At 37.2% G+C, this 71,504-nt stretch overlaps 5 protein-coding genes and 1 non-coding gene across 11 annotated transcripts in view; 5 read left to right on the forward strand and 1 right to left on the reverse strand.

Moving 5' to 3' along the window:
• Positions 1–6,634: 6,634 nt before the first annotated feature.
• Positions 6,635–6,733, forward strand: LOC131308851 (U6 spliceosomal RNA). The gene has a single exon (XR_009194584.1). It is a non-coding gene; the product is annotated as a U6 spliceosomal RNA (small nuclear RNA).
• A 3,712-nt stretch (positions 6,734–10,445) lies between these two features.
• LOC131323967 (BEL1-like homeodomain protein 2) lies at positions 10,446–17,011 on the forward strand. Of its 4 annotated transcripts, XM_058356129.1 has the most exons (6): positions 10,446–10,804; positions 10,995–11,067; positions 11,939–13,260; positions 15,469–15,881; positions 15,972–16,032; positions 16,231–17,011. In XM_058356129.1, exons 3-6 carry the CDS (start codon positions 12,073–12,075, stop codon positions 16,642–16,644), a joined length of 2,076 nt encoding a protein of 691 aa, XP_058212112.1. In that variant the 5' UTR covers positions 10,446–10,804; positions 10,995–11,067; positions 11,939–12,072; the 3' UTR covers positions 16,645–17,011. The 4 variants fall into 4 exon arrangements, with proteins under 4 accessions (XP_058212112.1, XP_058212837.1, XP_058213492.1 ...); XM_058356854.1 differs by lacking the exon at positions 10,995–11,067 and having other exon boundaries at positions 10,447–10,804; XM_058357509.1 differs by lacking the exon at positions 10,995–11,067 and having other exon boundaries at positions 10,459–10,807.
• Positions 17,012–24,541: 7,530 nt separating this feature from the next.
• Positions 24,542–25,494, reverse strand: LOC131326276 (uncharacterized). Its single transcript, XM_058359356.1, has 2 exons — positions 25,425–25,494; positions 24,542–25,079 (listed from the first exon to the last, which is right to left on the reverse strand). The coding sequence occupies exon 2, from the start codon at positions 25,052–25,054 to the stop codon at positions 24,791–24,793; it is 264 nt and encodes an 87-aa protein (XP_058215339.1). The 5' UTR covers positions 25,055–25,079; positions 25,425–25,494; the 3' UTR covers positions 24,542–24,790.
• Positions 25,495–36,033: 10,539 nt separating this feature from the next.
• LOC131327064 (alpha carbonic anhydrase 7-like) lies at positions 36,034–39,156 on the forward strand. Its single transcript, XM_058360413.1, has 7 exons — positions 36,034–36,137; positions 36,311–36,528; positions 36,749–36,855; positions 37,556–37,658; positions 37,801–37,971; positions 38,552–38,605; positions 38,817–39,156. The coding sequence occupies exons 1-7, from the start codon at positions 36,050–36,052 to the stop codon at positions 38,898–38,900; spliced, it is 825 nt and encodes a 274-aa protein (XP_058216396.1). The 5' UTR covers positions 36,034–36,049; the 3' UTR covers positions 38,901–39,156.
• Positions 39,157–46,848: 7,692 nt separating this feature from the next.
• Positions 46,849–58,928, forward strand: LOC131327802 (helicase protein MOM1-like). 2 transcript variants are annotated; one of them, XM_058361206.1, is made up of 10 exons: positions 46,849–47,049; positions 50,124–50,677; positions 50,845–51,049; positions 52,999–53,132; positions 53,251–53,501; positions 54,243–54,347; positions 54,707–55,561; positions 55,898–57,487; positions 57,570–57,780; positions 57,948–58,928. In XM_058361206.1, the coding sequence occupies exons 2-10, from the start codon at positions 50,158–50,160 to the stop codon at positions 58,580–58,582; spliced, it is 4,506 nt and encodes a 1,501-aa protein (XP_058217189.1). In that variant the 5' UTR covers positions 46,849–47,049; positions 50,124–50,157; the 3' UTR covers positions 58,583–58,928. The 2 variants fall into 2 exon arrangements, with proteins under 2 accessions (XP_058217189.1, XP_058217569.1); XM_058361586.1 differs by lacking the exon at positions 54,243–54,347 and having other exon boundaries at positions 46,935–47,049.
• Positions 58,929–69,766: 10,838 nt separating this feature from the next.
• The window catches only part of LOC131329145 (E3 ubiquitin-protein ligase WAV3-like), a 5,879-nt gene continuing 4,141 nt past the window's right edge, over positions 69,767–71,504 (forward strand). Inside the window, exons 1-2 of one of the 2 annotated variants that reach the window (XM_058363287.1) lie at positions 69,790–70,971; positions 71,068–71,504. The exon at positions 71,068–71,504 is cut by the window's right edge and continues 4,141 nt beyond it. Coding sequence is in view for 1 of the 2 variants with exons in the window: in XM_058362524.1 (XP_058218507.1) it covers positions 70,141–70,362 (222 nt within the window). In the remaining variant the exon portion in view is untranslated. Of the gene's footprint in view, positions 70,972–71,067 lie in introns of both variants that reach the window. The other variant, XM_058362524.1, reaches the window with a different exon arrangement.

A 71,504-nucleotide genomic window follows, 5' to 3' on the forward strand; every position in this document is an offset into this window, starting at 1 on the left:
GGTGATGCGGTGGGTTGTTCGGTGGATGAGAGGCGGTGGGCATATCATTCTCCAAATGTTAATAGTTATAGAATGATTTGTGGATATTGGAAACCAGAAAATTACTTGTAAAACAAAGAGTTGAGTTTTGTTCACTCTCCACTTAAAAGGATGAACATTACTCTCATTTTTATTAGTTGAAATGATGTGAACCCCATCATAAAGTGATGTCATGCTTACCAAAAAGTGTATTGTATGGTAAGCATGACATCATTTTATAGTGGAGTCCTCACCATTTTAACCAATAAAAAAGAGGATAATGTTCACCCCTTTTAATGTTCATCTAGGGGTGAGCATGGTTCGGATTGGTTCGGTTTCATACTAAATCAAGAATCAAATCAATACTTCCGGATTATGAATTTAGAGAACCAAACCAACCCACAAAAGACATAAAACCAAACCAATCCAAGTCATTTAAATACGGTTCGGTTTCGATTTTAAACCACGGTTTGCTTTGAACTAAATTATTGTCTTCAAAAAATATTTAAAGTACTTAACATTATGAAGATAAATTAAAAAAATACATATATTTAAACCAATTCCATTCAAATTATTAAAACACACTAATATCAACAAACTAATTAAGGGTAAGATACCAAAAATTACCTCAAGTCTTAAACTAAGAAAATAAAATGCTGAAAAGTTACTAAACTGAACCAACTAAGAATACCAACTACTAAATATCTTAAGATAGTTTAACCAAATAAAAGGCCAAAAATAATTTCTAAAACTATTGAATTGAAATGAGGTAGCAAAAGGGCAATAGTAGCAGCATGGTAGAAATCAACTTGTGATGTGACTTTACATCAAGGTTCATATCATTATCTTGACAGTGAAGAAAAATTAAATATTGCTGTGGATTTAATGGGATCAATAAATTAAGTAGTTGACTAAAAGCTCTCATATTTATTGGGTGAATCATAATTAATTTATACATATATGTATGTATGTATTATATAGTTCGGATCGGTTTGGAACCATAATCGTAAACGTGAATCCATAAACCAAACCATATAACGCGGTTTCTAATTTTTTTAAACCATGACCAAACAATATTACTGAAAACCCAAACCAAACCTTTCGATTTAAATTAATTTGAATTGAATTCGCGATTTGACAGATATTTTACTCACTCTTATGTTCACCCTCTTTTTAGTTCCGGAACGGGCCTGAGTACTACTTATATGATGAACGTAAATGATGATGGGGTTTTATCAAAAATTAAAAATTAAAAATTAAAAATGATGATGGGGTGAATATTTGTATATATACTACTCCTGCTATAAGAATATTGGATGATCCAGTGGATATTGTGAGTGAGACTTAAATTGATAAACATGAGTGTGACGGTGACACCAGCTAGCTACCGATTTGAAGGCCATCAGATCAGATCTCGATTGGATTGGAGGGCTGTCCTTCAATATGAATATTTTGGTGCACCTCTTCCCCCTGGCCTGCTGCTTTTTACCCATCACCAGTCCAATGAAAAATGATGAGAGAGAGAGAGAGAGAGAATTAAGAGAGAGAAATGAGCTGTCACTTGGGGGGTGGGACTGAGAGATGTGATATATAGTATAGTATAGGTCTCTACTAGGCTTCTAGGGGCCGGTCTGAACTGGGAACTGGATGACCCACGTGGTCGTGATCATAATTCAATTCAATTCAATTCAAATTCATCACGCGACGCCCAACTACTATAATTATTAGGTTCCGTTCCAAAAAATTTTTTAAAAAATAAACAGTTTATTTTATATTTTTAAATTCAAAAAAAATGTAAATAAATTTTTTAAATTTTTTTTTTTTACATCGTATAAAAGATTTTATTGAGATCTTTTAAACAAGATTCATATTGCATATTTTTAAATTTCAATAAGCCATAATTTTTGAACTTTAAATTATTTTTTTTAAAAATAAAAATTTTTTCTTTGTTCCGGAACGGAGCCTTTCACCGGTCCACTACCTGGCTGCAACAGTTCTGTCAGTACACTTGTATTACCGACACGTATCTCTCTCTCTCTCTCTCTCTCTCTCTCTCGCCTTCCCCAATTCAGACGACGGGGATGAGTATGGAGTACTATAAATACTTCACCCGACCCAATTTGTTTATTTAATTTTAACACGTGTGTCTTTCAAAAAAATTTGTAATAGTAAATTTTTTATTTTTTCGATTTCTTTCGTTGAAGCAAATTAGTGATCCACAAAAGTAGAGTGATTTTGACATTTTCCAAATCGATTAAAATCAGGAATTGTTCGGCTAAATAAGCCAAGTGATTTATTTTTTTGTTCTTATTCAAATTTTTTCGCATTTATTAGTTTTCCGTCAATTTTTTAGGAATTATTGTTTCGTCATGACGAAAGAAATCTAAAAAAGAAAAATTACGATCAAAACCTAATTTTTTTGAAAAAAGACAAAAATAAGCCAATTTTTTCGTCATTATTACAAAAAAATAGATTTCGATCGTAATTTTTTACTTTTTAAATTCCTCTTATCATGAAGAAACAATAATCTCCAAAAAATAGTAAATACGATTTTTTTTTAATAATGACAAAAAAATAAGCCTAGTGGCTTATTTAGCCGAACAACCCCAGAACCTGTTCAGCTGCCAACTGGCTTTTTTTTTCTTTATTCAAATTTTTTTCTTATTTATTTGTTTTTTGTCAATTTTTTTTGGAATTATTTAATCATCATGACAAGAGAAATCTAAAAAATAAAAAATTACGATTAAAACCTAATTTTTTTGAATAAAGACAAAAATAAGCTAATAAGCCAATTTTTTTATTTTTATTCAAAAAAATTGAATTTCGATCATAATTTTTTACTTTTTATATTCTTTTCGTCATGATGATGCAATAATCCCTAAAAAATTGATGAAAAACTAATAAATACGAAAAAAATAAGCCAATTGACTTATTTAGCCGAACGGGGCCAATCCCTATATAGAATAGATTTTGGCAATCCCCTAAGGAGTGTGGTTATCAATTAGGGGATGAAATATATTTTTGCACTCTTCTAGAAAGTATGGTTATCAATTTGGGGAGTGCCAAAATTAATTTCCTTCACAAAACTAACAAATGCAATTTTTTTTTAATAATAAGAACAAAACTCTCATAAAGCGCCAAAAACTTTACGGAACTAGCTTACTTTTCTCACTCAACGAGAAGACGCGCCCCCCCCCCCTCTCTCTCTCTCTCAACGTAAACTCACCGCTCAATATCTCACCATCTATCCTCGCAATAATGATCCTGATTTTTTTTAAAAATAAACTCTTCCGGAGATGAGTTTTTAAACTCTTCGTTGGAAGAGTTTTTTGAAATCCAAACCGTCCAAAATACTTTTGAAAGATGAGATCGAGAACATTTGAGGGAGCGATGAATGCCGAGCATTCCGCGAAACTTTATGTAAATCCACCATGCGCTTTGACTAGAAATTCCTGCTATATAGGAGTACATTATATCACACCATTTCCATCCGCGCACACACCTACACATACATGCCTTAACTCTTTTCCTTTTCTAAAATAAAAAAAAAAAATATATATATATATATATATATATATATATATATATATATATACTTGATATATAAAAGCAAATAAATAGCTAAGCTGGAAATAATACTAAAAATATACGGAATGTGACATTCAAAAATCATTTTAAATAAAGAAAATTACGGGACATTACAAGCTACCACTCAAACCAAGTTATTCAAACTTATATTCAAATCTGTAATAATATTTGAACTTATCCATTGCAGTCCTTCGTACCAAATTAAGCTTTTACTTAAATTTCAACCAGCGCGGCAACTATTACTATTATTTTCAAAGCTATGCTATCCAGCCTATATATCCTAGATTATTATTCATGTGACTCATCATGTAAAAGAAGAGAGTGCTGCTACTGAATTCTCAATAAATGTGTGCATATTCATGAATTCACAGAATGAACATTGGGAGTTGTCTCTTCAAGGTGATTTCCTCGGACATTAATCATATATATAGAAGCTTTCCTCTCTTTTTCTATCGACTACAGAAACTTGCTTGTTCATTTTTGGTACTCACAATTTTGCGCATGGTTCCCAATGAATTTTTTCTATCTATTTTTCTTCACTCATTACTTTTTAAAATCTCATTCAAAATCCAAAACGAACAAGATTAAAATATGGGAGAAACGTTGGTAGAAATAGGCTCCATGAAAGTAGGGAAAACTCTAACACCAACAAGCAACGTTAGGGATACATCGGAGTTTACATGCATCCACTTTCACATAACAAGTAATGAATAGCCCACAATACTATTTAAAAGGTTCCATAATCACTTGTGAGAGACGATTTATAAATGGATGTAAGTGTTTCCGGTACTTTTGAACACTTGGACAGTGCCGGTCTCGACATTTGGATTGTCCTAACCCAATCTCATACTTTGTTACCCACTTACTATTAAGTCATACAAAATAAAAAAATACAAGTACAAAAAAATTAAAAATGAAAATCTCGTTTATAGTGTTTTATGATTAGCACGATCAGATTTAAAAAAAAAAAAAAACAACTTCTCCTATCATTTTTTAAAGCAAATTTCTCAATTGAGTGATCATACTTTACTTATCCAATAACTCAGGGCCCGTTCTGCTAACTTTCATTTTTTTGGGTTTTTTGGATTATATATGTGAGGAGAATGACCTTTCTTGAAAAACATAAGTTAAAAAAGCTTCATATGCCAAAAAATACTCTTAGTGGAATTGTGCATCATTTTCAATTGAGATCATAGCCAATCTCTTTGTAGTCTCTCTTGCGAAATGGTAACTCAAAGATAAAAATAAAACCGTGTTAGCTTGTTGATTTATTTTAACTATGACATTTTTTTTAAATCAAATGTAAGAACATCACTTTTTTTTTTTTTGAAAAGGTCATTCATTCATCAAAAGCCCACCGGGCAAACAGATTTCAGAACAAATACAGGAAAGAACCAAAGTAACCTAAACGTCGATCTCAGGTACCTACTGCCGAAGCAGGCCTCGCGATAACGCTGGTACATAAGAACCAATCTCGGTCTAGATAACAGAGGATCAAAAGGGATCCACAGCTCAAACCTGTAAACAATTAAGCATCGCTGAAATTCGAAAGCAAAACTACAAAAAATCAACTAAAATCTAACAACCAAAAGGTTCACCGGGCAGACCAGGAAGAGGAACGAACATCTCCGGACCGCGGCGACCAAAGACCTATCTTCATTCAGTCGAAATCTGTTGCAGCCCAAACAAACACCACCGTACCACCACCAACCCCAACAAACACCACCGAAACTCCTCAGCCCCAAAACAAACATCCAGACACACAAAGATCACCAACACCGGACCATTCCTCAATAGGCGCCGGGTTATTTGCCCACCATCATCACCCACCAGATCTAGAGCATCTAGACTGGTACAGAATTGAACGGGGGAAACCCGCCGGTAGAAGAGAACGGAAAACCCCCAAACATCATCCACACACCTTATTAAGCTCACCGCTGGACCAGGAACAGCAGACTTGGAGACGAGGAAGAGGGACGGGACAGAGGAGCCACCATCCACCGGCGGAGCCGGCTTGAGGAACCCTCGCCGTCCTAACTAACCACCGCCCGCAACCTGGAGCCCATGGAGAACATGACAACGAGGAGAGAGAGAGGAGGGGGGAGGCGGCGACCTCCCCCCAATCGGCAGCCTGAGTTGGGGTTTCTTGGAGAGAGGATTTTTTTCTAGAGAGAGAGAGAGAGTCTTGTTTGCCCTCTAGAACATCACTTATAAATTATATTGTTGGGAGGAAAACAAAAAGGAGTAGAATAAAAAAAAAATGGAGGAAAAATGAAAAGAGATGACAGAGCCTAGGAATCGATCCAAGCACCATAGATGCTTTGACAATGTCAGTGACCACCAAACCAAGCAAAGGGTTGTGCTACTGTGGAAAACTTTTTTATATTTATAATCTTACTCAAATATTGTTTTTTTTGGTTGCCCCAGCCCAAGGGTTACCCAAGATCGAAGGTTTGCGGGGCTTACTTAAAGACTGGCCCTGCACTTAGACACTGTCTCCAATAAATTTTTTGCAAGCGGATGTACGTCTTACTCAAGCAAAACAGAACTCAGAAGTTGCATACGCATATGACCCGCCCTTTCGGGCCTTTTTCCAAATCAAAAAAGAAAAGAAATTATGGGTTATCTAAAGGAAATAATAATTACTTATTCAAACACGTACTTATTTTTTGAATGAAAAGTGATGTATTGTAAGAGAATGACTTGTCTCGCAAAACAGATAATAAGTACTTAAAAATTAAAAATCTTAACAGAATGGGGCCTAAGTTTTCATAATTTGTGGGCTGGTTTTTGGGTTGGCAGTTCCATTATCTTTGGATTAGGTGTTCAAGAGTGTGAAAATTGGGTGTTCAAATCATGCTAAATTAAAATTACTACGTATTTATTTAGCAAAAAAAAATTATGGTGTTCAAGTGACCACCCTTTGCAAATGGTGGAGCCGCCATTGATTAGGATCGATACTCTGTTGCACGAGCTCTAACTAGTGCAATATTGCAAGCTTATTTTATAAAACAACCAAACGATATGATATTTGGGGAATTCGATAAAATTGGAACGATACAGAGAAGATTAGTATGGCCCCAGCGCAAAAATGACATGCACAAATCGATAATTTTTGGAGAAAATTTGTGAACTGCTGGTCGTTGATTCGTTTTCTAGAATCTAGACATGGTGCAATGCAGGAACAAAAACGATGTCCATGCTGAACGCGGGGGCATATTGCTAAATTTTATTGCCTTTCTTCTTCTTCTTCTTCTTTTTTTGGTACACTGAAAATGAAAGAACAACAAACTAGAAAATGTTCAAAAGTCACGCCCTGCACGTCTGCCTCAAACAGCGGATTAATGCCATCGGGTGGGATAACAAGCGACACCATCTTGTCCTCGATCTTGGTTTACACCCATATCGGCGAGTCTATCCGCCACTTGATTTCCCTCACGGAATGTATGCTTGAGAAGACATTACCTTGACAAACCTTCTCTTTCACGTTAATTGGATTCTTTCAAATAATAGATGAGTGGTTTGAATTTAGCCACAGTTGATATATACTAGATACTTTTGCTTTGTGGCGAAAAAGTGTGGTAGGAATATCAATCACATGCCTCCAATCTATCTCATTTTTGTTGTGCAATTAAAAGGTGTGGAATTATTGTTCTTATGCGGCGACTTAGAGTTATGAATAATATCAGAAAATTGATGGACGAAAATTTTTGGGCACAGATCCAGATATAAATGCAATAAAAGTGATTTGGATGAATGAGAATCTCTAGTTACAATCCAGATATAAATGCAATAAAAGTGATTTGGATGAATGAGAATCTCTAGTTACAATTCCAAACACGCATGTTGTGAATATGTGCGCGCACGTAATATTGCTCTACGAACATTATGGATAAGGATTTATTTCAATACAACTAAAAAATAAAGAGAACAGCTTAGGAGAAAAAATAAAGAGAACTAATGAGAGAATAGGGTCTTAGACCTCGTTCCGCTAAGATTTTTATTTTTTAAATCATTTTCTCATAATACATTACATTTAATTTTAAAAATATGTACTTATTTCCTTTAGCAGATTTTTTTTTTAAAACTATTGTGAGGCTGCGAGTTCAAATCATATGGAGAACAATATATATATATATATATTGTCAAAAATGAGAAGATTGTATTGATAAACGGCCAGCGGCACTTACAAAACGGCAATCATTACAAAGAATTTTGACAAACCCAAACCAATCGTCTAACAAATAGAAAACAATCACAAGGCAATCGACGTCTTTCATCCTAACTCAGACATAGCCTGACGCAATAGCGACACTTTTAAACTACCTAACATCTAATTAGGAGTCTCAAACGAGAAAAAATGCAAAGTTAACAACAAAAAACACCAAATACCCAGACGATCAGATGCACTCCATTCAAGTATGAACATACCAATGAACTCCTAAGAACTACAGATCTGCCAAGTCACCACGGGTTACCTCGCCAAAGACATCGTGTAGGGATAGAACGTTGTAGCACAGATATCGTTGTGAAATAATCTCGATTGAGAGAACCCGATCTGTAGACAAAATTCGTCCAAATATGAAACTAATAACTCTCATTGAACGAGAGACAAAACTCTCATAGAACGAGAGACAAAACTCTCACAGATCAGACGACAAATCATAGATCTGGAGAGACAGAAGGGAAAAAAACAAAAACAAAGAAAAAGAGTCGGTAGTACCATAGTCTCCTCCTCCCGCCGCCACATACGGGTATGAAACCCATGGGGAGGAGGGGAAGGGAGAAGATCGAGGAGTTGTGGTGGCTAGGATTGAGAGAGGAAGAGAGAGATAGGGTTGAGAGTGAAAGCGGCTATTTGGTTATGGAGAACAATTTGATAACAGTTTTTATGGATTAGGTTAAAATTATATTCCTCTACCGTTTGACTATGACCCAAAAAAGGTACACGAAGAAGTGCTACTCTAAAAGTTTTGCAAGAGGAGCAGTGCCACCTCATTTATTTTGGAGGTTCCAAACGAATTCCTTATATTGAGTCTTTTACATATTTATGAAATTTTTTGAAAAATAATAAAAGTACAAAAAATTAAACTAAAAGGATACAGTTATGATAATATAAATATAAAAAGATATGATTGCAAGAGTTTTTGAAGAAAATAAGATACACTTGTGTTTTTATTTGGAAACATTCTAATATTAATATGTAAGTTACATTACACGGGAGCCTGAATTTTGGATCAAAATTCGGGGGTCGGAAGCAGTTGCTTCTCTCGCTTATCCTATGAGCCGGCCCATTGATGAGGATCTGTAAATTAACTTCAGCAATAGTTTGTCGCTAAATTTTGTTGAAAAACTATCCACTATGGATAGTTTGATTTAGGACTAATATTTTTGATCCCACCCGTCCAGCACCTTCTCGCTGATTGATGATTAGAACATATAAAAATAAATAAATAAGGAAAGAAGAAAGAAGAAGAAAGGAAAAATAAACATATTTATAACAGAAGCTCTAAGCTAGCTAAATAATATTACTGGATTATTGAAAAAAACTTGACTAGTTAAAATAAAGAATGGAAGTTTTTAGAAATTGCACAAGTACACAAGAATAGTACTCCGGCTGCGTTCTTTTAAATTTATGTATAAGTTTGAAATTTATTTCGGTATTTTTTATTTTTTGTAACTTTTTGTTTAGCTTTTTGACGTAATTTTATGGGTTAGTTGTTCGTCTCGACGAGATGAATCGAAAAAGTATAAAAATATGCACTGATGTTGAATTTTTTTAAATAAGACGGCATTTAAGCTCCAAAAGACAGCTGTTTGATAGTATTTTTTTCGTCTTTAGTGAACTTTTTTTTTGATTTCAGTCATAATTTTATACTTCTAGACTCCTCTCATCGAGATGGATGATCAATCCAAAAAAATTCACGCGAATCTAACAAAAATTTTAAAAACACAAAAAAAAACCACACAAAACAAAGAAATAAATTAGAAGGACTCAGCCTCCATGGTAGCAGTGTAGCACAACTGTTGCCTTGCCAATTTTCTTATTCCTGTATTTGCTGCAATGAGAGTGTTTGGCTGCCTACTTTTCCCATTTTACGGTTTTGAGATTTTAGGTGTTTGGCCCCACACATGAAAATCAATTTTAAAAAATGCATAATCGAAAAATAAATTAAAAAATCACTTTCAAATAAGCTACCGTTATAATAAAGAAAACAATAAGCTTGTCAATACATGATTGACTATTTTGTTCGATACACTCAATTACCACTCTTATCATGCAAACAAAAATATATTTCTACATATCATATATAACTTGATATTTTCACAAAATATATTTCGCACATAGCATCCAAAAACTATGACAAATTTCTATAAGATACCATTGAAATCCTTAGCCATCGATGAATTGTTAGGATGATAAAAGAGTAAAATTTCTTATCCATTCAGTCCAATTTGAACCCGTCTCAACAACAAACACCTTCCTATTGAAAAGTGAGGCTCCGCCCTTCCCCAAGTATCCATTTTTGGGTTGGAGGAGCAGCTAGTCCAACTTCTTGAGCATTCCAGATATTAAACAATGTGATGTATCATCTTAGTCGTACCAGAATTTGATAATCGAAAATGGAGAATGGAAAAGCTCCTCTAGATTATCAATTTGTGTCTCTAAAGTGCAATTTTCGTAATGGATTGCGAAAGAATCCGTTCTCAAAATGTAGCTCCCAAACGAAACAAGTTGCAAAACGGATAATCCCAATCTAGAAACGGGCGCCCAAACATGCCCTAACTTCAAAACACCTCGTTAAAGGGCAGAGGGTGCAAATAGAATTTTCCTAGTGTGGAGCGACACAAATCCTAAGAAAAATTCACAGTTAGGTGGGAGCTAATCGCCGTCAAATCTAACGACGGAGAGACGTCAAACGCCCCTCCCCCACAAAAAAAGAAAGTCACGCTCGTTTGGCGTCGAACCTAACAACAGGCAACAATTATTATTCGCATATTTTTTTGTCTTCCCAATTATTGTCCTTCCTTCCCCTCAGACAGCCTCCCGCGCCCACTCTCCCAAGCCTCGTCTCCTCCACAGAAACCTCACCGGCGGAAACCCGCCGGAATCTCTCGCCGGAGGAACCTCCCTGCTCTTGGCCGTCTCGAAGAACTTGCTCTTGATCAAGATCCGACTGAATTGTGTGCGAAACAGGTAGTGTTGCAAAAGAACTGTTTTTGATCTTTCTCTGATGATTGGAAGATCCAGTTGGGATTTATTTTCAATGGGTTATTGTTTTCTTTTTGATTATTATGCACTTCTTGTTGTGGGTTTCGGTTGGTGAGTTCAAATTTTTTTTTTAAAATTTTCTTTTTTGATCGGCTTTTTGTTTTTCATTTTTCAGGAGCTCAGAAAACTCGTTTTGTGGAGCTCCAACTTCTGAAAACAATTCCCCAATTTTCAGTAACCATTTTCAGGTTCTCGAAATCTATCTTCATTTGGAACGAATATGGAATAAAAATGTCGTTTTGTTTTTTGTTTGGAAAACTGTTTCTGAATTTTTTTGTTATAAATCTTTGACTTTTATATTAAAAAAAAAGCTACCAAACTTTCATGTAAATAAAAGCTGGGCAGTTCGAGATCTCCTTGCTCGGTTGAAGTTGGCGGGGGGCTTAACGGCGTCACAAATGGAATTAGGGTTTCGTTAGCTGGTGGAGTACTGCTGGGGTTGGTTTCTTTCCTTGTTTTACGTTTGGTTTTTGCCTGCAAAATTTTTGGCGTGGCTCTTTGGTGAAAGCCACTGGTCATAATTCACTGTTGTAGAAGTAGAATGTGGGCAGTGGGCGCGTCCGTGTGAGTGTGTGTGTGTGAGAGAGAGAGAGAGAGAGAGAGAGAGAGAGAGAGAGAGCATGGAAATGGCAACCTGTTGAAGCTAATCCGGGGAAAACCTCTTTTTCTTGGGCGGCCCCTGCCTTAGTGTTTTTTTTGTCAAGATGAACTATTCATTAACAGTACACAAAATCACGTTCCCTCTTCATTTTTTTAATCTTGATTCTAGCTAGCTAGTACTACTACTATACCTCTCTCTCTCTCTCTCTCTCTCTCTCTCTCTTACTTAACTTACTGTGTTGCTTGTGAGATGGTCAACATCATGAGTGTACGTCTCTTGAAAACCTTATCTTTTTTGGCTCACATTTCTTCATATGACTTGTACTACTCCAATTAACTACAGAATCAGAATCTAGGAAATCTGTCTTCCTCTCTACATGTATATATTTGTGTTCATCCTCTTTTCGTAGTTTATTTCAACTCTGAAAATCTGACATTTTTAACTCGACGGAATTGCAGGTTAAATGCCTTGAAATCATACGGATCGGTGACCCAAGATTCATTGCTTTTGTGAGTTACATTCACCAAATATCCGCATCAATATACACATACTGATCAAGAATTTCCAGAGAAGGGAAATCTTGGTCTCTTTGATGGAGTTGAACAACTTCATGGCCGATCAATCGCACGTTGCGCAGCGAAACCGGCGCGACAAATTGAGAATCCAGCAAGGTACAACCCCCCAAGCTCAGCAGCAGCATTTGCAGCAGTACCCTAGCCATTTGGAACACTTATCTTTCCATCAGCATCATCAGGAACTAAACCCAGATATTTCCATTGCTAGATACGGTAATATTTCGTATAACCCAACTGTGTTTCCCTCGGAAATGCTCAGTTTCGCCGAAACTCCGCAGAATTGTGGCACATGGAAAAGTGTTAGTGCGCCCCATCAAAGTTGCGATTGGGGCGGCAATGTTGTTAACTATCCGGGCAGTGATCAGAGAAGTCACGACCACATATTAGCCGCGGAGGGTCTCGCGGGTGCTAGGAAAGTTATCTTCAGCGGGTATCAAGATTTACAAGCGTCTTCGTTAACCAATCCGTCTAGCAGCGATGTTTCTAGTAGTCAAAATACCCACAAGCAACCTTACGAGGAAATGCATTTCAATTCCGCACCGCCGGCATTTTACCCAAACACCCCGGTTCTTCATCTTCCGACTTACGGTGATCATCAGTCCGTTACATGGACCGGTGATCAACTGGGGTTTCTTGCAAATAAGACTAGTGCTAGGGAGTTGAAAGCGGTTGCAAGTGATCATTCCAATACACAGAGCCTATCTCTATCGCTTTCGCCGAATCTGCACTCTGGGGGTGTAGAAGTGAACGACATTCGCGGTCCAAAAGGCTTGAAATACGACTATATGTGTTCGAATTCAAAGCCTTCCAGTATTGGTGGTGGTAAAATTATGGGAAGTAGTAGTTGTCAAGACATTGTGGGGTCGTCGACATTTACCCACCGGGGGAGTACCGGTCCTCTGGGCCCGTTCACTGGTTATGCAACTATACTCAAGGGTTCAAAGTTTTTGAAGCCTGCCCAACAGCTGCTTGATGAAATATGTGGCGGACCTGATCCGAAATTGATCAAACAATGTGGGGCGTCCGATATGGTTTCCGATGGAATTAAGGGTGGCGGCGGCGGCGGTGACTCAGGTGCTTCGTCGTCTACGTTGTACGGTTCGAATGAAATAAGTGGGGATGGTCGTGTTCGCAGCGGCTCCGGCGAATCGTATCACCCTGAGTATCAACAAAAGAAAGCAAAGCTAATGTTTATGCAGGATGAGGTTGGGCACATTATCTTCCTCTCTCTTAGTAATTGTTTTACCATGTTGGTCCTTTTGCTTTACTTTATACTCCGTAATACATAGTGCATCTCTAGTAGAGCAGTGTTTTACTGTTTTTTAGTCTTCATGTGTTCAGTTTTTGTTTGTTTCTTTCAACTGGGGAGTGGGTTAATATCCAGTGTGGGGAAATACTTAAAATACACCTAAATTCATGAGAAACATGACGTTTGATAGCACTGTTGGAAGAAGATTTGGAGTGCAAAGGTAATATGGAAATTTTGTTTTTAATCTTGATGACTACTCATACGGGACATGGACACGACACTATACAGTTGACCGGTCACCCGAGAACACAATGACTTGTTTTTCTTTTCAGTCGTAGTAGGTGGTTTCCTCATGTGATTTCATTTATGGATTGATATATGGACATAGTGAAAAATGTGAGCGAAAAAGTTGAGGTACCTGTTTAGAAATTAATCATCTTTCATGCCAAAAGTGGAATCAAGTTCTAGACTATTTTATTTCAATTTTCTCATGCCCTATGTGTAAAACTATTGTAATACACATGAAATAAAATTGTTTATTGCGAATTTTAAGTATTCCGTTCGCCACATAATTGCAAATATTAGTAAGTCCAGGGGAAGAGGAGTTAATGTGTATCGTGTAGGTTTCTCAAGCTATGAGTGTATGAGTGTCGAAAAACAAGGATATGAGTAGCATGAGAAAAATTGTTTATTTTTTGATTGTAATGACTCAATTATAATCTAGTTAAGTCGTTGCCTCAAACTCAAAACCAATTACAGGTAGGCTCTCGAGGCTCATATATTTTTTGTGTAACATCCCCTTACGAGTTCATGTTGTATTGTGGTCAGTCGATATAGAAAGTTCAATTGTTATCAGAAATGCAACTATCGTTTATTGATCTCATTTTTATTTTTATTTTTATTTTTTGGGTGTGTGGGCGCCTAAGGCACTGTCACAGAAATTTGGCCAGCTTTATATCGAAATTTCAATAGTTTACATACCTAAGTGTTACCATTAGACAGTGGCTTCTCATATTTGCTTGTCATAATCTTATTGCTAGTACCAACATTTAGGGTAGTAGTAAAGCTTATAAAGTTTCATGCTGGACAATGATTCTAATCGGATTCATAATTCGATCATATTTCAAGCTTTTCTTTTCCCCGAATCCAGTTTAATTAGTTTCGAGACATTTCGGAGATTTAAAATGCTCTGTTGAGTTTGTTATACTTCTCGACGTTGATCTTAGATTTGAAACCTTGGAGTGTGCAATGACAGCATAAATGTATTTCAACATTAAATGGTGAGATTTTAGTAACATTTGACCGAAATCACCTGTTCCGCGCTAAAGGGTCGCATTGAGCTATCAGTCTCGTGCTTCTTGTCACCCACAATTTGGCTAGCTAGTTTGAATTTTGAAATTTAGCCAATATTAGTTAGTAGCTTGGAAGCTGGAGTTAAATACATATTTTAGGGGGAGTGAAATTATTGATTTTTTTTTCCGCAATGATTACAAATTTGTGCATGCTACATTATCAAGAATCATGGCAAATAATGGAGTAGTATTAATGTACAAGTTACTAACTTATGTCACACTCCCCTAATAAGGAACACAAGTGACGGTCTGTTTTCAATCAAATAGTACTCACCACTTCTTTCCAATCACTTTACTAAAAGCAAAATCCAAACCCCAATAAGTTTGTTATGCTTCCATGGTTTGAAGGGGGGCCCATTCCTAAAGTTGCCTTTCTTAGGCTGTGTTTGGATCGCATACTTGCGAAGATATTTGTGGAAACTGGTAAGAAAACGAACTTTGAATTTGTGGACGGAAAATCCCTTAACGTTTCTTTTCTCCGTGATAGCCTCATTATTGGAAGTGGAATGGTAGCCCAGTTGCTGGTATGATGTACTTCCCGTATATTTGACTGGAATTCAAACCTCACTAACTACAACTAACGCTAATGCCTTTGCCGAGAAAAAAAAATGGTGTGACCAAGTTGTTGAAATTAGTAAGATTTGTGGCACATAGTTGGTAATATACTTCTTGAGGCTTCTTAATTTCTGTAACTCATGACTGTGATTAGCGGATCTTTTGGATTAGAACTCTAATACCAAATGATGTGGTTATTGTAATCGAAGATATTGACGCTCTTCTTTGCATCTTTTGTTTCACTGTGCTATTGAAAGGTTTGCAAAAGGTACAAACAGTACCACCAGCAGATGCAATTGGTGGTTTCGTCCTTTGAATCGGTAGCTGGTCTAAGCTCCGCCACCCCTTATGTCTCTCTAGCTGTCAAGGCAGTCTCGAGGCACTTTCGATGCGTTAAGAACGCAATCTCTGACCAGCTCAAGCACATAAGAAAAGCCTTGGGGGAGGACTTCTCGTCCCCCAGTACCACTGGAGCGAGCAGCAGTAAAGGCGATGCGAGGACAACGCCAGGGTTGAAATTCGTGGACCACCAGTTTATGAGGCCAAAACCCGGAGGAGGCAATTCAGGCATTTTTGAATCACCACAGAACGTTTGGAGGCCCCAAAGAGGCCTGCCAGAACGTTCTGTGGCCGTTCTTAGGTCTTGGCTGTTCGAACACTTTCTTCACCCGTGAGTCTCTCTCTCTCTCTCCGTCACACAAGACACGTATGGATTGTTGCCAGGTTTGTACTTTTTAATTACGTCTTTTGCTGTGCATAGGTATCCGACGGACACAGACAAGCATATGTTGGCTAGCAGAACCGGTCTCTCTCGTAACCAGGTAGAATGTGTGCCCTTCTGCATTCTAGTGCTACCAGCACATTATTCTGGACGCTTTTCTTTACAATTTTCGAAGTCTGAATTGTGAAGCTGGCCGCCAAAAAAAAAAGATGTCGAAAATAAATTTTATAGACCAAATTTATGCTGATGTTGCCGACATCTCACTGAATAGAATCTGAATTTTGATTGGTAAATATAGGTGTCGAATTGGTTCATTAATGCCAGAGTCAGGCTGTGGAAGCCCATGGTGGAAGAAATACACATGCTTGAAACCAAAGGTTCCGCGGAATCGAACTCGAACATGGGCCAAACCGACGGGAAACAACCCGCCGCAGAAGGGCCCAGCCGGCCCAATTACGATGGTCAGCCCACATTGGAACCGGGTCGCTGGAACCAGGAAAAAAGGTCCAGAGTTGAGTGTCGGATCCCGGAAGGCATCGATGGTTCCTTAATGGGCTTCGTGCCGTACCAGCGCAGTGGGCTCGAGATCGGGCTCACATTGGGCCTGAGGCAGAGTGCCGAGACTGCCCACCAGCAGCAGCAGTTGCAGCAACAGGAGTACGAGGTGAGGCAGCAGTTTGGGGGTCAGATGATCCATGATTTTGTTGGGTAAAACATCAAGCAAAACTTAATATATATAGCTCTAGAAGAACCAAACAAGGGAATAATACAAGGTTTGGGGAAAAAAATAGAAAGAAAGGATAGTTCTTTCCGCGCGAAAGGATTTTCGGGCGACAACGCGACCGTGGCATTAGGTAGCAGGTGAATTGAGAAGAGTGAGAGAACTATGATATAGCGGTTGAAAGGTGAAACTCGGGATGATTTTGCAAAGATGTTATTATTACAAGTAAGGTGTTAATTGTAATGGAATTGAAGTGAAAATGATGAAACAGAGAAGGATATTGGTGTACTTGCTGGTAGTTAGTATAAAATTGGGACCCTATTATTATATTAAATGAAACACGGATATTGGGATGTAAGGCTCAACGGAGGAAATGGATTTATGTAGCCGACTCCAAGTGATTGGAACGTAAGGCTCGGTTTGGTTTGATTTGGTTTGGTTAAACACGGATATTGGGATGTACATGTTTGAAGTTACCCAAAAAATAGTTGTTCAAATAGTTGTTTTGTTTGTTCTGAACTTGTGGGGATATAAAACTGGAATGTCTAGGCACACAACACTGTATATGATCTTTCTAACAATATGATAATTATTGGATTTGGGTTCTCTCTCGACATTTTTTTCCGGTACGAGTCTTTTAGCAAATCCTAGTTTTGGAGCAAAAATCCAAACTATTAATTGCGGTATGCCTTCTACTCTATCGGAAGGCATAAATTTTTTTTTTCCAAAAAAAAAATGAACGCAGGAAGACTCATTTGGAAACCACTTGAGCTGACAAAATTAGTAATAGTATTCGTCGACGTAGGATCCAACTCCTAATTATTAGACTTTTCCCCCCAAATAGAGACATCTTAAGGAAGGGTCAGGAGGGTGTAAATGTAATTTCATATACTTTTTTTTGTTTTTTTGTTTTTGTTTTGTCAATCGAGACAACCAAACTCAACAACTCAACGAAAACAAGAAATAAGCTCATTATATGGTAGAAACCAAAGTTTTCAGAGGCGAAAGCGCAAGGCGAGACACTTGACCCTCCATGGGGCGAGACGTATGCCCCGAGGCATTGAGGCGTAAGCCTTTTGATTTTTTATTTTTTAAATAATTAAATTAATAAAATAACTTAAAAATACAAAAAATGTGCAGTTCATAAAAAGAGAGATTAATACAAAAAGATAGCATAAAGTAGAATATCAATTAATGACTTATTATTACCTTATTAGTTAATAACTAATAACTAATAACTAATTGAGAAACCCTATAACATCACTTTATTAGTTAATTTTTTATTTTATTAACTTATCACTTTATTAGCTATTAACAGAACACATCAATTCGTCATTTAGTAAAGGGAAAAAAAAAAATTGTTTAAAGAAAAACAGAGCCCGACTATAGATGATGATCAACTTCAACAAAGCAGCAGAGAGAGAGGGGGTTTGAATTAGGAAATTACCAAATTAGATTAGGAAAATTTCTCTCCTAAGGCTTACGCCTCACCTATCGGGGCGTAAAAGGCGACTGAGGCGTACACCTCAGCGCGCCTAAGGAAATTAGGCAACTGCCTTTGTGGTGCACCGCCCAATTTTTCAAGCCCTGAGGCGTTTTGGCAATGCCTCACCGCCCCAACGCCCCAAGGCGAGCCCACAAAACACCTTTGAAAACATTGGTAGAAACAGAGAAAGAAAGGAAAAGAAAACATTCTTTCCGGAAGCAGAGGAAAATGGGGTTTTCCGCCATTCCCGTGGGCCTCTTTCATGGTTTTTTTGTGTGTGATTCAAACTGTACATCATATAGGGCTTGCAAAATAATGTATCCATACAAAAAAATTAGCTTGTCCGAACATCGATAGGTATGTCAAAAGTTAAGTTTAAGACAAAAGAATGGACGATCGTGGATAGTTTAACTTAAAAAACAGTTGACAGATCCATGCCGTCCATATTTCCGTTTAAAACTCAACTTTTGACATACCTATCGATGTTCGAACAATCTGATTTTTTGCGTGAATACATTATTTTGCGGGCCTTACAAGATGCATGGTTCGGATTACTCAAAAAAACGTGCGGTGGGGGTGGCGGAAAACCCCCTTGACCACCGGTGCCGGATAGAATTCATTCTCAAAGGAAAAACCCATCTAAGAGAAAAACACTCATGCTGGTGGAGAGATTCGAACTCCTGACTTCCTATTCAGATGCAAAAGTTCTGACCAACTGAGCTAGCTCTAATTGGTTTAATTTGATATATACTTGAGGTTTATGGAATTTGACTATTTGAGTCGTTCACTCCACTTCAAGCCCATTTATGCTAATAATATTGAAGATGGGCCGCTGTATGAGGTGCGATGCTTGTTGGGTCACTAGTTGTACCTTCTTTTCCTGCCCATATATGAAGAAAGCTCTGAAGCCCAAACGCAAAAAGAACTTCATAATCTAGAGTAAACAATGAGCTTTTCAACATTTATGCCTAAAAAAAAAAACCAATATTTCCTTTTTTGTGGTCTTCTTCTTCTTCTTCTTCTTCTTCTTTTTTCCCTTCATGATTTAGGGAGTCCCAGCTAGTTCATGAGGCTTTCAACCATTCAGTCGTATTATAGTTTTGGAAGCATGTTTCTTTAGAGATTTGCTTAAACGGTGTGCGTTGAGAACATAAATAACGACTCAACTTTTTGAAAGCTTAAGTTTTTACGTGAAAATGGTGTGATCAATTAATGCATGATATAACATGGTATATCCCAACAGGCAATATTCCATCGGATGTCCGAATCTCATGATAGCCACTCGAGAAATAAAATACTTGCACGTAGATGGCTATAGACACCCCAATTTGAACCTATTGAAATCCCTTAATTTGCGGCTTTGTGGCCGCCCCCCCCCCCCCCCCCCCCCCCGCCCGATGATGAATTTGGATTAATGCAAGCCTCAATTACAATTGAACTTTGCTTCTTGGAATTTTCAAAAGCCAATTTCAAAGCAAAATTGAAGTCCTAAGCGCTCAGGATCATTTCCAAGCGCTCAAGACTTATCTTCAAAAACTCCAGACCCTGGCTCATTTCTGAGTGCTCTGAAGCTTCACTCCTAAGCGCTCGGATCCACTCTCGAGCGCTTAGGTCAACAACTTATCCATGGTAATTCGATTTTTTCAGCCATCACATGGCAATGTTTTCCATCACGTTGGTCATTGCTACAGTGGTTTTGACCTGAATTATTAGAAAGATCAAATCATGTCTCTTTAAATATTTTTCATAATTCAATTTCAAATTCAATTTCCCTTGGCCTATAAATAGCAGCCTCAATGCTGCATTTGAGGAGGGAGGAAAACCAGAAAATATCACGAAATTCTGCCTTCACTCTCTTATTTCGAAAACCAAAAGTCTCCCTTTGCAACAAAAACCATCTTCCCAAACTTTGTCAAAATCAAAATGATTTCAAGTCGTTTCTGAAAAATTCGCGAAGCCTTGGAGATACATTCGGTATCAGTTCCTGAGATTTCCACGTCTCATTCTATTTTTAAAAGCCCATTCAAGAAGCAAGGTTTCACTAAAAAGGTACAATTTCTTCTATCTTTCTAATCAAGCAAGCTGTTATTCTTCTGAGGGAAATCATCTAGTCCACTCCAATCCTCTACAAAGGATGTGTGGCTGAATGACTTTTGTATGAAAGTTGTAGACACCCCAATTTGGAAATTTCGGACACCTTTTAAGTCCCCAATGATGATAAACAAAGCATGATTTAAACCTTTGGATTGATCTAAACCTTTTGGAGCGCTACCTTTCGAAAACCGTACACAAGTGGCCTAAAAGCTTCCCAATAATGAAAACGTGTCTTGAAAGCTTCAAACAATGGTCTTTGTACTCAAAGGAGTGAGAAAACACCTTAGAACTAGGTATGAGCATGCCAAGTGACACTTAAAATGAGTGAGTACGTGTTTTGACCATCGTGGCACCAACGGTCTTCGGTTTAGTCTGCTTTTAGCCCATTTTTCATAAATTAAACTTCCTTATTTTTATGGTTGGAGTCCACCATCTTTTAGTACATTCAAAACCCTCTTCATCGATATATAATAAGTCTTAATCCAATTTGAAAGGAGGGAGATATAAGGATTTTGCCTAAACGACTTCTTTTTCGACCACCTGAGGGTAAAATCATCATATCTTTTGATGTACAAAATTATTTTTATCCAAACCATTTGGGTTGGAAAGTAGATTTAACGAGCTTTCCAACGGTTCAAAGAACACCTAAAACCGAGTTCGGGAGTGTCCGGGGCGGCCTTTCGAAGTTTGCCCTGTTGAGCAGTCACCTGTACCGTACAGCGGTCAACTGTGCCATACGGTAGACATATTTCTACCGTACGGTAGAGTTTTTAACCGCCTAAACTTAAGTCGGTTGCGATGTGCCATACGGTGGAAGCCTAGTGCCGTACGGTAGAGTTTATGTGCCGTACGGTGGACACAAAGTCGGTCAAAAATGCGTGCAGACCAAGTTTGCTTTATTTCCAAGCCATTTTCACTCTATAAATACCTCCCCTCTTCATTGGACAAGGTACAACGTTTTTTTGAAGGAAAATAGAGTGAGAGAGGACATTTTTCTTTGGAGAAGAAAAGAGAAAATCAGTTTTATTAATCAAAAACAGTTCCAAAATGCTTTGAAAAATTCGTACTTCTTTTCATACTTCTTTCAAACACCAAAAGCATCATCCTCGTTCAAAAGCCAAGTCCAAAACTATTTTCAAAAAGCAACCCACAATCCAAAGACAAAGACCCACACCCTTTTTGCCGTAGTATACCAAAGCTTACGAACCCGGTCGTTCGAAACCGTGCCAAAGACATTGCTATATCTTCAATCATCCAAAGAAGGCTTGCACTCCAAAAGGTATGATTTTCTGCTTTGTATTCTGAGAGGTACACCATTAATCTCAGGCTGGTTCCTCATACCAGTTTTGAGCTTAAATGGTTTGAGCAATCGCAAAAAAATCGACACCCCGTATATTTCTACCACGCGACACATATTACTGCCGTACGGCAGAGACTCTTAGGGGGACAGATTCTGTTTTCCATCTCATCCTTTCTACTTTTCATGACAATATTAATATGCAATGCAGTTCGACTTTCTACTTAGAATAATATATGCATGCCATGCTACAATGTTTTAGAACTTACGAAGCATGTTAGCTTCACATACATACACATATATATTATTCTTTGAAATGAACATTAATCATCTAGTGCATAAGTATGCATGCTTGTTCCCTTTTCACATGTGCTTTGAAATCTCAACCATGAGGGCCAGTACCGTACGACACATACCTCTGTCGTGCGGTGGAGTTTCCGTGGAACAGAATACTGTTGTAGTTATTTTCTGTAATTAATTTTCAATATGCAAGCATGACTATTATTCTTTAGATGCAAGTTGATTAAATTAATTTTTGGCATGCCTATTAATATCCTTTGTTTACGTGGAATATAACTATTTATGTGACATAAAAGTTGAGCAATAAAATCTCACAAACATTAGTAGAGACCGATTTTATCGGGCGAGGGGGGTGCTTTTTCCAAACAAAACCTTCCCCTTCTCGTAACCTGGCTCCCGAACCCAAAACTATCTGTTTTTAGACAAAAACCTTTTCAAAGGGCAAAAAGAGTCACATTTTTCGAATAAATGGTTTCTCGGGGTTAATCCTTTTCAAAACCCGGGTGGCGACTCTCAAATGAACGAACTATTTTCCCCCTTTTTGTAACACTAAAAATACAAAAAGAGAGATGGGGAATTTTTCCGGGCATATAGCCCACAAAAGTAATAGCATAGGAATTGCACGCAAGATTTTTCAATATACTCCGTAGCACTCTCGAGCGCTCAGGAGTACTTCGGAGCGCTCGGGAGTGGTTCTGATTATATCTATCATGTTTCTCTTTGTGGAATGTTCAAGGAAGATGAAGTTTTCATGGATCTTGTGCATATTTTCTTAAACTTTATTGGGGAAATCTCAAGTTTTTGAATCATTTCCAGTGACATTTCATTTTCAAAAAAAAGTGAAATATTTTAAAACTGGCATGGAAGAGAACCACATTTTCCTTGGAAATTCTATTTTAAATATCATTGTTAACGTGGAAAATATCTAGATGTTTCCAGAGTCTGTTCATTTTTAATTTCGAATGCAATGAAGCATTGGGTGATCAGGACCAGTTCTTGATTGTTCAATTTTTTTAAGCTAAGCAAGGATTCTTGTTTAGGTTATTTCAATTATTGTAGCATGTTGTCTAACCGAAATTTGCAGGAATTGGCAGCAGTACTCCCGAGCGCTCAGGAGTGCAGTCCCGAGCGCTCGGGAGTGATCTCAGAAACATATTCCTTTTTTTTATGATTTAAAATGTCTTTTCAAAATCCCGCAAATGTTTTGTAGAGACCGATTCCGTATTGGGCAAGAGGGGTGCCGTAAAACCCTTCCCCTCTCGTAACATGGCTTCTGAACCCTTAACGAACCTCTGGTTTTCAATTCAAAAAATCAATTTTCAATCAAAACGGTTTCTCGGATGGCAAACCTCAAATCCGGATGACGACTCTTCAAATTTTCAAATCAAAAACGTGTTTTTCGGACCGCCCCGATCCATTAGGGGCTGTGGTAGCCCACGAAGGCCTATATGCGGCAGGGAGTTGTCACCCGTGCATCCGCATGTTAATAGTATAAATAACAAAATGACCTCTCTCCTCTTTCTTTTTTTTCTTTTTTTTAAGGAAGCATAAACATATTGTATTATGAATAATAGAACAGATTACAACTAAACCAAAAATAAAATAAAAAACAACAAAGGTACAAAGAAAAGAAAACATCGATCTTAAGTTTTTGATATTTTTCTCAGCAAAAGAAATTTTATTAAGCTCGACGGGGTACATCGAGGGGACAAAAAAACAAAGAGATACTTAGGCTCCGTTTGTTTCGATGTAAAATGTTTTTTCAAAAAACAAACTTCAAAACTTTTATTTTCCGGTGTTTTGTTGGCACTTGAAAAATATCTTTAGAAATCGACAAAATAGTGTAGAGAAGGGGGAGGGCTTAAACGGTCGAGAGATATGAGAATATTGGAATTGAACTTGGGTCAGGATTGACGATCGAGGAAACTAAGCAGTGAGAATTGTAGTAGAAGGTAGCGGGTTCATTTTGGAAAATAACTGACGGAAGATTTAAGGGGTAAATCATTTTCATCCAATTAATGAAAAATATTTTACATGTAAAATATTTTTCTCATTTTTTACACAATCAAACACTAGAAAATAGGTAAAATATTTCACCGGAAAACATTACGCCCAAACAAACGGAGCCTTAAGCTTTTTGATATTGACGAATTCGAACAATAACTAAGAAATTCTGATAAAAAAAAAAAAACAACCAATAACTAAGCAATGAGGGTAAACAAAATTGATCCGGCCTTAAAGTGTTTTCACCCGGCTTTCATCCTAGTTATGGGTAAATCACCCAAGTTTACTTACCAAAAAAAAAAAAAAAAATCACCCAAGTTCCGATTCATTCTCACTGAAAATGGCCAAAAGAAGAACTTGACTACTTGACTTAGTTTCACGCGAGTTCATACTCGATATGTGATCTTTCCACATGTGGCGGAAAATGGTGGGTTTTTCACAACTGCCGTTTGTGATCTCTTCCGGTGCATATGAGGTTTCAAGGTTCGAACCTAAAACGTTGAAATAGTAAGCAGGCCTACTTTCACCCTAGTTTCGTCCTAGATATAGGTGGATCGATCAAGCTTGCGTCCATATCCCTGAAAGTTGCCCAAAGAAGACTTGTTCACGATCTTAACTAATTCAGCTTTGGGGTAATTAACAACCTTCGCTAGCTGATCGTAAATAAAGACAGTCCATTCCTGCATGCATCCGTACATGAATAAAAGTATAAAACCATGGCCATGCATTTGATACAGATTTGGCTCATTACATATAGAGAAGCCAAAAATTTATTCAAACATACACGATACGCTTAATTGGCACTACCATGCCTAGAAAATACAAAGATTTACAACATGCATTAACATGTCCAAAACATAACTAAAAACCTATATATATATATACTACCAGCATTAGAGAGAGAAAGCACTCACAAAATCCAAAACACCAAACCTTAAGTATGTATACATATAGTTTTAAAACTTGCCACCATCATCACCGGCGTTGTCGCCACCATAAGGGGTGCTAGTACCACCATTGAAGTTATTGAAGTCTTCCCTCGGGATGTTATGGTGGTTGTTCACACTGCTTCCAGGGCCATCAAATGTGTCCTTCTCCTTCTCCGCAAGATGTCGGTTGGCTCGGTTCTTGCGACCGTGTATTTCGGTCAGAACCTTCCTGTTTGTAGCTAAGCAAGAGCTTACCATGATCAGGAGCAGTGCAAACCCTAGAAGCCTCATTCTTGAGTTTGCTTTCCTCCACACACTGAAAAATGGAATAAAAAGACGTTGTTGTGAGTAGATTAGGTCAAGTTGAATACCTTTTTACTAGTTTATGAGCAATACCACGCACGCATATAGAAAAGTAGTTCAAAGAAACTTGCACAAGAAAATCAGCAGGTGACTCGGATTCATTATGGGACATTACTACTACCAGTTTAAATGGATCATCCGTTGGTAACTTTTGGTATATTTATGAAATTTTCTTAATTTGCAATTTTCTGCCGATCTTCCTATATTTTACAAACTCTTTTATGAATCGATTACCGTACATTTTTTTTAAAATCAATAATTCAAATGTCCGAGCTATCGATTAAGTAAATTGACTTACCTAATGGAGTAAAATGGCAAGAGGGGTGCACAATGGGAGAGGTTGTGGGGAGAGTAATGGTGGTTATAAGTTGTTTATATAGAGTAGAAGCTAGGGTTTGTGCAAATTGGGAGTTTTTAAATAAATTTGTGGTGATGGGTTGTCCACCAAATGAGGCAAGAATTAGTGGGCTGGGTCATATTACAGCAATAATATAGTTTTTAATGCAATTAAAATGATGATTTTCGTAGTCCACAAAATGCACTATAAACAGGGATTTTCCACCTTGTGAATGGGGATTAAGCTAAACCAAGGAAGAGTCAGTCAATTGAAGTGGAGCAACTGTTATACCGAATTGTGATGTCAAGACACAATTGGAGGTGAATTCTCTCTGATTTTCTTCACAAATATTTTTGTGAATGGTAAAAATCTTTTGGGGTTTAATGATTACTTTGTTGGTTCATCCTTTAGTGTTTGTCGGCTTGAAACCAATTTTTGGTAACAATCATTTTACAACTACAAACACTTACACAAACATTTATACAAATTCACTTACATTCACATTGGGGCCCACACACACTACACCTCCAGAGTATGGCCTCATCAAAAAATGTGAGTGTATGTGTAAATTAAGCGTGCGTGTAAATCTTTGTAATTGAATAATCCTTCGAATAAAACTCACTCTTGTATCTTTAAACTCTTGCCTTAGCCTTAGCCTGGTCACATCCGCAATTAGAATCCCAAGTGTTGTATTGAGATCTTGCTGCTTTTGAATCATACTAATCACCAATTGGGAATCTCCTTCAATATGCACCTTCTGCAACCCAAATTCTTTCGTAAAGACCAAACTTTCTTGTGCCACCGTTGCCTTCAACACTACTGGGCTCATCAAATACCCGTAGTGAATAGCTTTGGCTACTCTAAAATGGCCACGCGAGTCTCTGATCACAATGTCTAGCAAAATGAAAAGATTTTTGAACACGCCCCCAACCTCTCAAAAACCTAGCCGCCACAAATATCTTTCTTCTCTTTTTTCCTCCCCTAGGGTTTCACACCCTCGTAAGGCGGTGGAAGGGGAAGGCCATGGTTCTTTGTTTTGTTTTCCTCCTGTTTCTTTAGATCAATGACTTTTCGTGATCTGTGAGAGTTTGTCTCTTATTTTTTTGAAAATTGTTAGTTTCGTATCTTGTCTACAGATTGGGTTCTTTCAGAGACGATGTTACTTCACAATAATATTCGTGCCAACAGTGCTCTTACCCTACACGATGTTTTTGGCGTGGCAAATTGTGATGACTTGTTAGATCTGTAATTTTTTAAAGTTCATTGGTGCGTTCATACTTGGTTGGAATCCATCTGATCGTTTGGGTATTTATTGTCTTTTATCTTTGGCTAGCACTTTATCTCTTTTGAGACTGCTGATTCTAGGTATGAATATACAACAGATTGCGAGTGCCACTGTTTGCGTTAGGCTCAACGTCTGGGTCGGGGTGAAAGACAACGTCTGCCTTGTGTTTTTTCTCGTTTTACAATATTTAGATGATTAATTTGGCTTTGTCCAAAATATTTGAAATGAACTCCGTTATGTAAGAAGATTTTTGAAGCTAAATTAATCAAAATGAACGCTCGAGAGACTCATTTGAGCATAAGCAAGCCAAGTATCACCAAATTTTTGAACTTTTGTTAGTTTGATCTGCGCAAGCATGAATAGCTCTCCCTCTCTAGCTTACTACCAAAGGCATGGCCCAAAGTTTTGGGCCAGTTGAATTCTGAAAGTGAGCGATCTTTTGCATTTTCAATAAATTAAATTCCAAAAAAGAATTGTTGGCTTTAGAATTCTATATATAACTTCAAAGACAAAACCAGAGAAATTATTTATTTGCATAATATTCAAATTTACAATATTATAAAAATTACACATCATTACAATTAAGAATCCAAAAGTGTAATTCTATACCTAGGCGCAATGAATTTTGGTCATTTTCATCCACATCCATTTTTCGCTATTTTCCGGGGGAGCTAGGCAATGGCCTTTTTCTTGGGTCTTGCCTAACGGCCAACCAAATGGAAGAAGAGGAATTAGCGGAAAGGATTAATGCTCTCGACAACTTAGATGAAGACGAAATTTTCGCGAAGGATGATGATGTCTTCGAGGATGGCGCCTGTAATGACCCGAATTTTCACGTTAATTTTTTTAAAAACATTTTATTATAATTCTTTTACTAAAAATCATTTATCATTTATTAAAGTGATTGTATTATAATTTAACCTTAGGAGCTAGTCATTAAAAACTCTTTGATATCATAGCATTTTTATTTCTATTTATTTTCATATCTTGAACCTTGATATCCTTGTACCCAACTATTATAGAACCCTAGCCTTCGGTCCGTAATCCTAAAAATCTAGGATAAGATTTCATTGGATTTTATTAGATATGATATGATTAGGATAAGATATGATTGGATATTCTAAAATACACTTAGATATATTAAGATTTGATTGGATTTTACTAGATATTATAAAGATTTTGTTAGATATTATATAGATATTATATAGATTTTATTGGATATTATAAGATTTTATTAGATTATATAAGATTTGATTAGATATTATTAGATATAGTTAGATTTTCTTAGATTTGATTTAGATATTATTAGATTTTATAAGATATGGTTATGATTATATAAGATATGATATGATTTGATTTGATCTAAATATAATCTAGAATCTTCTTTCTACTAGTATAAATAGGCTTCACTCTTCCTCTCCATTCCACACATCTCACTTTTCATTCCAATTGTTAGCTGAGAGAGAGAGAGAGAGAGAGAGAGAGAGAGAGAGAGAGAGAGAGAGAGAGAGAGAGAGAGAGAGAGAGAGAGAGAGAGAGAGAGAGAGAGAGAGAGAGAGAGAGAGAGAGAGAGAGAGAGAGAGAGAGAGAGAAGAGAAAAAAAAAACTTGAGAGTTTATTTTATAAATAGCTAGTGATGTTTTGGATTGGTGGGCTAGTGGCTTATTTAGTTGGAAGGTGGAAAAATATTTTAAGGCATTGAATGGACAAAATGGCCGGTCATATTTGAGGTAATCCGGGGAGTATACGATATGCTTTCTACTTCCGGAATCCTTTCTTCCCTATCACTTTTGTACTCCTTTTGATTATCTCGTGATTTTTGTTCAATCTTGTGGATATCATTGGAAAGTGGAATGATTGGTATCGAATATGATATTATTGGATGAGTACTATAGAACTGTTTAATATAGAGATCGAGTGAACTCATGCACCAATAGCCTATCCAATAGCCAGAATGGGTCGAGGATGACTCGGTGAGGAAGGTATTGGGGGAGTGTCACTGGTCATGTACTAAGAAGGACATGGTATGAGGTTCCTTGTGATTGTTGCTTCGACTTGATGGTCGATTATCGTTTATTGATTTCATTTATAAGCTTTATTATTCTGTTGTATTGTATACTTCCCGGATAATTTCTTTTTCAGGAGTGGAGCCGGATTAGTGAAAATTGAATCGGAGCATATAAGGATTAATTTGGAGAGGTCTTGGAATAGTTGATAATTTTGGAGCATGTAGAAGATTATTTAGAAGGCGGCTTAAGATTATTGTGGTGATGTAATTTATCTATGGAGAAAATAGGGCCTAGAAGTGTTTGAAATAAAATGTATTTTGAAATTTATTTTTAGAAAATAGCGGAGTGTTACAGCGCCTCTCTTTCTCTGGAATTTTAATTCCGTTGTGTTGCGGTTTCGGGTTATTTCCATTGGTTTTGGTTTTGTTCTTTCGGTTTGTTTGTCTTGGATTTGGGTTTGGTCTCTTGGCTTTAGTTTGTTTTGGTTTTGCTTGTTGCTGGTCTCTTGGCTTTAGTTTGTTTTGGTTTTGCTTGTTGCTGGGTTGTTTTTTAGCAGGTTTTCGGTGTTTTAGGTGGCACCTTGCCTTCTTTTGGGTTTTGTTCTCGGGTGGTGTATGCTGGTAGCAATTTTTCAGTTTTCGGTGTTTATTTGTGGTGTTTTAGTTGGCATCTTGCCTTTTTTTGGGTTTGTTTCTCGGGTGGCATATGCCGGTGTGCCCGTAATCCCTTTCATCTTTGCTTTTCTTTCCAAAGATTAATAAAAAATATTTTGCCAATAAAAAAACAAAAAAAAAAACATTGCACTTGCAGAGTTGTTTTTGGAGCGGTTGCAACAGCGACATAATTTAAAACACCACTATTTTCTTGTTTCCACTTAAAAAAAAATTGGGTATAAAGGGAAACACCCCATGCGTTTCCTAAGGTGGGATCTCATGAAACAAAACCAACCGAATTAAGCACCAAATCACACGACTTGCCAAAAACAGTTTAGTGCTCTTGTAATCCAAAAGATTCACCGCCCACTAAATACCCTGTGCCACCAAGTAATTGGCTCAACTTTTCTGTTTCTCTTTTTCTAGACATGCAATTTCGAAATCACAATCTAAACCAAGTCACACTACCATTATCTCGGACCTTCTTTTTTTTTTTTTTTATCGGCAAAAGAGAAATGTTATTAATCTAAGAACGACGTTACAAAAATTTCTATTAATCTAAGAGCAACGTTACAATATTATCTCAGACCCCAACAGTATACGTTTTGATGTGGCGATGCCTCAGCATCACTAATAAATAATTTTTCGTGATTTAAATACGTACCACTTGTCAACGGGGAATGCGACTTTTGACGTTACCATAATTAATAAACACTTGTTCTCCTGAGACTGGGGAATGTGGTGACATTTGTGGCAGCAGAAAATTAAGAAAAAAGATGTGTTGATTCATCTGGGGTTTGTGTCGACTGGGGGAAGTTCTATATGTGTTATTTTCTTTAACCATCTAGTTTTCTTCTAATCAAATGTGAACATGATCTTAATTTTCGTTTATCAATTGAGATAATTATCTTAATGGTGCCACTAAGAATCCGTGCAGCCTTCAAGTCCGATCCCACGTGTGAACAACTGAATTGGGGATGGTATTGTGCAGTGGTGTGCTCAGCACTGTGCTGCGAACCTCCGAGCTACAAACCTCCGAGCCGTTGGATCGTGCATCCGACGGTTCGGATCTCATCTCGGCAATGAATCGAACGACTCTCGATCGTTAGTTGTCGAGATGAGATCCGAGCCGTCGGATGTACGATCCAACGGCTCGGAGGTGCGCAACACGGTGTTGTGCACCTTACTGCACAACACCAATCCAAAGTCCGTGAACAACTATAGTATATAGTAATAGCAAATTTTACTAATATTTTTGACAGAATTAAGTACCATAACAAGAATATTAATTCAAAACTTTTGAATCTCAAGTCTCAAATACAAAAGATATTTAACTAGTGATCCTCACGTGAATTTTCTTCCATCAGTTTGAAGGAGTATTGGTCCTTGGTTAAATAATACTAAACAAAACGGTAACTTGTGGTATTGTGTTTTCATACTTTAATTATTATTTTTTATTTTTCTGACTTTGAAGATGTAATTTTCCTTTTTCTTTGTCTCTCGTTCTTTAAATCGTTTTCTCTATTCAATCCCATCTAAAAACATTTAGATTCTCGTTCAAAAAATGCTCCCGATAATATATTTTGGACCAGCTCTGATGGGTAGAATCAAGTAACTCCTAATCATAAACTATCACGTCACTGATATTATTTATGGTACTTCCGTGCATAATTTTTTCATTTTATTTGCACCAATTTAAATATCTCAACTAGTTCTATAAACCAGCGTAAATTTTTTTAAAAAATTATGCACTAAAATAATTTTAATTTTATTCAAATATTGCTTGTTTTTCATAGAGGACGCGTAAAAAGTGGTTGCTGGAGTATATTTTTTTCTTTTTAAATCATGTAGTACATATATGTGAACAAAAATACGTGATTTCCTTGTAAAGAAAAGATGGAGGGCCAAGTCCACTCGGTCTTCAACAAATATAGTCTCCTTCCATATGCGTACAAACACCTTTTTGCATTAATTCAACCATGAATGATGTAACGACGACCCATGTACTCGAAGAAGAATTTTAGTGTAAAAGTCGAACTTGGTGAGATTATTTCAAGCCATGCACGAATAATGGGGAATTTTTTCCTATGTTGGATTTGAAAATGTAGTTTTGCATTCAACCATGAATCAATGGGATGATGCAACGCATGATGCATGACTCCATGAAGAAGAACTTTGATTAGGTTTTGTTTCACATCATGAGAGATGTATGAATTCTACCAAACGTACGTCACAAATTTCGTCCCGTACGTCTTGGAGGCACTTTCCTCTCTGGTTCAGAAGCTTGGGGGTGGCCAGGGCTGACGCCTCCGCCTCCACCCCTCTCTAGTCTCGCCAGCCACGGGGCCCACCACTCATCCTCGCGATCTTGACGTTTCGAAGCTCTCCGCTGCCTCCATCGTCTATCCTCCATCAATTTCACGCAGAGTGCAATTTTGTTCATCCTCTCTTAAAAGAGGATGAACATTACCCCCTCTCTTATTGGTTGGAATGTTGTGGATTCCACCACAAAGTGATGTCGTGCTTACCATGCAATACACTTTTTGGTAAGCATAACATCACTTTGTAGTGTGGGACCCACATCATTTCAACCAATAGAAAGGAGGGTAATGTTTACGCACATCATTTTAAATAAATGTTTTCTTCTTTTTCCGATGATTTAAATAGGTGAGGGTTAGAAGGGGAGATAGTAAATTACCAACAAAAAAAGGGTTCAAAGTCTCTCTATAGACTCGAAACTCTATAAACCTTTTTTCATGCAAACTCAAGTAATACAACTAGATGAAAAAGCCACGTCTAAAAATAAGAGTATTCATTGTAGCTCTTCCCAACAAGGATTTGTTTCCAACTATTTGTTTGCAACTTCGATATATTCATACATGTTTATTACGGTTCAGGCAAGATTTTCGTGATCAATTCGTCACCATTCACCAACACATGCAAAATGATAGCTATTCCCAATTAAGCGTTTGGCCCGGTAGTCTTGATCTGAGACTTAAAGATTTGTTCATTTCTAAGGGTCTCTAGCAAGGACGGAATCACGATTCTCCCCAAGCAGTGGCGAAATGTATACTAAAAAAATCTAGTTGTGGCGAGACTATATAAGTTGGACATAATTTTTTTCACATATAATAATTGTATTTTCTAAAAATTTTATCGTAGCGGTCGCCGCCACTAGACCCTCCCTAATCCCATCCTTGGTCTCTAGCTAGTTCGGTTATCTTTGCTAGCAATTCTATTGACCACCTTATCGTGTATGCGTTTAGGTAGTGTTTACATCCGTTTTTGGCACCAAATCTTGGACTAGTGCTGGAAGGCCATTTAATTGAAATTCGATTAAATTGGGCCGATATTTATGAGTTGCTCGGGCTAAAAAATTAATGGATCACATTAATTTTGTGATTTGGAGCAAGACCCGATTAATTTTAATCTTGAAACTTGGCTCATGTTTTATTTTTCGGTTACCGGAGGAAATCCTAATTGGAGCAGTTATGGAATTCTTCTAGAATCAAAGTGGAAAGCCATTTGACTTTGTCAAAATGGCTCTGTTATGCTTGGTTTACACGTGCAACAGAAGGAAACAAGTAATGGGGTTCCATTACCCCATGATTTATGAGAAAAAAAGGAAGTGGAGAACATGGGTAGTTGAGAATTAACCCACGATTATCAAATAACCCCTTGAACCTCACAAAAACCGCCAACAATCTAGTTAGTGGGACACATGGCAACGCAGCAAGAAGGCGGGAATTCATCGGCATGCAAAAACCGTGAAGCCTCTTGCTTATAAATAAAGGAACTCAAGAAGAAAAAAGGGTCCACACACCAATCAAGCTCAATGCTTAAACCAAAGCCTTCCAAGCGAAGCAATTATCTCATTTCTCTCCCATTTCTATCTCTCTTGTACCCTAACTTTATTATTACTACATAATAAAGTTATTCATATATCTCTTGTATCTCCAACTTTATTATTACGATATAATAAACTTATTCTACGATGTTCTCTACTTTTTCTCACACGGTTGAAAAATTATAAGTCCACTATCGTTGTGGCAAAACCACGAACCTCTTTGTGGCCTCACCCTTTGGGTCACACGCAGTCTCATTACATACGAAGTCAGATCGAGGCGCACTCACACCTTTCATACGTTGGACGACGACAAGTCCTGGCACGGCCGCACTCACACTGCATATGCCATTGGATTTTCCGCTCACGCCTACCCGGCGGAAAAGTAGGAAACAGGTAGTAGGAAGGATTTGTTTCCAACTTCGATTCACACATGCATGTTTACGGTTCAGTCAAGATTTTCGTGATCAATTCGTCACCAACACATGCAAAATGATAACTATTCCCATTTAAGCGTTTGGCCCAGTAGACTTGGTCTGAGACTTAAAGATTTGCCTCTCCTTTCTAAGGGTCTCTAGGTTGATTATCTCTGCTAGCAATTCTTATGACCACCTCGATCATCTTGTATGCGTTTAGGTAGTAGTAATTCGAAACGCGCGCAAACTGGTCCGGAACATCCTGCGATATTACTACCAAAAAAAAAACACATACACACAAAATGATTGCTTGCTTCCACGGTTTTCTTCCCCCACCACAATTAAAATACCCGATACAGACTTCAATTCCAAGTTAGCTGCCGTTTCACGGGTGATGTAATTTTTTTCTATAATGTTGACATCCAAGATAGCTAATCTCTTCTAGACTTTTCCAACGCTCGGCCTCAGATCCCACGGCCCACGATTAACCAGTTGAAAATCCCGTTGGCTTGCCTGTCCCCCTCCTGGCCTTCTCAATCTTTGGCCCCACATTTCCACATATTTGTCAAACGTTAGAAACTCCTGGTCTTTTGTTTCACTAACCAATTATAACTACTACTGTACTAATTTACAGGGCACGAGATCATCTTTCGGTATTCCAGTCATAATGAGATTTCTTTCGTCAAGATTGAATATTTTCCCTGTTTCTAGCCCAACAGAGTCCAGGATCTCCTGTTTAATTCGTTGGTAAAGAAGATCTGAAATAGAGGTCAATGAATGATTCAAACTGGCTACCTATTAATAGTATATATGAAATTGTGTAGAACAAATTAAATACAACCGTAGTCCAATCTAATGAACTGCCTTTTCATACCTATGTATTTTTTTTTATTTGTAGATGTGGGGGATAATTACTCAAAGAATCCCTGAAAGATGATCACTTGCGTCGATGTAGACCTCTTGGTTTGTAAGATTGTATCACTTGTTACATGACTAAAATGGTTTGCAGAGTTACAAAAAATCGTGGCATATATGTATATCATAAGTCACATGCATGCAAGTGTGAGCATGAAAGTGTCTTTCAAATATACTATGTCTTAACAGGGCTGGCCCAAGGTATTTGGGTGTCCAAGGCCTGTTCTAAGAATGGTACCCTAAATGTTTGACAATTTTTACGGAAAAAAAAAACAGTCAGAAAAATCCAAAACTATAATATTAAATCCACTTTGCTAATTGAGCCTTTCCTCTGTCAATGTGAGACAAATAAGTTGCAAAACAAAGCCTCCCACTTATAGTCCTATATTGTTAATTGAAGGAAACAATGAAAAGGCAAAGAATCTTTTATAAATAGAAAGTCCTAATGTCTCGTATAATCAATGTGAGACAAATAAGTTGCAAAACAAAGCCTCCCACTTATAGTCCTATATTGTTAATTGAAGGAAACAATGAAAAGGCAAAGAATCTTTTATAAATAGAAAGTCCTAATGTCTCGTATAAATGCTCAAGAGATTAGGCCTTGCTTCTGAAATTTAGACTGAGCATTTTCTAAAAAGAATCCTACCCAATCCAAATACTTAAAAAAATTAGGGTGTCCCAAAAATTGAGCATCTTGGGGATGCCCCAGGCCCAGGCCTTATGCCTAGGCCGGCTGTGTGTCTTAAACTATTAAAGTTAGCGAGAATGGGAGTGGAGGGGTCCTATTAGCATGTAGTTTAAGGGTTATAAACACTCGTTTTCAGCCTTGATCAAGTAGGGTTGTAAACCCTATTATGCGTAACACCCAATTTCGTTCATAATAACGTCAAGTGTGACTGATGCGCATCAAAAGATTGATATGTCCTCATCTTCTCTCTTGATTCTTCTTCTTCCTTGAATTTAACCAATCCATCCCATGTACTAAAAATTGGATCTGAACCGTTGATATTGTAGAGTTTGACGAGTATTACATCCATATCAAAATTCAAATCGGTCAAAATCAAATTAATTACGAAGGAAATTTTCAAATTTAAATTTATCATTGATCATCTTAACAAAAATTAGATCACTGAGTTATTGATGTCTGATCAAGCTGATTTTTTTTAATAGAGATGCTCTATTATATGATTAATACATTATGAACGGCTCGGATTAGATTTGGGTTAGATTCAAGAGACGTGTGAAATACACCTCCGTTAAAATAGACGGAATTGAGAGTTATGTGCACTCTTCACAAATCATAGGGGTATTATTGCACGCTTTTAAACCTCAGGGAGTATATCTACAAATGACCCAAATCACAGGGGTAAAAGTTGACTTTGCCCTACTGTTCTGATGCCTTATATAAGAGGCTGTGCCCCTACATGCCATCACCACCCCTGATTGCTCAAAGTTGGAAAAAACATGGAAAAGCTACCAACCCAAAAAGTGGTCTGCAGCTTCTTCATTGCTTTCTTCCTCCTTTCTGATTCAACTACATCTCAAGAAGTTGGTAATTCATTTCAAACTCTCTCTCTCTCTCTCTCTCTCTCTCTCTCTCTCCCTCTCATTAATTAAAATACTAAAGTTTATAGTACTCATTGTTTTACTAATTCTTCTTAAAGTTCTCTTGATGATCATTTGACAAGTTTCCTCTTTCTTTTCTGATCTATGTTCCATGCGCAGAGGACGAGAGCGAATTCAACTACTATCCAGACAGCCTCAAAGGGCCGTATAACTGGGGAGAGATCCGGCCCGAGTGGCATATGTGTAGTAATGGAACGATGCAGTCTCCGATCGATATGTTGAACGAGAGGGTGAAAATAGTGTCTCACTTGGGGATACTTAAAAGGGATTACCATCCCTCTAATGCCACCCTTGTTAATCGGGGCCACGACATATCGGTAAGGATATATATATATATATATATCCTATATTTTACTTAACCAATTTACCATTTTTTTTTTTATATTTTCGGATCGAGAAGAGAAAATTTAATCAGTTTATACAAGAATTTGTATTAGAACAGGCGACGAATGGGTCATAAAGATGTTAGAGTAATTACTCTTATTTTGGTTTACAAACCTTTCTTTTAATAACGTACCAATAAATTTGTGAATACAGTTAAAATGGGGTGGTGGAGCCGGATATATTGAAATAAACGGCACCCAGTATGAACTCAAGCAATGTCATTGGCACTCTCCTTCTGAACACTCTATCAATGGCAGAAGGTCTCTCTCTCTCTCTCTCTCTCTCTCTCCATTATGTACACACAGAGATGCATAAATGTCGAAAATGAACTGTTCCATTAGTATATGAATAGTGTTTCGTTCTTTTCGCAAGTACATTTGTAAGGCCGGCCAACTGGCTGGTCAGGTACCCAGATGACCGAGTATGTCAACAGTCAACTTATGAGGCGATGATCGCCCATTGAAGGAATACCGAAGCATGTACAAAAACTGGTCTATTATTTGTCAATATATCTAAATGCAAAATTTTAGACCTGAGTTTGTACCTGCATGTGGGTCGTCGCGATATTAATAAATTTCAGTTTTTCGAATAGAATTAAACTTTGTTATAGGAGAATGATGAGCACCTGATTACTCGAATGGTATGTTAACTTCAAGCTAGTTGGTATATACTTTTATGACAATGATGCGATTTTGCCTCTCCTGCTATTGGCCTTTAGAAACTCAATCAAGCACCGTATCGGTTGAGGAATTTTTGGGTTGCATTCAACTTTTTGTTGGATGTTTTTTTCTTTGTTTTTGTTATGGGTCTTTCGCTCTTCTTCAATGTGTATCAATATCATGAAATTTTTTGCCAATCAAAAAAGCTCAACCAATTTCATGGGCATAAATATTACTATATTATCTCCATACTCCCAAATAATTTTGATGTCCATAAGCTAATATCCGCGTGTATTAACAGATATGATCTAGAGTTTCACATGGTTCATGAGAGCAAAGACCAAAGAGTTGCTGTGATTGGTATCATATTCAAAATTGGACGATCCGATCCTTTCTTGTCTGAGGTAATAAGACTCTCTCTCTCTCTCTCTCTCTCTCTCTCTCTCTCTCTCTCTCACACACACACACACACACACACTCACACACACACACACAGTACTTTTGACTTATGAGTACTCATATGTGTGCTGTATTTACATTCATCAGATGAAGGAGCACATAGAAGCCGTTTCTGATACAGGAGAAGAGACGGTGGTTGGTATGGTGGACCCAAACCATATAAGGATAGGGAATAGAAACTCAAAGTATTACAGATACATTGGCTCTCTTACAATTCCTCCTTGCACTCAAGACGTTGTCTGGACCATTTTAAGCAAGGTATGCTAGCTCCAAAACATATCCTACCAACTACTAGTTATTAAAACTTATGTTGGCATTCAATGGTTCATCTGGAATGATTTTGTGGTGTTTAATCTGGGCCGTCTTGTCGTCGGGCAGGGCTCATTCAATTTTTATTGAATGTATTCTCTTTTCTCTTTCTTTTTGTAGGCTTCTTATGGTACCTCAATCTCTATGGTCTGTATTTGGTCTCACATCGATGTACCATTTATCGAGTTCTAATAAAATTTTGTTGTCTATCAAAAAAACTACTAGTAATTAAAAGTGCAAAATTTTTTGTAGCCGGCCGTCTTTCGGGAAACAAAAAGTCCAGTAATGTAATTATGAAACACAACTCTACACAAATATTGTATCCGGAACCATTTCATACATGTGGGTTCATGTACGTCCAACATTTCTAAACATACTTATGTCGGGAGTTGTGTTTTAAAGTTGTACATATTAAGACTTAGGCCAATCACTCGTCTATTTTTTTTCTTTTCTTTTTTTTCGAACTTCTACGGTTAATTTTTAGCATCATTGGTTAATTAGCTTTTTAATGCCTCATTGAAATCATCAGGTTCGAACTGTCTCTAGAGAACAAGTGAGCCTGCTTCGTGACGCGGTTAATGATGTGAGTTTTTCTAATTTTGTTGAAATTAATTTAATCTTATTCTTTCTTGAACTATCAATTAGAACGAAATCAATACATAGATAATGGCTAATTTTTGCTGTTCTGATTGGATCTTTTGTTTAATTCTTTTTTTTTTCTCTCTCGAAATAATGCTTCAATGAAAAAAGCTTATGTGCTAAGATAATTAACATGGTTTTTTTTCCCCTTTCAGGATTCAGAAACTAATGCCAGACCATTACAACCAATAAACCAGCGCCCAGTGAAACTTTATCAACCCCAAGATCATGAAGATTGATATGTAAATCACTAGAGAGAGAGAGAGAGAGAGAGAGAGAGAGAGAGAGAGAGAGAGAGTAGGCCTAATATCTTCCATGCATGTTTTTTTCTCACACATGTCTTAGAATTCCCGTGTTTATGTTCAGTTGTTAATAAAAGTACTGAGAAGTACTATATATATATATATATAATAAAGCTTGATGGCAATAGTTTCATACATGTTCATCAGTTGTTCATTTTTTTTTCATCAATTGTTTAAGAGAACACATTTATTACATTGTACTTTTGTTAATTTTTTAATTTTGTCCCCCTCATGCGATATTGTTTCTTGAAATCCCAAGGCTCCGTTTCAGAACACATTCTTAAAAAATACTGTAAGTACTTATTTTACATTTTCAAACTTAAAAATAATGTAAATGAAAAATAATTTTTCAATTTTTTTGCACCATATTAAAGATTTTAATGAGATTTATCAAACAAAATCTGGTCATATTGATAGAAAAATTATTTGCGTAAGCAATGATTTTTAGTTTGAATTTGTCTTCTTAAAAAATAAGAACTTATTTCCCTTTCGAAAATGGGGCCTAAATCGATTAAGGTAAGAGAAAATGCGAGGCAAAATGGACAATCTTCATGTCACGTTCCAAAACAAAATACTAAACTTGGCAGGATTATAACATAAGGGAAAAAATTTTAGTGTCAAGTGGGTACCAAGTGGTGCCCTCTCATCGCATCCGAGCAGTCCATTGCGTTTTTGTTTTGATTAAGAAAAAAAACAAAATAAAAACTTTAAAAAGCCTAGCTTGCCCATTAGGCTCTCGGACTGCCCAATTGAACTAAGCCTGTGGGCTGGGCCTAGGCTTCAATTTTTGACACAGCCCGGCCCGTTGATGGGCTTGGGTAGCAATTTTGCGGGTAGTGCTAGACCGGTTTGGCCCGATAAAGATCTTTAATTCATACTAAGATTGGAGCAAATTTTTACATCATGTTGTTCTTCTGGATGAGAAGAATTGAAAAAGTATTAATTACTGACCAAAGTTGAAAATTTTAATACTCTGTCTAAGACAACCTTAAAAATATCAAGTCTGATTTTAACTTTTTGGGTCTTTGTCGTCGTCTTATATGAACTTCTTCAATTTAATTTGGTCTATATTTATTATACTTTTTTTCATTGCTCTCATCGAGAAAAATAATATGATGTAAAAGTTTGACCTAAATTAAATCTAATACGTAGTAAAAACTAAGAGAAAACAATCAAAAAGACCTGCGCGCAAAAAGTTTGCAAAAAGCAAAAAGCTAGGCCAAATAAGGCCTTAAATGTCTTATGTAAAGTAAAGAGGAATTTTTCGGTGCCGGCTGAGTATATTCCACGTGGTATCCGCTCGGCATGCACATTCAAGCTGTCCAATATAATTTTGAACGACTCGGATTGAAATCCTCTCTCTCTTTTTTTTTCTCTCCAAATCTAAGCCGTCCGAAAACACAATGGACGACTCGGATGCGCCGAGCAGGCACCACGTGGTACCCACTCGGCACTCAAATTTTTTTCCCCTAAAATGGATATGCACAAGTGTGAGTGGTCCAGCTTTAAAACGACTGAAATTTTTTCCCTAAAATGGATATGCAAGTGTGAGTGGTCCACCTTTAAAACGACAAGGCAAGAAATCCACTCTTGCAAGTCTTCACTGTAGATATAAATGAAGTACTCCCTCCGTCCCTTTTTTTGTGTCCAGTATTTTATTTTGGGCTGTCCCTTAATAAGTGTCCATTTTGTAAAGTTTGAGAGGTAAAAGTTGGTGTATTGTCTATTTTGTCCCTAAAAGTAGATTTTATTTTGAAAAGTTAGTGAGTAAAAGTGTAATGATGATGGGTAAGTAAGGAAAGTGGAGGAAAAAGTTGATGTGAAAGGTGTAATGATGATGTCTTTTTAATAAGTTGGAGTTACGAAGCAGGACATTTAAAAAGGGACGGAGGGAGTAGGTATTTTGAACCAACAAAAATCGTTGATATAAAAACCCGGCCAACGGATTTTGCCGCCATAGCTGAAGAATTTTTAACCAATAGAGATAGATGTTCTTGGATGGGACAAGGCAAGAAATTAACCAATAGATATAACGAATTGTTTTTAGAAAATACAATTCGCGTCCGGACCAAAAGTCATATGGTTCGGTTTCAATCCAATCTGTAAGTCATGGTTCGGTTCCGATTTTATCCACGGATTAGATTTCGTAATCGCTAAATTGCAAATCCAAGAAAAAAAATCAAATTCTTGCCAACAAAAAAACAAGTATTACAATCTGCCATTACATCCAGCAAAGTAGCAACCAAATGAGATAAAATACACAAATATTATCCATAATTCCAAATTAGAACAACACAACATACACAAATTTTTTTTTCCCCTAGGAATGAAATACACAGTTAACCCGTGAAGTTATATATTGTTTGTAACGCCCCGATTTTCTTAAAGAATTTCGAAAGCATTAACCCTAAAATACACTGAATTTTACAAACTATTAGGCCCCTATTTATCATTATACAAAATCTACATTAAAAATAAAATTAAAAAATAAATAAATCTAACATTTATTTAAATGTTTTTAGAGCGACTCTAGTGTGAAATAGATCTCAAGCATCCTTGGTCTTCACCCTTGATATTCCTCTTATGTCAAACAGCTCCGCCATTGAACCCTACACCCTCTGGCAAATTGATCGCTAAAACAATCGATTTACCAAGATACAAACGTATCCGTGAGTGATAATTCACCCAGTAGAATAATCCTAATCCTACCAACCCTTACTCTACAATTAGCAGTTCAATAATAACAATAATATCACAATTGATAATACACGAAATGTACAGAATAATAGTACATCGTCTTTTTATTTACTATCCATCATCTTACATAAAATCTAAGGATACTCTTCACGAGATCCTTTCCTCCCACATCCACCAACTTTGACCGTCCCATGGAATAACTCTCCCTTTATTTGTCCTGAACCAGGGTTCTAAGCGAATACTATTAAATTATGTATCCAGTCTGGATTAGCTTACAACCATAATAAAGAAACAACTCACCATGACAACTCAGCATTAGAGGTCGCACTATCTCATCGTCAGGATCCTTTACCGTCTCCCAACTCTACACACTGGGTACTTTACCATACCTTTAATCTAGACATTGGTATTATACCATATTCAGGGATCCTTGACCGTTTCCCAAAATATTGTACCCGGAGTATTTTACCGTCTTCCACACGCATATTGGGTACTGTACCGTATTTAGGATCCTTTACCGTATTCCAAATACTATACTCGGAGTCCTTTACCGTCCTCCACACACATATTGGGTACTGTACCGTATTTAGGATCCTTTACGATATCCCAAATACTGTACCGGAGTTCTTTACCATCCTCCACACACACATTGGGTACTGTACCGTATTTACGATCCTTTACCGTATCTTAAATACTGTATCCAGAGTCCTTTATCGTCCGGGTATTGTACCGTATTTAAGATCCTTTTACTGTACCCGGAGTTCTTTACCGTCCTCCACACACTCTGAGTACTTTACCTTACACGGGGTTCTTTACCGTTCCCCAACTCAACTAAAAGTACTTTGTCGTACTAGGGTCATCTACCGGCATCCAACATTCTTAATCAACTTTATCATTTTTTCCTTTACTTATCCATATCTATATGTTCACTATTCGAAACCATCCCATAAACCTAAGTGCATTCTAGCACGAACAACATGATACAATCAATCAATAACAGCTCGATTTATAGCATATTACATTTCAATGAGATAAAAAGTACATATCAAATAATATTGTGCGAGTAAGTAAACACAGAGCCCTTAAGGTTCGTTGAACAAATAAATTAATTATAATTTTTATTAATTAACACATCTATTAATTTATTTGATATAATATATTGTCTTAGTTAGTAACATCACCATATATCTATAACTCTAGTAAACTACTCAAACATTTTAGTAAATGTATTTTGGGTCTTCTATAATTAATGATAGAGAAAAATTTATTCTACAATGTACTTGTTAATTAGATTAAATTTCTTTTAAAATAATCTTGTAACTATCTAAAGTAATTAAACAAATTATTTTATTTTTGCATACAATTAGAACTGATCATTATTTATAGTAATAATAATTATCATATTACTAATAGAACTTATACAAAAGTAATGTCATCATGAAAACTTTTTTTTTTAATCATTTCTTATAGGACATTAAAACAAGAAAAAGACAAAACAAACTAGTTGAGCTGGAATTAATAACAAAACAACCCAGGGGGTTAAGTGTAATTTCTATATAAATGATTCAATGTCATAAAGTTCAAGAATAGTGGCTTGCGGCAAAACTGAGTTTCGGTTTCGAACAAACCGATTCCGTTCCTTTTCGATTTCGAGCATAAAAACTACCATTTAGAACAATAATATACTTAGGAGAAAATAGAAGAGCGATTAATTTACCTTAAATCTGGCAAAAAAAATGGGTACTAGTTTGCGGACAATTTCGGTAAAATGAAAAAGACGGTGGCAGCAGCGGGGGACTCGGGGCTGACTCGAAATGATTGGAAGATGGTTTGTGGATGCTTGGTGATGTAGTGATTGATTGAGAATTTGAATATGATGTATGGATGGATTTTATGTAGAAATCTGTTTCTCTCTCTCTCTCTCTCTATTTTAGACTCAACAATAGAATTGAGAGTGAAATAATATACTGGTGTTCAATTTTTTGGATTTATGTGGGTATGTATAATGAGAGAGAATAAAGTAGTGAGAATGTGAAATGATAATTGTGGAAGTGGTGGAATGGGGAGGGAGAGTGAATGAGAGGAATACTGATAATGATAAGATAGAGGAATAGGGAATAAGTGCCACATTTGGTGAGGTTTTCTTTAATCTAATGTACATGGACGCGTATATGTATAAGATGAGAATGTATGTGGACACGTTTATGTATAAGGTGAAAATGTATGTGAACGCGTGTATGTATAGGATGAGAGAGAGAAAATGGGAACAAAATCCCTTAAATGTAGGGTGTAGTTTGAACGATAAAGATGGAGTTGGTAGGGTGTGAGAGGGAATTGGAGAGTTAGTTTGAATAGAGTTCTAATTAGAGTTTAGATAGGAAAGATAAGAGATGAATATAAATTCCTGATTCGCTGTATATCTAAAGTATAAATATATATCTTATACAATAGAATAAATAATATCAATTGTACACATAATAATATATTTTAATTATTCAATCTAATTAATTATTGAATTAAGAATTTAATAATATAAATTTTGTGTTAAAAAAAATTGGGTCGAAAATCCGGATCGTTACATTGTTAGTAGTACAATATAGCATCAGATTAAGAAAAATTTGCTGAAAAAATTATGACAATTGGTAAAACTTATAATTATTTACTAAATATTATACACACACATATATTTTTTATTTCTATTTATTATTTGTAAAAATTTTGCTGTTCGGTTCGGTTAATCCATGGTTTCATAATGAAAATCCGTGGACTGAATCATATCTCACGGTTTTTTAATTTTCAAATCCGTATCCGGACCATTAATCCACGAATCCAATCCAAAAGTCATAGATCAATTCGGTTCGATTCGGTTTCACGATTCTCAATTTTTCTTGGATTAATCCTCAACCACTCTCGTCTCCCTCTCACTCCTCTCCTCACCCACACAAATGAAAGAAACAACTGGTTTCCATCCCTCAAATTAGGTCAAAGTAAAGAATTTTTTTTGCTCCTGTTTAATTTCTTCTTGACAAAGCAAGCTATCACATTGGTAGTAGACACAGGAGATCCCTTAATTTGCGGAATCTAGTATTTTTGAGTAGTTATTTTTTTGTCCGCATGGCAAAAAGGAACAGCAGGTTAGCATTCACAGCCGCAGCAAATAATACTTGAAATCCCAAACACCCCCTGTTCAAATCAGTCAATGACAAACTACCAGGGTAATTTCCACTCGGTTCGTTTTGGGTTTTGACTTTTGGGAGAGGTTTTTAAGAATAATAATGAGTGAAGAGAAACAGATAGATAAAATTTATTTGGAACCAGGCGCAGAGATTTTAAGACCTCTAAACGAACAAGCCCGAATCATCTTGGCTTGGCATCCTTCCCCCTTTTTATACAAGTGTATTGATATGAACTGTGCTACTTAAACACAAAACTTACACAGATTTTTTTTATGGAGCCCATCTCGGGTCTTGCAAGAACGATCCGAACCGCTCAATTTTCGTAGTAAAATGTTTTTTGTGCAATCTTGTAAAAAATCATTTCAATATAATATTGGTAATTAAGGCTTTTTCAAAATTCGTAGAGCATTGCGAGTTTTGAAAAAGCCTTTGCCTTTATGTGCACATTATAGGAGTACCAGTAGACTTTGCGTACGTATTGGTTTGGCTTAGAAAGTTAAGTTTAACCCCTTTTGTTGTTTTTATTAAAAAAATTTGCGTCAAACTTTTATGACTTTTTGATTCGTCTCGACGAAAAAAATTGAAAAAATATAAATTTTTGATCGAAACTCATAATTTTTTTAAAAAAGTGCTTTTTGACTATTTTTTTGTCTTTTTAAAAAAATTATGAGTTTCGATCGCAATTTTATACTTTTTTGATTTCTCTCGTTAAGACGAATCATAAGTCATAAAAATTTAAACGCAAAATCAATAAATGCAAAAAAAAATTAAATAAAGACAGAAAAAAGTTAGACTTAACTTTTAAAGCCATATACCGGTTCAAAAATAGAAATTTAAAGGGAATTGATTTTGCCACTCCCATTTTCTTTAACGGCAGTCTCTTTTCTTACAAAATAAATCACCTAAAAGTATCTCTAACCCATCCTCTAAAACAGAAAATAGAGAATAGATGTAACATATTGAGGGGAGATTTTGTAATTTATTCTTATTTTTTACTTTATGAGAGAATATTGGAGAGACTCATGGTACTTTTTAGCATTTTGGTCTCCAAATTTACTTCTAGTTTCTAAAAATAGAGACCCTATTCCCATTTTGAAGACCAAATCTCTTAAAATTACCATGGATCCCTCTAAAATTCTCTTATAAAGTGTATAAAAGGAGGAAATAAATTGTAAAATCTTCGTTTAATACGTCACATTTATTCTCTATTTTTGTGTTTTAGATTTTGGTGGAAGATGCTTTTATAGAGACAGAAAGAGAAATGATCTTAGAAAAAGATGGAGGGGCAAAATCACTCTCGAGTTTAAAAATGGATATATATTTAGGGCCCACATGATACATCTGACATAGACGCGCATTCTTTTGTCGGTTTAGCTCCAAAAATTATTCTGTGCTTTCAATCACCGAGACGCAATGTTCCAACATCCAATTCCGTGGGGCCGTCCACCACTGATACGCCCATAGTTTCTTTCCTCAACTGTGCTACACAGATAATTTTGCACATATTTTGCGTTTACATTTTTGTGGGGTCCATATCGGAGTTTTATAAAATGATTCGAATCGCTCATCTTTTTTAAAATATTCTTTGAAAGATTATTGTAAAAAATCAGCTCCAACAGATATCAGTAAGAGCTTCCTCAGAATTCGTAGGGTAAAACAGAATGATTCGCCTTACGATTTTTTAGAAAGTTTTTACCGATATCCGTTGGAGCTGATTTTTTGCAGGAACCGTCCAAAAAATATTTTTAAAAATATAAGCGGTTGGGGTCATTTTTTGGGACCCCGATATGGACCCCACAAAAATACATATGCAAGATATGTGCAAAATTTTTTGTGTGAGAATCATTTCTGTTCTTTCCTACCGTTGGATCTCCATCGACTCACTGATGTGACCCCCTCGTTTGTCCCATGCGATCTTTTGCCCGAACTTGCGCATCTCTGGAACGCCTTCAATGCTGATTTGACCGTAGGCTCTTCCCAACCGTTGGATTACCGCCTGCTCATTCCGATCGCATCTCGATCGCACGCAGTGAATAATTCACGGAAGAAACTAGAAAGCACGGCAAATTAACCCGACCCTGGTCAATCGGGTCATCCCATATTCTCATTTCCCTCCCTCCCCCGCCTCTCCCCCCCTTCTCTCTCTCTCTCTCTCTCTAGAAAACCGCCGGCTCCGTCTCGTCGTCGGCGATCGGCGTCCACCGAATCTTCAGGTAAGCCCTAATGCAACCAATCTTTCCTTCTTTTTTTGTTTTTTTCTTCTCTCTGGAGCGTTTTCTACGCATGGCCGTTACCTCGTACATCCAAATTTTGCGTAATTGTAAAGATTAGTTGAGCTGTTTGTGTGAAGTTACGATTGGTCTTTCCGTTCGTGTTTTTTCGGGGAGTAGAACCACGAAAGTGTACCGATTAGGGTTTGTAGCAGCGGTTTTTTGAGGCATTTGTCGTGTTTCTTGGCTCTGACAATGTATCTATTCGGAAACTCATCTGGTTTAGAGTGTTGGGTTTTTGTTTGTAATTTAATTGGCCAGTGATGGTCGTGGACCCTTGTTGTTAACTGAGGCAATGTTGGTCACCTACACTGCCTCAATCAAAATGCTTTTTTGTATGTATCACAATATGCTTTCTTTATCAGTTGTGATTAAGCCCGAATTTGGGGGGAAACATCCTCGTTATGATAATATTTGTTTGCGAATATTTCCAGATTCCAACCCCAAGGTTTTTTGATGGAAAATTAAACATATGACCTCTTTGGAGAAAAGCAATACTGGGCCAAGTTTTTAAGGTGAACAATTAGGTTTTTTGGATGTCATTTTGACCAGGTAATGTGATTTGGCCGTGGTACGTAGAAAGTGTTATTTGGGAAGATCAAAAGTAATTAGGGTGTTAATTAACTCTAACATAAATATTTTTATTATTATTTGCTAGTGTGTGAGTACAAGATATACAAGGACTAAGTTACCCTCACTCACTAACACATAACTAATTATCTTCTAAATTGGCAATGAGTGAAGAAGCCGTCCATGCTCGTATACTAGTTTTGGAGGTTATATTTAACCGATGTGGGAAAGCTTTAACACTCCCCGCATGAGCGACCCCTGACCCGCACATGGAGAGGTGAAGAAATATTCCATAACACAAGGGATCACAATGAAACAAAGCGTGCTTAAGGCACAAACAACGAGAGTCCTATCCAAAAGCCATTGAACCCTAGCTTTGATACCATGTTATTTAGGAGAGAGCAAAAGTGATTAGGGTGTTAATTAACCCTAACACAAATATATTACTCCCTCCGTCCCAAAATGGATAACAATTTTAGAAACTCGTGTCATTTTTCGTCCTTTATATCTTTCAATCTATAATGTTTTTCATGAGTTTAAAAACTTTGTATAATATAACTAATCGAGAACTATCAAATAAGATCCATATTGCATATTTTTTGAGATCTATATTGAAAGATATAAGGAATTAAAATTGGCACGGGTATCAAAAATTGACGTTCAATTTGGGATGGAGGGAGTATTATTTGTCAGGTCCTTAATAAAGGCCCTTTATTTATTTTGATGGCAGCCTTTTGGTTCTCGCGACTACATTCCTCATTACCGGAGTTATCTCCTCGATAACCTTACTGTTCATTGCCCTCTTTCATCCCAAAGGGTGGTTTACGTGGAGGCAAAGGTAACGTGTGGGTTTGATAGAAGGGCCATCGAGAGAAGGTAAAGGAGAGAGGAAAGGTGACATTGGCACGCTCAAGGAGGGGCGAAGAGTACCTTAGAAGGAACGGGGAGGAGTTGTTGGGTAGAGGCACTTGTTCCTAACAAGGTGAGAACTACCAAAGTGAGAGAGTAGCGTGAGTACAAGATATCCAAAGACTAAGTTACCCTCACTCACTAACAGATAACCAAGTATGTTCTAGTAGAGAGGATGAGCATACATTGTTATCAACATAGAGAGCAAAAGCGAAGTGGTGAACCTACTTTCTTTTTGCTAATTTGATGGGAAAATAAAACTCGTGTTTACTACAAAATGCGGAGCGGAAAACTTAAAGTGGATGTTTTGGGAGGTCTTTGGTTTTTACCAAGGTTGATCTCTTGTCCTTGAAATGCTTGTGAATTCTTTGTATCTGGAAGACTATTTTACCAGTAAATATTGATATTGCATTTCACGTGCCTGGTACCTATCAAACACCAGTACGGGTTCAACATAGGGTTTTTCATACTAGATTTTCTTTTGTGGGTATTTGGCCTTTGGGTATAAGAAAGTATCGTAAAGACAAATAGAGAACATATTGGAATAAGAATTGGAAGGAAAAAGAATAGTTATTTATATTACCAGTTAAGCAACTAGTACTAAAAAAAGCTGGCGTATCGGAGCCATACCCATCAAAGTACTCATCCCTTAGCCACAGCGTGCTGGCGCCATACCTGGATGCCCGAAAATACCTAATGTTTTGGTGCATCGGTTACGTACTTTGTGGTACCGTACCATACCAGTAACCCAGTAACCATACGGCATTACAGAGTTCTCGCGCTTCATAGCCTGGTATAGAGTTGTTTTATGTGCGTTAGCTCCATTAAGTTAGATTTTTCACATCTGTCCATGCCCATTGGATTGTCGAGAGATATTGAATGTGTAATGATGACAATGCTATGCAATATGTCTGGTATCTTCTCTTCATTTTTCTTATGTGGGTTGTTATCTAATGGCCTATTTGCATAATGAGATTCAAATTCAGCTATCTAGCTCGGTGGACTCTTGCACTTCTATCTGGTACTAGGGCTCTTGTACTTTGTTTTCATGTAATGGCTTTCTTATAGGTTTGAGGTTTCAATGGAAAATATCTGGTAACTAAGTTCATGATATCTAGTAAAATCTCTTGGATGCTGGCAGTTTGAAGAATGAGTTCATCGTTATTGCTGAGCTACATTGTCGAGAGGCCCACAACAATGGGTTTTGTTATTCAATATCCCTTTTGTGTGCTGCCACTTGCATCATATAGAATTGATGATGACAATAATTGATGATGCTACGTAATATGTTTAGTATCCGCCCTTCCGTGTTTATCATTTTGGTTGTTTTGTTGGGCGGCATAATAGCAAACGGCTTATGGGTGCAATTTGGTTCAACATTTAACTCATCTTGCTGAATGGATGCTTGTTACTTCCATTTGTGAACTGGGGCTCCTATATTTTAGTTTTCATGTAGTAGCTTTGTTATTGGTTTTCAATGCAAAACATGTAGTAATGGAACTTAAAAATATGTATTCTTTTGCTTGTTGATATCACAGCGGAGAGCTCTGGCTGCTCACTTCAATCTGAAGGATGGCAAACGACACACGATCTAGTCGGGGAAGTAAGGACGATGAGAATAATAGTTCAATAAAGAAACCTGTTAGCATTAAGGAGTCATCTACTTCGGGCTCTTCAATGATGGATACCTCTGGTTTTAGAAAGTCAATTAGGGAGATGCCATTGCAGAAACAAACGAGCTCAAGCCCTTCAACGAGAAGTGGGTCTGAGCACCTTGACAGACCGACGCCAACAACTTTTGCAGTTAAGAGGAAATCTGATATTGTTGAGAAACAGAGGATGCCTAGTCCTTCGAGGACGTCTGATAGGGGTAAGGAACACGCTTCATTGGGTTGTTCAGGTACAATGAGATCTGAGAAGGGGTCTGGTTCACCAGATGATAGAAGGAAAAAGTTAAAGTCAGAGGAGAGTGTGAAACAGTTGGTGCGAGATTCTATGGAAACTAGCAGAAGAGAGAAAATTTCTCCACATACTAATGGTCGTACTTATAAGAGCTTAATTAAGCAAAAGAGGAGAAGAGATACTGACCCTGGTAGCTATGTTTTTATTTTGTTTAGTATTCTCTTATATTTATATAGTTGTACAATCCCCATTCAAAAAAAAAAATTGTACGATGGATTCTCCGTTTTAATTAACATTCTCAGTTTTTTTTTTTTTTTGTATCTTTGGTCTTTACTATGTTTTATTCTCATGTTACAGATTTCAGTGAGGAGCTAAAAAGGCCAGAAGCAATCTCTAAGATTGATAGCAGTTATTGTGGAGGTAGTGTTTCCAAGCCAGTGGATGATAGAGAGGATGGGGGTGAGAATCTTACCTCTCGTGTGGATGCTGCCGCTCCACCATTGTCCAAGTGTAAAAGGGACAATATTTCTGGAACTCATGTCCCATGTTCTGAAAGGCTAAGGTATTTGTTGTTTTAGGTGTCTTTCTTTTTTTCCCAAGCCATGCAAGTCTGCCAATATTTTACAAAATGCTAGATTGGATTCCCATAGTTTCCTCATGTTTATAAGGGCATGCGGGTGTTAGATTATGGTATGATCTAGGAATTGTAGAAAATAAGTGCCATCCAAGACTAGTCGTCACAGAAATTTATTCATGTCTGAATTTCTTCCGCGCTATCATCCTTTTTCGGTGATTATGTTAAACTTGCCTAATGGTGCAACATATGTAATCAGGTTGTATAGAAATTACCAAGAGAATAAGTCAACCTTTGCAACAAAAGTCAGCTCTCGTAGTCAAGAGCCAATGATGGAAGGAACAAATTAAGGACATCAATAATCTCGGAATCAGCATTTCAAACCCTCGCTATTATACTGGTTCATGTTCCTCCAAATGAACCTCATTAAAGACCTGTATGTCATCATCCAAGCCCTCCCCATCCTTTTTGGAATAGCAGACACCTCCCAACACTTGTACTTATGGAGCAATGAATCTTTCATACAGGGAAAGTATACTCAGCAACTATGTAAAACTGCAAGTCTTAAAGCCGTAGTCTATGCAAAGGAGAACTTCATCTGAAGGTCATACTTTCCGGTACTCTTAAAGGGAATGCCCATTCTAGATAATAGGATGAGAAATCGTAATTCAATGTCTCCCAGCCTTGTCTTTTCTTCTTAACTCATCCTCTGTTGGTGGAAAACTCAAGCCCATAAGAAGCTCAAGAAAGTAATCACCGCCTCAACACTGTCCTGGAAATGGAACTTATGATGATTGATCGTTTGACATAGAGGTTGTTTATAAGTGAACTTTTATTGCATTTTATGTAGCCAATTTGAATTTATTGAAACCTAGAAGAAGTTCAACCGGTAATACTTTTTTACTTCAGTTACTTTCCCTTCGGCTTTTTGACCTGTAGTCTGGTACATCACATTATTCAGTACAGAAAGCCATACTAATTTCCCGATATAACAGGACAAGAGTTTCATGCATTGCATGTGCAAAGACGTGTAAGAAGCACATGGAGTTATTGACAATTGCTGATAGTCGTGTCACAGTGGGTTTGCCATATGTTAGACAACCTGTGGTCAGTGTAGTGTATATAAGCACCAGTTCTCAAATGAGTTACATACAAAGTTACTGATTTCATTGTTTTGCGAATGCCTAATTTAAGATATGGATACATAATAGGGTGTTGTAGAAAATATTGAGTCTTTACTAGTTTAAAGGAAATGTACAATCTTACCATTATGGAAAGTTTTAAATTACTGATTCTCTTTGTAACGTCCCAAGCAGACCACAGGTCCACTACCTTGATTATAATTCACAAGCCACACCACACGGCCAAAAAGGCTTAAGCCTAAGGTACTAGTTGTAGCCCACAAGGTTTGTTATATACCCAAGATCATCCATGTAGACTTCCGATGTGGGACGGGGTTGAGCACTAAAATCACCAAACCAAATCCAAAGTCCAAGGCCCACATGGTTGTGTACACGGATTGCTTTGATACCACCTGTAACGCCCCTCAAGCAGACCACTGGCCAGTACCTTGATTTTGATTCACAAGCCACACCACATGACCCAAAAGGCTTAAGTCCAAGGTAGTTGTAGTTGCCCACAAGGTTTGTTTTGTGCCCAAGATCATCCATGTAGACTACCGATGTGGGATGGGGTGTTACTCTCTTGACTTTTGTAGAAAAAAAAAAGGAACAATGGTAGTAAACCGCTAGTCTAAAATTAACATAGAATAGGAATCACCTTTTCCTACGGGTTGATTGTATCAGGTTCTAGGTGGGCATGTATGAGATGTAAACAGACTTTTGTTGGTGCTTGTTATATCACTTGTTTACTGATGAATGCGACTCAGCTGCTTTTACATTTAAGCATGACAATGAATCGCTTTTATCCCAAGATAGGGGCCAAAGATGCAGAAACAATCCAGAGGTTGGAAATCATGAACTTGGAAAGAAATGCGACAAGGTGGTGAACGATAGTGCTGATCCGGCCTCTTCAAGACCCAGACTAAGGGAAGGTCCTGGAGATGAGAGAGGTAAATGGAAGAAATGTATTCTATTTTTAGTTTACTTTTTTTTAGAAAAGAAAATAGCTGTATTGCTGTTGTGGTACCTATGTTTTAAGCTTTCTGGTGGCTTGTCTAAATACTGCAGGAGATTCTGGTGTGCCAGTCAATAAAGTTTCGCAACTTCTGCCTCGGTCAGACTCAACTGATTCTATTACCCACACACTGCATACAAGCCATGCTTCTGCCTCTTCCTTTCCCTCTAAGGTTTCCTCATCGTTACCTGAAGTTCACATGGTTAATTCAGAGGAAGAAACAGGATTGTCTGATATGCAAAAAACATTTCATGTTCTTCTGAATCCTGAGATTCCCGAACTCTGTGAAATTCTACAGCTTTCGGTATGTATCTCGTGCTTCTTTTACTTAGTTTTGTTTATACTATCACTTTCACTGCTTAATGCTCTTTTCTCTTTCTCTCCACTCCTTCCACTCTGTTTTTATTTTGGTGGTAGTTTTGCTATAACGGAAATATGAATTTATGAAATCCTCCTTAAGGTTTATCTCAGTGGGAAAAGCTGCTACGTGTTTTCATCAAACTCATCCCCTAATGCCTAGATAAATTACAAAACATGATTAATATTTAACTCTTCAGTATCATGTATATGATATCATGCTCCTTCTGAGCATGTCCATTGACAATGTTAAGATTCACAACAATTTAGCTCCAGTATATGTGCTGCAAATCTTCTATGGTAAAAAATTCCTGTTGAGGTCCAATTATAATAGAACTTTGCAACAATGATTGTCACCCTACCCTCGTAACTTTATTATTTGTCTTAACAAGTCAGTTTGTTGATTATGTCTGCGTACTTTGATATGCAAACATATTACTGATCTCATAGCATAGTTGCAAGTCTAATGGACAAGTGGATAAAACCAGCCATCTACCCAAGTGGTAAGGACGTTCAAGGAAGTTCATGGGGTTGGGAGCTTGACTCCCAATCCCCACTCCCCCAAATGTTAAAACTAAAGTTCTTAGCTGATCCAAAAAAAGAAGAAGAATGTAGCAATGATGTCCTGCACCTGTTTATACATTGCATATTGTACCCTCTCACTGTGTGCTTTTGATTGTAAGTGCAGGAAGATGTCAAGGCTATGGTTAGAAGGTTTCTTGAATACGTTGTGGATAATTATCAAGTGAATAGGGAACCGATATCAATATTACAGGCTTTCCAAATATCTCTGGTTAGTATCTGTCTGCTACTTATACTATCACACTGTGTCAAATGGTTATATGTGCACAACTACTTAAGCCATTTTCTTGTTTTAGAAACTATAGTGTCATTTTGTGGCCTTTTTTCCAGTGACTCCATATTGGATTGGATATAACAATTGTCATTTAAAATGCTACGGTGCATGGCATCTGTCATCTTGTTTATCTGTAGTACTTTATGAGGAATTAAAATGAAAATGATTTTGCTTGTATTTTTCTGCTAGAGGTCTTGCAAAATAGTCAAGCATGAGAATAACTGTCTTGCATGTATGTAGTTGTATGTTTGGGACTTCCTTTTTCCCTTAAAACCGTTTGTCATGTAATATTTCAGTGTTGGATCGCGGCTTCATTGCGGGAATGTGAAATTGATAAGAAGGCATCCCTTGCCTTAGCAAAGCAACACTTGAACTTTGGCTGCACTGAGGAAGAGGCAAACCATATGCATTCAAAGTTGCGACTGGTGAAGAAAAGATTCAAAGTAGCAGTCCACGATTTTGCCTCAGATCGACTCATTTCAAAACAAGAACAGGTGCCAAATTGTGAAAAAAAGAAGAAAGAACTGTCGAAATCTATTAAGCGGATGGAGAAAAAACGTGACAAGAAGATCATGAAGCTCAGTCTCAAGCACCAGGAGGAAATTCAAGAGTTAAACAAACCGTGGGAGGAGGACAGTGCAAAATTGAAGAAAGATTGCATGGTGGATCTGGCGATTATTCGGTCGATACACAGTAATGATCCAGTGAGATCAGAAAAGCTGAAGAGAAGAGAAGAAAAATGTGCGAAGGAACTTGAAGAACTTGAGCACCGTAAAGGAATACTTCTTGGAAAACTTGAGGCAGATTATTTGGCTGAAATGAATAGGGTGAGGCGAAAGGCAGAGATTTCTTTGCAGGATTTGAAGTCCTGGGCTCAATCTGAATTATATGGTGCTCCATCGAGTGAAGCTGCGGCTCAATGTGTCCCAGACGAAGTGGTTGTTGGTGAATTTGTGGAAATTCTGAGACCTGATGTAGAGTCCAATAGGGAGCCTGATCAAATAGAAGACTTGGATGTTTCAGTCCTGGATCCTTTGGCAATTCAGAATGATGCCGCTGTCAGCCCCACCAATGTTGGCTCACTTGAAGAATCATCTTTGTGCCAGCCAGTCAATACTTTAGCTCAAGCTGGTTCATCGACACAGATTTTGGTATGTAGTTTGCTTTTGGATTTCTGTTTGACAATTTTATAACCACCTTTGGTATTATTTTATGCAATATTAATCAATATGAAAATTTTGTTTCTCATGACTTCTCAAGATGTTACAGCGGTAGGGCTTGTTTACGGTATGAATAATGTCGGCTGATGGAATATTTATTATGGAGTTGAAAGTGATTTTAAAGAATCCAAAGGAGACTCATATGTTGTGTATCTTGGGTTGTTTGTTTTACATAATATATCTTTTAGTTCAAGAAACTCTTATTAGAATCCGAAAACAAATGATTTATTCAGCCAGATTTACAGTTTTGGTGTCGTATTTTGCCAGGCACTCCATGGTGAACGTTCTCAGGCGTCAAATTCTACGGTAATGCATGATGGGGATGCACAAGCTAGTGACAATCAAGATGTTCTGCTGCGAGTTGAAGTTGTACCATTGCATTCCACTGGTGATGGACTAACTTATCAAACTAATGATGACGAAGCATTCATCGAACAAGTGGAGCAATTGCAGGTTTCCAATTCTACTGAAATGCATGGAGATGCAGAAGCTAGTGCAAATCAAGATCTTCTGCTGCAAGTTGAAGATCAGACTAATAACGAAGAAGCATTGCCTGAACATGTGGAGCAACTGCAGTCTTCCAAATTTACTGAAATTCATGTTGGAGATGCCGAAGTAAGTGCAGCTTCTGGAGTTGAACAACTACCTTGTGAAGGGCTGGGTGCTTCCCAACCATTTGAGAACGAATCAGAAGCTAGTGAAAATGTAGATCTTCCGCAGCAAGTTGAAGTTGTATCATTGCATTCCGCAGACAATGGATCAAGTGATCAGACTAATACCGATGAAGCATTGCTGGAACTTGTGGAGCAACTGCGGACATCCAAATCTACTGAAATTCATGTTGGAGACGCAGAAGCTGGAGAAAATCAAGATGGGCTGCACGAAGTTGAGGTTGTACCATGTCATCTGGCTGATGCTGGACCCGCTGTCCAAACTGACAGAGAAGCCTTGATTGAAGGTGTCCAGCAACTGCAGATGTCACCATCTAGTGATTCACCTGTCGATCACAATCATCCTGGTTCACGTGCAGCTTCTGGAGTTGAACAACTACATAGTGAAGGGCTGAGGGCTTCACAACCATTTGAGAGCGAAACAGAAGCTAGTGAAAATCAAAAAGTTCCGCGGCAAGTTGAAGTTGTACCATTGCATTCCATGGACAATGGCTTAACTGATCAGACTCATAACAGGGAAGCATTGCTAGAACATTTGGAGCATGATGGAGATGAAGAAGCTAGAGCAAATCAACATAGTCCTCTGCAAGTTGAAGTTGTGCCATTTCATCCGGTTGATACGAGACCCAATGTCCAAACTAATCACGAAGAAGCATTGGAAGGTGTCCAGCAACCACAGATGTCATCATTTAGTGATTCACTTGTTGATCGCAACCAACCTGATGTACTTTCAGATTCTGGAGTTGAACAACTTCCTAGTGAAGGTCGGGGAGCTTCACAACCATTTGAGAACGAGTCAGAAGCTTTAGATCCACTAGGTATACAATCTGGGGAAATTCTTGAACTACCTCCTCCAAATACAGATGGAACACTTGGCCCACATTTGCAACTAGCTGTTGAAAATGACCATCAACCAAGCAGTCAAGGGTTTATGCCTTCGCAAGATGCTGAGGCTTCATCACAACCTGTCGAAGATACAGCATGGGTTCCAAATCAAGCTGTTTCTCTTACAGATTTGGGAATGCATCCTCCTCTTGAAGGGCTTGGAACGCATCTTCCGTTGAATAGTGCACCTCAAATGGCCTCCCAGATGCTGACACAGCCTTTTTATGGTGATCCACTTCTTAAGGAATTGGATAGGGTGCATAAAGAAAAAGAGAAAACAATCAAGATTCATGAAGAGGCGGTTAGTTTCTTTTTTGTTAATGTTGGTTATTTAATTTGTTGTCTTCTGGCTTTATCTCTTACTAGTTGCTTTCTCTAAGCAGAAGCTGGGGCTGAAATTTGAACACGACAAGGAGTTACAGGAAGCTATTGCTGTACTTCGTAGGAAGTATGACGATAAATTTCATGATGTTGAATCAGCATTTTTGCTGAAAAAGAAAGAACTTGATTCAAATACGAAGATGGTACTCATGAACAAGATATTAGCTGATGCTTTCCAGTCTAAGTGCTATGCACTCTTGAGATCGCAGCAAGGTATGCAATTTCCCAATCCAGTCTAAGTGCCTTCTCTCCTAACTGTCGTTGCACCAAACTGTTCTCACAGCTACTGTAATTTGATACCGCAAATTCAGAATGCTTAGAAAGTGGTTGTGTAATCCTTGACATTGAGCACCAAAACTTTTTTACTTGTATTTTTGCAGGTGTGCCCTCTAATGTCATGCCGCAGCATATACCGTCATCTAGGCCTGCACACGGACCTTCCCGTGTTACCGGTTCAGCTTCTGTGCCGTTTGTCCGCCATTCATCACCCCCTTGTTCAACCACACCAGCCCGGCCCCCTCTTATCGTCCCCATTACTCCTCCCACTGGGAATCTCCGAGCTAGTGGCGAAATACGGGCCCCAGCTCCCCATCTTCAACGGTTTAGACCTTCGTCATCCATGCCATCAACCAGTATTTCCTCGGTAGTTCCACAGGGGATGTTGCCCATTCAACAAGTGCAAATAAATCTTCCCACTGCTTCTGCCTCAGTTCCCCATGTTCGCACGACTTCTCCCTCAGTTCCCCATGTTCCCATGACTTCTCCCTTAATTCACCACCCTCCATCCCGTTATGATTGTGGCCGGCAGGCCGAAGTCAGTGGAAGGACTAGGGAAAGACTTTTCGACGACAATAATCAACCAGGTGGTCTGCCAAGCCTTTTGCCACCGCTAAATTTTCGTGCGCTGGACCTATCTCAATTTGTATCACGGGTGAACGGACGAGGTGGTGTAGCAGCTAATGTAGCCGGTTCAGGTATCGCAACTGACGTTGTTTGTTTATCCGATGACGACTGAATTCTAGCAATGAATGTAGTCTCTCTTTTTTTTTTGTGTAAGAAATCTAGCTGTGGGTGGGTGGAGGGTTTTGTAACCTTTGGGTTTTGGTGAGAGCTTATGGGATGGCGACAAATTTCCTGCTCCATCTGGTCGAAATTTCGCTGCGTTTTTGGTGAGGGAGTCTGGGTCTTTGTTCTAATGTTAATACTACTAATGTACAGAATTATTCTGCCTCGCCATTATCCCAGAGTCGTCCGGGTGGTTTTTTGAAAACTGAATTTGTATAAAGTTAAGCTGTTGTCTATAACAACCTTTTTCAGGTACTATGAAGCTTCTTATTGTAACTTTTTTAGTACAATTTTTTTTCCCCCATCTCTGTTGATAGGAAGGAATTTTTAAGGTTGTAGTTTAAACCGAACCAACAAACCTACTAAGAGATATAGACTAGTTATTTTGTGAGAAACCTACGGCCACCTACGGGTGGTGGCCCAATTTTGAACAGACGGGCAAGTGGAGCCCATTTTGGGTTTCGCACGGATGATTTGAGTCGTAATTTTTAAAAAAGAAGTGGTTCTTGAGAAATCAGTTCAATTCAATATGTGTAGATGTTCGATCTTATCTTTCTATTTTTTATCCAATCTTTCGATTTTGCCGATTTTTCAAAAATGGGAAGATTGGATCGAGCATTTACGTGTATCGGATTGAGTTGATTTTTAGCGGGTCCACTCAATTTTTTTTTAAAATTATTAAACAGTTTGGATCATCCATATGGGACCCACTACAACCCGTAGTGGGCCCTGCGAGCCTGTCAGTGCAAAATCGGGCTACCACCCGTCGGTGGCTGTAGCAAGGTCCATTATTCTGTTTGCAGAGTCCAAAGAATGGTGAAATTATGTGTATTCGGTAGATTCTATGTTAGTGTGGTGTGAGCACATAATGCATCTGGTCAATAGATTTCACTTAAGATTTTTTTTTCTGCCTGCATAGAAACTCGAGCAGTTTCTCTAATCGACGGTTAGGGCTGCAACGGGCCGAGCTGAGCCAAGTTTTAGCATGCTCAGGGTTGTTAAGTTTTTGGCAAGCTCCACTTAAAATTTCACGCTCGAGCTGGCTAAGGTTATAGTCGAGCTTAAGCTTGTTCACGAATCTTGTTGAGTCAAAAAAATAAAACATTTGTGATCGGCATACGATTCCAGGCGGCAAAGAAAAAATTACATTGTTGAGAGGAGGCTTCAATGTGGAGACTGCAACTGAAAGGATATGCCCGATTTTGTACAAAATTATGGGAAAACTCTTCTCTATTCATCTCTCGAATATATTTATTCAGGAGCAAAAATAATTACATGTACACCCCCAAAATACGAATGGCTTTCAAAAGAAATATTATTATTTCCATAATGTCACGAGGTTCGCGAGTCTAATATAACCGTGATATTTACCCTCAATTGTTTTAGCGGAACTTTTGGGAGGTTGGGCTTTTGTCGTTTGGACAAGTTTTCCTCTTTGAGCCTTTGGATCAATCAAAGAAGCTTTCGAATGGGCCTTGAACGTCCATATTCATTTTCACATCGTTTATAATATAGCATTAATTTAGTATATTCTTTCATTGGGAATTTTTGGACTTGCAATGTTTTTATTTTATTTTATTTCCCTAGTCTAAGCCTTTAAACAATGGAGTCTTTTTCGTGAGAGTAATGCTGCTACGACAGTTATTTTATTTAATTCTATTTCATTTTGGTAGGGTTTTTTTTTAGCACAATTGGCTTACCAGGACGGAAGAGAGAAAATTTTCACTGTTTTTTTTTTTCTTTTTTCAGGTAGACTATGGATTAAGAGAGTATAATTTCAGGACCTTTGGGGGAAAAAAATGGTTCCATTATTTTTTTTCCTCTTCAAATAGAATACATAGCACTGGCGCGATTCTATGTTTTTTCCCCTAGTGATTTAGGCAAATTCCCTATGTGACTTTACCGCGTTATCCTATCATTAACTTCACTTTCCACGTGTGATAATTTGCATAAACAAAAATCAAATAAAGTAGGAATAATAAAAACTGCAAAAATCTCTATTATAAAACAGAAGGGTGTGGGGACAAGTTGTTAGAACGGCTTAGATTCATTTGATCCAAAGGCTGTAGTGCATCTTCCCACTTCCTGGTTAAGTACCCATGATTTTCACCTAAATCACATAACTGCAATCTGGATGCGTAGTGCCGTAGGCACGGGTTAACACTAGTTAATTTATATTTCATGTAGTAGTTGATTTTACAATCATCCAAAATGGGCATGCCTATCAATAGGCCAACATGAGCCTATAATAAAGCATCCAATCCATTGAGAGATAAAGCAGCCAGCAAGGCACAGCTAGAAGGACTAAATTTCACATGCACAAAGTTAAATGGAAAAGTAGGACCAAATATAAAAATCCCTTATGCTATTGACCAAAAAAAATATAAAGAAAGAAAGCATATTCTATTGAATAATGCTACATTTGACTAAGTAAATTGATTGGGCGCTACTATATTGGCAGATGTGCTACTCTTTGTCATCATGTTTTTCTAATACGGTAGCGACAAAAAATTAGATAGATTCTAAACATGACCTTTCTACACGATCAACGTCGCATATATAATTGACATTTGAAGGTGACCCAGCAGTTAAAAATGTGTGGTTAGTTGATCACATGTCACGAACGAAATACTTATTGTTTGAAAATAACTACCGCATTATCCGTTCGATGCATGGGACGGAAAAAACATCAATGAAAACTTTTTTTCTTGCTGTCCTGCACAAGTGCACATCGGTGAATTGTTGCATATAGCACTTGAAATTTACTCTCTTTTTCTTATAAAATAATTAAGAAAATTCTAAAACAATAAAAAAATAAAGAAATGAAGAAAAAGAGAGGTTTCAAGGTGTATTTGTTATGTTATTATTGATTGAACTTAGTTTTATTTTCAAGAAAAATATAGTATGTATTTTACTTTTTGAAAAAAAAAAGCGTAGAATAAGAGAAAAAAAATGAGAAAATTCCATGTAAGAGAGAGAACCAAGGAGAGAGTTTTATTTATTTATTTATTTTAAGTAACTACATTCTTATAGTATATAGTATAGACATATAGATAAATTGCAAACAATCTTTTTTAGAAAGGTAACTGGAAATAATCTGAAAATACAGCCATTTCAACGTAAAAATACCAAAATGGAAAGGTTGACAAGACCACCACTTGCATTTTGTTTATTCTTTTATTGACTTCAACATCAGAATATTTCTATTGTACTACTACTTCCGGCTCATTTTCATTGTTTATTATACTATTTGTTTTTTTTATGTCTTTTGTTTCTATCTTTTAGTGTGGATCTTGAAAAATATGCAATATGGATCTTGGTTGATAGATCTCGATTAGTTCTATAATACAAAATTTTTAAAATTATAAAAGATATTATAAATTAAAAAATATAAATAATTTTAAAATAACACGCAATTTAAAAATGAAAAAAAAAAGCCACGGAAGGAGTACTAATTATACTCCACTAAATTTAACTGACCAGTTGTGGAATCACAGGATATAGTAGCTGTTGTAATCCGATTTTGGTTGTCCCTATCCAATTTGTTTGTTTTTTTTGGTCAAACGAAAAGTCCCTATCCAATTTCAATATCATGCTATAAGATATTTCTCCAACTATCCGATTCCCTTTGTTTGGTGTCTTTTGTCCTTTAACTTTGCATTTTTTCCCGTTTGAAACTCCTAATTAGATGTAAGACAGTTTAAAAGTGTTATTGTTGCGTCAGGTCATGCCTGGGTTAGAATGAAAGACATCGATTGCCTTGTGATTTATTCGTTTTGTATTTGCTAGACAATTAATTTGGCTTTGTCCAAGTTATTTGTAATGATTTCCGTTTTGTTAGTGTTACTGGGCGTTTATCAATACAATCTTCTCACTTTTGACCCAAAAAAAAAACACTCATTCCCTTCGTAGATCTCATGTCATGCATATTGAACTCTATAGCCAACCCTATCTCTCTCTCCCTCTCTCTCAATCCTAGCCATCACAACTCTTCTTCTCTCTTCCCCTCCCCCATGTGGATTCCATACCCGTGTACGGTGCGCGGGAGGGGACAATCATGGTACTATTCCAACTCAATTTCTTTGTTTTTTCCTTCTTTTTTTTTTTCCGTTTTTTCAAATCAACGACTTGTCATCTAATCTATGAAAGTTTTGTCTCTCGTTTTATGAGAGCTGTTAGTTTCGTCTTTGAACGAATTTTGTCTACTGATCGAGTTTTCTCAATCGAGATTGCTTCACAACGATATATGTGTTTCAGCATTCTATCCCTACACAATATCTTTGGCGGGGCAACTCGTGGCGGCTTGGCAGATCTGTAGTTCTTGGGAGTTCATTGGTGCGTTCATACTTGGTTGGAATGTATCTGATCGTATGGGTATTTGGTGTCTTTTGTCCTTAACTTTGCACTTTTTCTCATTTGAGACTCCTAATTAAATGTTAGGCAGTTTAAAAGTGTCATTTGCGTCAGGCCATGTCTGGGTTAGGATGGAAGATATCAATTGCTTTGTGATTAGTTTGGTTTTGTCCAAGTTATTTGTAATGATCTCCGTTTTGTAAGTGCAGCTAGGCACAATCTTCTCACTTTTGACCAAAAAAAAAAATCTCATCCCATGCACAATAGTAAGTGCTATTTACTGCAACTTAGTCGAGATGCGTATAAGTTAGTCCAAACCCTTGAATTATCAAAAAATGAAATTTACATTTCTACGTAAAAATGTCATACACAATATGTTTGGGATGAGTTAGTACTGCCGATTACTGAATAACTATGGCTCATTTGGTTGTAATCACGTCTTCTCTACGTACATTCAATTAGGGTTTTGTAGTGTGAAAAAACAGGAGTTTTGTTTACATTGAAGGATGATAGGACTTTGTTTAGGTTTTTTTCCCAGAAAAAAAGACGGAACTTTGCTTTTTTATTTACACGAAGGTCAATTAATGTTAAGTTTCGGTTTCCAAATTAATGTTGACTTTCAATTTTTAGAAAAAAAATTTAGGTAAAAGTCATAATTTCGTACTTTTCCGATTTATATCGTTGAGACGAATCAATAATCTACAAAAATATAGCGCAAAACTGACTAATGGAAAAAAAAAAAAAACATAAAAAAGCCCAAAAAGTGAAGGACAACAGCCGCTTTATTTTACAATTCGTTTTGTTTTGTTTTTTTTTTATCCGCGCAATTCGTTTTGTTTGATATTCCATTTCACAGAGAAGTAATAAGTACCTTGGATTAAACATCAAACACAGGAGAACACCATCTTACAGCACATTTTGTAAAAACAGAAATACCATGTGCAAAGAAATTTTATCCAAAAATGACCCAGAATACAATATTTATGACCGGCCATAAAAGACCGAATCGTTTATAACCGGTCATAAATAGTGTATTCCGGATCATTTTCGGTGAAAAAAATTTGTACCTAGCATCCCCTTTGTAAAAACAGCCTCAGCTATGAGCTGACTGAAGTTTTAAAAAGTGGTTCAGAATTTTGAAGAAGGAGAAGTAAATCCGAAGTTTATGGGTTCAGGAGAGAGAGAGAGAGAGAGAAAGAGAGATGTTGAGAGTCAATTTGCTGAGTAATGAGTTTGTTGATCACCACATTACATAGCATTGACTTTTTCCCGTCAGGTGGAGTTAGTAATATGTATCATGATCACATGTACAGCTGTTAGGTCCCCGTAATTTACTTTTTTCCCTGATCAAGTCCACACTACTTATTATTGTTGCGCAAATAACTCGCTCTTACCTTATTTTCTGCTCAAATAAAGTAGTATTAGGAAGGAGAGACCAGCGTAATAACTCTAACCATTTTGAGATGTTCAACTACGAGATAGGTATTGCTCTGAAAGAAACAGCTCTCGTCATTACAATCCCACTGTAATGTGTGTCAGCAAGACTATCCTCACCCGTGACATCTGATTCACGACGACTACCATCATAAACTAGTTAAAATTCGACAGCATAGGAAGAGAGAGGGAGCTTTGTCCCGCGACTTTACCAGCTCGACTACCACCCCAATTCTCTTAGTAGTAATTGGCCGCTTTGTTAGCCTTGCAACTCATGATGATGCTCTCTCTCTCTCTCTCTCTCTCTCTCTCTCTCTCTACTAATTAAACAAAGGTTCAATTCCACCCCATCTTTTTCTCACAATTGAAGGCACCATAATCAATCAAATTGAAGATGCACAACCCACTTGCTTGCTAGATACCAACCAACCTTCTGAAAAGCCACCCACCGCACTCAACACGAGATTGGACAACCCATGATGCTATTACTGATAAATTGGGGGTGGGGGCCCATTTCATCAGAAAATAATAAAAACAAAAAAACAGGACTTTTTCGTCTTTTTATTAGAGGTGGGAGTTTATTCCTTGGCCACTAGACAACATGAACAGGGGGGCCCACGACCATGGTGGGTTTTCCCCCAATTTTTATACTACTCCTTTTGAGACCAGAAATGCTTAAAATCGAGTGAGAAAATTAAGAATTAAGTAAAATTTCCTTTACTTCCCATCGGTTTTGCTCCAACTAATTTTTTACCTATGTTTAAAAAACGAATTTTTGAACAACCCGACTAAGGCTGCGTTCTCTTGAACCTTAAATCTAAAAGTTTTGTTCTTATTTGAATTTTTTTCGCATTTTTAATTTTGCGTCAAACTTTTATGGGTTATTGATTCGTTTCGACAAGAGCAAAAAAAAATACTTTTTATCCAAGTATTTTAAGAAATAACTAATTTTTAGCAAAACATGTCATTTTTTTTTTTTGCTAAAAAAACAGTTATTTCTCAAAATACTAGAGTAAAAGTCAAAAAAAATTTATTTTTTCAATTCCTCTCGTCGAGACGAATCAATAACTTATAAAAGTTTGGCGCAAAACTAACAAATGCAAAAAAAAATCAAATAAGGACAAAACTCATAGATTTAAGTTAAGTTCAAGAGAACGCAACCTAACTGCACAGCAAGTGTGCACTGATCATGGTTGGGGTTGGCCCCCCTCTCTCTCTTGTATCCTTAAAGCTCTGTTTGGAACATGGGGAAAATAAGGAAAAAGGAAAGAAAGTTGAAATTTTTTCCTTTCCCTTGTTTGGTTTTGAGTGAAAAAGAAGAGAAATGGCAAATTAGAGTTATGGAAATAGTAAAATTCTCTCCTTTCTTTTTTTCCCCATTTTCCTTCTTAATTATTTTTCCTCCTCTTTCCTTTTTTTCCACAATTTCCAAACAGAGTCTAATGCCTTGTTCACTTTATTATTCTACTTAAAAAATATTTCTCAACTTAATCATTACTCTTATTTCTCTCTAATTTTCAATTATTACTTTCATTTCTCATTCTATCTCTCTTCACTTTTTATCTATCTCTCCAATCATTACTCTCATTTTTCTCTCTATTCATTATCCAAAACAGAAATGATACGCCCACTGAGCATACACCCACCACACTGCCCACCGCACGCTTGTGGCCAACTCCAGCCGGATCCAAACTGTCCAAAAATTCTACAAAAAAAAAACCGAGTGGGTCGACATGAGAATCAATGGCATCCGACGTGTGTAAGTGCTTGATCCGAACCTAAAAAAATTAGATGATCCGAGCCATTAAAAAATGAAAGATTGGTTCGAGCACTTACACATGTCGGATGCCAATGATCGTTGGCCCACTCGATTTTTTTTTTATAGAAATTTTGGACGGTTCAGATCAACGGTTCGGTGGCCGGAGTGAACCCGGCGAGCGTGCGGTAGACGGTACGGTGGGCGTATGCTCAGTGGGTGTATCATTGATGTACCAAAAAATACTACTCAAATCACAAATCAAATAACGTATAAATCTGTCACTCTTTCTTGGACAAGTCACAGCAGGAATAGGACATAAAGCTGATTTCCCTTCTCAAAGGGAACATCTCCCATTAATGGTGTCCCTAAACGACAAATTTGGAACATGGTTTTCTCTAATTACTAGTACTACTGTACTACTTTAATACTACTAGAGTTTGACTTTAAAGTAAACAAATTAGCTAATCAACGAGTCAAAAAGCATACGGAATTAAAGTGTAAAACTAACGGACAAAGAAATCAATGCTCAAAATGAGAATGCTAGCTACAACGATGGAATCGCAGCATAATTTGCTTGTCCCTATAATAAATTTGTTGCACAAATCAAAATTTTGCGAGGGTGTCATTTATGAGCGCAATGACCTTAGTTTTGATTCCTGATAAGAGGACCACCGATGACGAAGGATTCCGATCCGGCCATATTCTAAGCTTCCGAATCCCGAAAGGAAAGATAAGAAGGCTTCGAGGATACTTGAGTCGGACGATTAAGTTAGATTTAAGTTATTGTTGAATTATATAATTATTGTTGGGGTGAGGAAGAAGATTATACCGATCGGCACCATTGTTTTATCATGAAATTCATGGGTCATTGTTATCCCCTTTCAACTTTTTAGAAGTGTTCTGCTTTTATTGCAAAAAAATAAAAATAAAATCTTATATCATTTTCATGACAAATGCTCTATAATTTTCTTCTAACGAAGCGGTTTTAGGATATGACTAGACCTCTCAAGGTCTGGTCATTCCCCTCCTTAGATAATTAATGGCTTTTTAAAGATTGGTCCAATGTAAGACAGCGCTTTCAATCTGTAAAGTAGCTTATATCTAGAATGCTGAGGATCAGGTCCATAAGGTTCATACATTGGCACAAGTTTAATGTGCTTATTTTTAACGCTTATTATGAACACATCAACATTAACCACAATATTATTTAGGCATATTTTATGGTTTTTTTTTTGGTATAGTCTTGCTATTTACCCTATCATAATTGGATTTTGGGATGGCCTTCATAGTCATGAATCGAAAACAATGCTACCACTTTCTTAGGATCAAGTTCCTATCGATCATTTCATCAAAATTTGCCGATGTCAATAAAGGACCAACTTTATTTTCTTATTTCACGAAATGAGCCTAAGCGCCAATGGGTCAACTGAGATTGGCCCCCGCCTTCCCCAACAAGCAAAATTACCAAATGACTATAACTAATCAAGCTTAAAAGGATACCACAAAAGCGTCCAATCCTTGTACAGTATTATATACTGCACAGAACCAGTCTTCTTGACAAAATTGGTTGGATGGTCTGTGTAATCTTGGTCATATAGGCAGATGCATATGCAAATCTAATCCACCATTGTAGTCCCATGTTAGCACTCAGAATCACTGTATATATTTCAACACTCTTAGACTTGAATCTGATGGTTGTATCGAAGGTCAAAGTATCGATCAATAATTTTAGGCAACTACGGTTGGAGCCCGAAATCATGATGGTTAGTAGGTTTCAAAGTCTTACTTGAATAACAATTCTAAAAAAAAGAATACGAGATGTGGTGATCTACTATAGGAGTCGCGTGCAAATCTAATTCACCGTTGGGATATCCCATTCATTCTGGACGCAAGATTAATTTAAAATTCTTTGACCTGTATCTGCAGGTTGTAAGGCCAAGAAAACCTATTAGAAATCTTAGGCATGATCGGAGCCAGAAATCATGGCTAGCTAGTGGGGTCAAAATAGAAGTAATGTTTATAAATAATGAAATCATACATACGCGTTAAGAAGTATGATAGATTTGGATGGAATATCTTTGGCAATTTTATGCTTTGGTTAAATACTTGCACTTTTAGGAGGGTCAAAAATTCACAATTTAACAAAAAAATACTACTTCGTATAGATATTCTACAAAACGTTGCCAATACATAGGCAATTTTAGATTTGTGAAAATGTGAGTATGACTAGGTTTCCTGCAAGCGATCAGGTAGGATTGAGCCCATAAAATTAGTCGAGGTCAGCGTACGTAGTTCTGGACTTGAGAGTTATCAAAAAGAAGCTGCGATCGAGTATGACGTTAAACGGTCGGTTCTTCAACTGAAACTATTGGCTCTTGCGATAACGGAGAGGAACGCTTACGGAAATCCTGTTTGCCTTTATTCTTGAGTTCATCAACCAATAGGTTTTCTCTCCCAGGTAATGAAAATGATAGGAACAAGCGGCTGTTGGCCGTATGTGATTTTTTTTTGGGATTCTATTTTGGTATTTTTGTTTGTAATCGTCGAATTTTTTAATTACTATTTTTTCCGTCTCAAAATGTTGTGTCTGGTCAATATAAGGGGTGTTCGGGAGCTGATTGCCTCTTAGATGTTGGATTCCGAGTGGTAGATTATAGATTTTTGAATTGTAGCGAGAGTTAGAAAATTTGTGTCAATGATGCGTGTAGAATAAAATTTGCACGAAGGATTTATCAGAGAAAGCAAAATCAAAATCCAAAAGCGTCTCTTGATGTGATTTTTATATGATAGTATGCATTTTACGGTTTTTTTTTTTAGGATTCATTTTGATAGAGTGCATTTTGAAACTTACTTTCAAACATTAAAAAAAAATGTACAAAACTTTATAATGCAAAATGCAAAAAATGAAGCCGCCAAACACCTCCATGATTTATATCAACATAATTCCATAAATTAAAATCAATTTATCTTAAGATAACTGTATCGCAATCATATAATTCTTAGTATCCAATAAAATTGGAACTAAGGCCAAAAAAGACACAAATGATATTCAGTCCGGTGACTAGCTAGCGTGGATCACAATCATATGATTTTTTTTTGTTTGTTTTGGTTGATTAGCGTGGATGCTTAATCATTTCGTATTAAAAAGATTGTACTACCGTAATTATTTAACCTGATTGATACCATATTCTCAGCTGTTATCTTTTTCATCTATAACTTATTGTTAAAAATAAAATCATTTCTCCCACACCAAAACTTTTTTTTACTTCCATTTTGCCTTTCACTTCTCTCCCTTTTCTCTTACGCTACACGACACAAACAATTTTCCAACTTCAATCACATAATCTTTTGATTTGGTCTTCACTCGCACTCTCAATCCTCGCTATACACTCGTGATCTCAATTATTGTTCTCGCAAATTTAGGGTACTGCTCTTGAGAGACGTGTTCAAGATTGCGCTCGCTCTCACTCACATACACGCACGCATTTATGTGACTTAGGTGTATGTTCCGGTCCCAAGTAATTGTAGAATCATTTCGGAAAGCCCTTTGGGAGGTCAAAACCAAGACCTCTCATAAAACCAAATCCTAACCCTTTACCCTTTATTAGATTAGTTTAGTCCCTCATTTTCTCACTTCACGATTCCCTACAGCTCTCTCTCTCTCTCTCTCTCTCTCTCTCTCTCTCATCACTGCCTTCACTCTATAGTTTACAATACTGTTTCTGTATCGGGATGTCTGCATATATGTTTTGCTTTGGTCCAATCCTCCTATTGGTTTCTGTGTTCAAAAAGAGATGAGAGAGAGAGAGAGAAGCACCAGCTAAAAATACGAGCACTCGAGAAGATCTGCTCTCGTTACTATGCGGCCTTTCACACCTTCCCAAGTCCTGAACAAAGATTACATATTTACTGCTACTACATAACTAAACCTCTCTCTCTCTAGTGAGGTACCAGATCGCAGAATGGGAAGCAAATGGAGGAAAGCGAAGCTCGCTCTGACGTGCCTCTTCGTCCCTCGCGCCGCAGCAGAGGGCGCGCCGCCGTACTCCGCCGCCGCCGCCGTTTTCTCCGACGACGCTCTGCTCTCTGCGGGGGCGATGAGCAACGATTTCAGGATGCCCACCACGCCGATTCCGTCGTCCTCGGGCCTCCGGTTGCCCTTGTACGGCTCCAAATCGTCCAAAGTTCGTGTTTCTTATCATTTCTATCTTCAGATTTTCACTTTTATATATACAATAAGTCTACAATATAAACCCCTTAAAATTCTTAAAAGTGTTAACCTATACGCCCTTAAAAGTGTTAACCATATCCACTTATTGTACTTTTATTGTGCCACTTCATAGAATTTGGTGTGTTTTGTAAATTTCGTTCTAAAACTCGTAACTTTTCAGCAATAAGATTCGTAACATTTTCACTTGGATTCATAATGTTTCAGTTAATCTGGTAGCTTTTATTCTAACAAGTCATAATTTATAACAATAGAATGCATAATGTTTAGGATTCGTAACATTTTCACTGGGATCGTAACATATTGGTGCGTCTCGTAAGTGGTAACTTATATACCAAAGTTATAACTTTTCAATAATAAGGGTGTGTATTTTCAATAATAAGGGTGTGTATTGTTGAATGTTTTATATAAATCGATATGAATATCCCTCAAAAGTTTCAGGTTCGAAACCCCGCCATTAGCTCTTATGGGCCCAGGCCATACATATTTTCTTCTAACTTTAATTAGACTCCCGCTAATGGGCACTGGTATTGGGTCCTACCGATTTGTCGAGCTGCAGTCCTAGGTATTACTCAAGATATATTTTCTTCTAACTTTAATTAGACTCCCGCTAATGGGCACTGGTATTGGGTCCTACCGATTTGTCGAGCTGCAGTCCTAGATATTACTCAAGATATGCGTAGACTAGTTCACACACCTAGAGTTATAAAATATAAATAAAAGTTTCTAATACTGACTTACTAAAGCAAAGAGATGGCAGATTCAATATTTCGACTCCCATTTCTGTATTCTTTGTGTGCCTTCTAATAATTTAGTAACTGGAATTAATTTCAATTTTGTTTTCTATCTCTAAAAAGGTCTTCATTCTAGTGCTTCTTTGTTCGAGATATTCATTGGTGGACTCTGATTAGTGATTAGAATAGTTGTGTTGTGTAAAGGAATTGGTGGCTGTTATTGAAGCAGTAATATTATGGGAAATTACACTCTATATACCCTTGTATTTTTACTAAAATCTCACTTCACACCTTCCACTTCCAATTGTGTTAGGCAAGGTCAAGTCCTAGGTCACATAGTCTTACAATGGGACCTTTCGGTCTC

Source organism: Rhododendron vialii, chromosome 1a (genome assembly GCF_030253575.1).
Source record: "Rhododendron vialii isolate Sample 1 chromosome 1a, ASM3025357v1".
Taxonomy (NCBI): domain Eukaryota; kingdom Viridiplantae; phylum Streptophyta; class Magnoliopsida; order Ericales; family Ericaceae; genus Rhododendron; species Rhododendron vialii.

Bases quoted from the DNA above. Each gene is read 5' to 3' on its own strand.
- LOC131327064 (XM_058360413.1), top strand. From the start codon at position 36,050: ATGGAAAAGCTACCAACCCAAAAAGTGGTCTGCAGCTTCTTCATTGCT. The intron at 36,138-36,310 runs GTAATTCATTTC...TTCCATGCGCAG, and splicing joins AACTACATCTCAAGAAGTTG to AGGACGAGAGCGAATTCAAC. The intron at 36,529-36,748 runs GTAAGGATATAT...TTGTGAATACAG, and splicing joins ATCGGGGCCACGACATATCG to TTAAAATGGGGTGGTGGAGC.
- LOC131326276 (XM_058359356.1), bottom strand. From the start codon at position 25,054: ATGAGGCTTCTAGGGTTTGCACTGCTCCTGATCATGGTAAGCTCTTGC.
- LOC131327802 (XM_058361206.1), top strand. From the start codon at position 50,158: ATGGCAAACGACACACGATCTAGTCGGGGAAGTAAGGACGATGAGAAT. The intron at 51,050-52,998 runs GTATTTGTTGTT...ATCCCAAGATAG, and splicing joins CCATGTTCTGAAAGGCTAAG to GGGCCAAAGATGCAGAAACA. The intron at 57,781-57,947 runs GTATGCAATTTC...GTATTTTTGCAG, and splicing joins ACTCTTGAGATCGCAGCAAG to GTGTGCCCTCTAATGTCATG.
- LOC131323967 (XM_058356129.1), top strand. From the start codon at position 12,073: ATGGAGTTGAACAACTTCATGGCCGATCAATCGCACGTTGCGCAGCGA. The intron at 13,261-15,468 runs GTTGGGCACATT...TGCTATTGAAAG, and splicing joins TAATGTTTATGCAGGATGAG to GTTTGCAAAAGGTACAAACA. The intron at 15,882-15,971 runs GTGAGTCTCTCT...TGCTGTGCATAG, and splicing joins TTCGAACACTTTCTTCACCC to GTATCCGACGGACACAGACA.